Below are 72,089 nucleotides of genomic sequence, written 5' to 3' on the forward strand. Positions count from 1 at the left end.
ACAGACTTGGGTCCGATAAAGTTTTTCTCACGTTGGAGGTGAAGCAGTCAAAGGAAGGGATCTTTGTTTCTCAGAAAAGATTTGCAATTGAGATTCTAAAGAAGTTTAGAATGGACGACTGTAACCCTGTCTCAACTCTAATGGAACTTGGAATGAAACTTTAAAAACTTGACGGTGGAGACCGAGTTGATCCCGAAAGATATCGAAGTTTAATGGGTAGCTTGAGGTATCTTACAAATACGAGACCTGACCTTATGCTAAGTGTTGGAATAACAAGAAGGTTTATGGAGGAACCAAGTTATACACATTGGAAGGCCCTTAAGAGAATTATGAGGTATGTTCGAGGCACCCCATCACTAGGCCTTTTCTATGCAAAATCAGATGATTACCAACTAGTGGATTACTCAGCTAATGATTGGTGCGGCGATGTTGACGACCAAAAGAGTACTTTGGGTTATGTATTCTTGCGTGGGAGTGCAGCCTTTACATGGCTGTAAAAAAAAAGCCTATTGTAACTTTGTCGACTTGTGAGGCTGAGTATGTGGCTGCTTCTTGGACTGTGTGTCATGTAGTCTGGCTTTCAAATCTTCTAAGGTATCTGGGAGTGATCCATAATGAAGGGACTGTATCCGAGTTGATAATAGGTCGAAAATTGAGTTGGCAAAGAATCCCACTACCAAAAAATAATCTATTTGTAACAGAATTCCGTCCTTAAAGTTCACGTAGCTAACGTAATTCCATTTCTAATTCCGTCTCTAATGTCATTAGTAACGAAAACAGTAGATTTAGAGACAAAAAAGTTTTGTTACGAAAATGATTTTTTCTTGTAGTGTCCGATTGATCACGGAAGGAGCAAGCACATCGATAATTAGGACACCTATATTCAACCATTCACCCACAAGCCACAAATATCTTTTTGTTATGCAATAGTTTGGGAAATAGGTATTCATTCATATGAGTAGGCATGTCATGCCATTCTCCCTCAATGCCTTCCGGTCCATCTATCTTGTAATTGAAACAGTTGATAATCAATTGTTGTAATAATACTTGTGATTGGTTGATTGATTAATTAATTAATTACACAACTTAAGTTTGTATTGCAAAAATAGCAGAGCAGAGCATCTGGCATACTCAGGTATCTTAACTATTGATTCAAATAATATCATTCCATGTGAAATATCCTCTGGTCTTGCTCCTTTCTATTTTTTTAAGATTAGAATCATTTTGTTATTTTTTTATTGGTGATAAAGCCTTCTTTTTCTAGTAATTGTCTAAAATTTGAATATATTCGAATATGTGTAATCTTTAGGTTGGGTTGAATTTCATTACTTGCTTAATTTCGTATAAATTAAGATTATTATTTTTATACTATATATATATATAACAATAATAGTAAAATATATTTTAAAGACACGAGTGACATAAAAGATTAAGAAAGTCTATAATTAATTAATATACATAAATAAAAGAGATAGTATATAAAAATTAAAAATTCAACCATCTAGAAAGCTATATAAAATAAAGTATAGTTAGAAGAGTTTAGAATATATAAAAGATATATAATTTTGGTGAATATTATTTAAAAAAAATAAAAAGGTACTCAACAAGAACATTATGTAATTACAAGGTTTAGAAGAGTGTAGAATATGTATAATAAATATATAAAAATACATATTTTTTAATAACAAAAAAAATAATTTGAACTATCTAGAAGGTTCTATTGAATATTATAAAAATAACAGCAAGTTTTGGTTTTTTTGTTCAAATTAGGTTACTTTCTTCTCCATAAACTCTATCCTTCGTCGCCGCTACCCAGTTGCCTCTGTGATTGGGGATTGCTCGATTATTAGGGCTTCCCGTTTCTATTAGTACTATCTCCCAAACTTGATTTTGAGTTGATTTAGTTGGGTGATTTTAGTATAATTGCTTTGGGTGCTTGTGTTTGAGCAATGAGATGAGGGGCAACACATTGGAGTGAAACTAAAATTCCGCTGCGGATTTGAGCAACAAACGCAAGATAGAGAAACAATCAAATAAAGGGTCTATTATCAACTCCAAATCTACGAACAACACTTCAATCCAGTTCACTGCTTTTTCATCAATACCTTACGAGAGAGAAAGAGAAGAGGAATGAGCTATTGTTTATAACAGTTGGTTGTATATGACCAACCTGAGAGTTGCGAATCATCTTCCCACGACATCTAGATTTTTCGATAAGGTGCCAATAATTCCATTAGTTCTGAATGCCTCCCTAGAACAATATCTTTACTAATTATGCATTTCTAATCATTTATTCGATACTAAAATTGAACTTCCATGACGTGCAGGTCGATGAAGAGCTTCTAGCCGCTCAAACTGAAGAATGCACTGACGGGAACCATAACCTGTCCTATACGGGATTAGTAAGTCCTATGGTCATGTGGAGCTCGATGCATACCAGGTTTGGAGCTCGTGGGTAAGTATATCGATCTTGAAGCTATACTACTTCCATTCTAAGAAGTACAAACATAGTCTTATCTGCAATTGCTTTTGTTTTTTCAGGTGGACAACGCCTTGTTTCGATAGCTCTGAAGAGGTAGAAGAAGAAGGTAATGGCTGAATTAAGAAAATTCTAATAATTGAAACTTATCACGGATTGACAATGTCATATTTGTTCAGGGACAGTAATTGAAAACAAGATGAAAGTGTTGCAGAAGAAAGACAGCATGTGCAAGATGCAGCCTTCTGAAGAAAATTCAAAGAAATTTTGGAGTATTTGAGGAATCGAGCTCATACTTCTGCAATTGTAGACAACGCTTGTTCCAACAGCTCTGAAGAGGTAGATGATCAAGAAGGTAATGGCTGACCAAAGATATTCAAATTAGAGGCCGGTAGTCTAACCAGAACTTACGTAAAAAGCTGAATGAAGATCAATTGCCTTGTGAGAAAAGAAAATTGATCCGCAATGGCAATTTACGAACGATGAATGTATGGACAAAGTTGTGAGATCATGTTTGAGAGGATTACTTCTCGAGTATGTTTGCAAGTGTAAACATTACAATTTCATTATAAACATATCTCTTTTGGCAAGGGGTGGCTAGTTGTTTAAATTTAATGATAACTATGATGCTTTCTAGATAATTTGGTTCGAACCATGTAAATTGTGGGTGAAACGTGCCTTACAAATCATACTTTCTTATTTAATTTGTATATTATGCATATACTTTGTACATGCTAATATGCAGCGTGATTCAGTTATAATTGATTGGCTGTTTTAATTCAGATACAAAATTCTTTTTCGCGAACCACATTATGTGACTGCATTATAAATGATTGGCTGCAATTGAAAGTTTTTCGGTCATGTCGTTTTCTGCTTGGAAACAAATACTTTTCAATTTTGTGCAATTTGTTTATTGTTTCCTTCAATGGGATGTCATGAATGACGCAAGTAGTGTATTCGCTACATGCAAATCAGCATATAAAACACAATAGCTCAACATTTGAAAATAGGCCTTTGTTTTTGTAATACTTTCATACAAAGCAACATAGCAATAAAATTTCCATCATGCATGATTGATATATAGTTCTGTATAATGATATTTTCTGGCATGGCTGATGTTTAAAACTGGCCTAGGTGTTAAAATTTCTGCATACCTGCGACAATTCTTTCTCGATTTATTGGTTCAATTAGCTAGGATTTTGTATCGTTTCTCTTGAGAAAGATGGATAAAACCTTCAGGCTAGGATTCTCCCATTATGATTGGAGATCATCAAGCTTATTTGTATATTAAAAAAACAACTTCTTTAGGTGAGTCTGGGAGATACATTTTTCATTTCGTAGAAACAAATATCAATTTCATCTATTGAAATATTCCCATACCATTCTAAGATTCTGAAAGATGATAAATTTGGTTTCAATTTGCAATTGAAATACATGCAGATGTCATGCTTCATCACTAGTTTTGCTTATTGTGCACCTGCATTTACATGTACCGTAATAATGGAGTAAATGATTCACCAAGTTAAGGTATTAAGTTCTAACAAGGCATTCTCGAAGACGCTGGAAATAAATTTAAAATGGAGCTGCAAGATTCTTTGGAGTTATCAAATGGCTCCAACATAGAAAGATAGATATGGTTAAGGCCATCCTTTGATGATGACTCGAGACTGGTGCAGCCGAACCAGCTCCAGTGGGAGGATGAAACCAATCAAGACCTGCTCTACAACGTCCTGGTGCAAATGTTTACAATTATTCAATTAATTTGCAATGCAAATGGCTTGAGGAATCCTCAGTGAAGCCACGCCTGTTACGCTTAAAGCATCTGCATTGGAAGACACAACTTCACGTCAAGGAGTATTACGGCATCACATTTTTCATCAACAAATTTTCCGTCAACATAAATTAACCCATCCACTCATATTTTCCAGGTAATTAATTAATTAAATATATCCATACATTCATATAAATTGCAAGTTTAAATTAAAGCATGAAGACAACACTTGTTTTTTCTCTAAATTACTCCTTACCTAACAGGACCTAAATACACCAACGGACATCAGCCTTTTAAAGCACAAAAATACATTGGATACTTCAAAATAAAAATCACCATTCAATCCTAATATAAATGGCTTTATATTAGTGTAACCTCTACCCTTTAACACCCTTATTCTGGTGAAACTCCCAAGCATTATTAAGAAAATTCATCGATACTTTCCTATAAATTTCAAGTTTATTAAATAGAAATGGATGATCGATAAGGAGATCAGACCACTGTACTATATTAAAGACCATCCATGGAGAAGTAGTTGTAGAGAGTGGAGGTGAAGGGCTTCATTGGGGACGATTAATGAAGTTTTGGTCTTGAAATTTCTGCTAAATTATGGAAAAGTGTTAGAGACATTATCCTCATATGATATCGGCTAATGCAGTTTATTTATTTATTTGTTAGCATATACCAAGTAAATTTTGCAATACTCGTTAATTTGCCAGCCTGCAATGCATCTATTACATTGGTGGATGTATTAAAGAACTTTCAGAAAAGTAAACATCGAGATTCAATTTTGTTTTTCTCATTTGTTATGCTTATGTATTTCTTTATATGAGTTTTAATTTGATGCGTAATTACCGTATTCCTATCTAATATTTTACATATTGCAGCCTATTTCAAAAAAAAAAAAAAAAAAAAAAAGTTTATGTAAAATTAGTCTGAATGATTAATTCTAATGTTTTTCAAATTAAAAGTATTAATATTTTCAAATAATTTATAATTTATAATATTATAATATTTTTAACGACATTAACTATATATATAGAGTACTTATAGGATAACTAATATGCATATTAGCGTTCATAAATGAGTAATTCATTAAATAAATAAATAAATCAAATTCGAAACTAATATTTTAAATTATATATTAACTTTTCGATTGCATTATAAAAACTTTTGTGCGGTAAAATTAAAAGTAATATGTATATATTATGATTTTAGGTGACAAGGTCATTCAACATCCGACATAGTATTAGAGTCTGGCTAGGTCCGCCATTGTCCTTTACAACAACGAAATGTGATTTCGTTGCTAACAATTTTTTATATTTTTCATTGATTTTGTAGCAAAAAAAAATTAGCAACGAAAATATGATATTCGTAGCCAAGTGTTTTAGTTTTACAAAATCAAAATTTGTAGGCAAAGAGTGTTTTGCTTCAAAACTAGATTTTAAAGCCAAAAAATTAGAACTACAATGTAAACTTTTCATAGCATAATAATTTTTAATCAATTAAATCAACAATGAGAAAAACAATTAAATCAACAATCCAAATTTTAATTCTTCGAAAGAATACAAAGAAAATAAAGATACAACCATGCTGGAAGTAAAATTCATGAAAGAGATCAGATTGCTTGCTGATTGCAATTACACTAATCATTTGAATTCCGGATTTCACGACTTCTAAGTCTGGCAAGATTAAGGCTCAATTTTACGTAGCTGTCCTTGTGTCAAAGCGGCTACCTTCATTACCAGCCTCGTCAAGCCTAACCTTTTCAATACATCTATCTCGCCACCGTTGCATTCTAAACCGGATCCAACTGTCTCTGCGGCAACAGACAAGATCTCGTGTTAAACCAGGTAGGGGTGCCGAATGATGCTATAGAAGGCACAGAATATGTGTATGAATGCATATAGTATAACAAACCAAAATATTTTGCGGCGTTACAGGTGTAAGATATATACAGCAGAGAGCTTCTGCAATATATACTGAAAATCTATGCTGCCTGAATTCAGTACCTATGAGTACAATAACCAAAGAAAATGTGATTTGGCTTTAGTGTCCAAAAATAAAAAGAAACTAAAGCTTGGATCAATAGGTAAACCAAAACAATTAGTTGTGCACCCGAGAAAGGCTTTCCAAGTTGATATCTTCAATAACTTCCTCCTTCCATCTCTGGGGAACCATTACATAGATTTCGTCCCGCACTTTTGTCATCAATTTCAGTACATGACTGTAGTCGGGATTATCCTGTTTGATAGATTCAATAATCCAATCCCAGTAGGCATTCTCCATTATATTCTCTTTCCACTTTCCTGGTCATGGTGCAAGCTATTAAAATGTGGTAATTAAGAACCATTAGAAATAGACCAAAATAATTAATAAATATATAAAAAGAAATAAACAAAACAACATACAACATTACTAAACAAATAAAAGAAAGAAGACGACGAAGTTCACTAACCATGTAAATTAGGTATTTTCCAGGCAAACTGGGATCACAAAAAAGGACAATGTGTTCTCCATGGACATATTCATTAACAATGACTGCATTTTTCATGTCCAAACTCTTCCCAGGAGATTTTGAAATGCTATGCAATGTTTTTGACTTCATTTGTATTTGTCCCATCCTTGAATATGAATACGGACTCTACTCTCTCTGTAGCAACAGCTGTTGGTTCACCTTCTTTGTCTGAGCTACTAGAAGAAGGGGAAATCAGAGAAGAAGATGAGATAAATGCAGACAGTGGTGTGATTAAGCTTCTGGTTTCCTTTGCATTAAATAATTTCATGAGAGACCCTCAGAAAGTGCTTTCTCCAAACGTTTAATGTCCGCATCTGCACTTAGCTGTAGGATTTTCTCCCTCAAAAGTTTCTGATCTTCAGATACCTGCATGCTGTTGGAAATAAGGAGTTGTGGAAGAGAATTATAGTAGAAAGAAATTTTATTTGAAAGACACGTTGATGCTTTCTTGTTTTTCAAATGCGCATACTACATGGTATTTTATAGGAAAATTATTGGTAGTAGGTAAAATTTATTAACACGTTGAGAATAGTAAAAGTCTGTTCTTGAATCTTCACTGCCTTGAGAATTGGTGCGTTGGAATCCTTATTCTTTTTATTTTGGGATTGCAAACTATATATAACACCCCCTCTTAATTTGTAATTCCAATATCTTTCTTGAACGGTTGAAACTTCTCTTCGGTGACTGCCTTCGTGAGTGCATCGGCAAGCTGTGCTGTGGTCCTAACATGCTCCAGAAATATTTCTTTTTCTTGCACCTTTGTACAGATAAAGTGATGTCTGAGCTCGATGTATTTTGTTCCTCCATGAAACACTGGATTCTTTGTCATGGAAATTGCTGTCATATTATCACAGAAAATTGGAGTGGGTCCATCAACTCTCTGTAACAAATCCTTCAAAATTCTTCTGAGCCAAACTCCTTCTCGAACTGCTTCATTCGCAGCAATGTACTCTGCCTCCGCGGATTGTTGGGTGCAAACCCAAGTCCCATATCGGAAGTTGCGAAGAAAATTCGACACCTTATAAGTCCCAAGTGAACTCCACTAGTATGAGGCCTTTTGGAGGATATCCAAAAACAAATCCGTGTGGGCTTAGCCCAAAGCGGACAATATCATACTAGTGTTGAGTTGACCCAGTCCTAACAGTAGTATCAGAGCCCGGTTAGATGGTGAAGTGGATTGGGTGGCATTGGGCATTGGTTGTGGTGGTGGGCTCGTCCTTGTAACCTGCGGATGAGCCTTGTATCAAAAATCTCCTGGCGGTGTTGGGTTGGTCCCGGTCGAGGTGGTCAGGCAGTGGGTCCCTTTGTGATAGGTTGATTATTTGGATGAATGCATAATTTCGCAATTGGAGTTACCTCCGATATTCATTATTATTATTATTAATTAATTAATTAAGACATGTAGGGTTTGCTTGTTTGGTATAGACTAATATAATTCTAAAAAAAAAATTAATATTTTACACACTCGTTATTTTTGTATTAAGTACACAATTTTTTATTATGATCATTCAAATCATTTCACAATGAAAACAAAGCCTTATATTTATGCCATAATTTTTTTAAAAAAATTTATACAAAAGCATTGAATTGCAATATTGTATGAATTATTCTTGGAGAAAATAGAAAAGATTATATACAAACTGTAGAAAAATCTAAAATATATTGGCCTAAGTAAATAAATATTATAAAACATGAAAAAATAAAAATATATAAAAATAACTTGAGAGTGTCCGAAACTTTGAGGTAAATTTGAAATTAATAAAAAAACTATGTAAAAGAATAGGTTTGATTATTTTAATGAACCAATAATTTCAAAATTGGAGTTACCTCTATTATTATGATTATTATTTTTTTAAGCCACTTCTTTTTCTCTGTTGTTACTTTATTTTTAAATAATATCTAAAAGTAAATACACTAGATAATATACAAAGTGCAGACGAATCTTAAAATAAATTAGAGTAAATAAATATTATAAACATGACAAAAAAAATAAAGGTATCTAGAAAAATAGTATAAAAATAGCTAAGAGTCGTGGACCATTGATTCGGGTTCTCTTATTTCTTCTTCACATAAATCCGTCAACTCCTATTTGTTTTTCAGACACTCTGTCCTGACTAGGTATTAGGGTTATGTGTTTGGATTTTGCTGGCTTAGTTCTCTATTACTCTCTGAATTTTAATTTTCAGTTTTTAATGAATAGTTGCTTTCTTGTTTTATTTTACTCAGTTTGTTTCGGATGCTTTTGTTGGAGCGATGAAATAAGAGAAGACGAATGAGATCAGAGGCACCAAATTAAGTGAAATTAGGATTTGGCTGGAGATTGGAAATAGATCGTATTACTGCACCACATGGAGCATATTTCTTCATCTGTCTAAGTGGACAGATCTTGACTCTGCGTATGAATAAAATACTGCAAAGAATATTTAAAGCATTGACTGTATTGGATGGTAAATCTAAACTTTTTGTGTTGCAAAATCCAGAACATGTTTTTTCTAAGGTGGGGTCCTCAATCACTTGAGATACCCTCACTTTTCGGTCTGCTTGTCGTAGCCAAGAGCCTTTTTGTATGAAGTGGCAAGTGAAATGTAGTTCAAGGTTTAATCCTGGGTTGAGAATCAACAAGTCGTAGCAAATGGATTTTATGATGCGGCTGCCCAAGGCTCCAAGGTGATTTGAAAATTGAAATGTAGAAGAAAGGCATTCAACCATTGATGAGAAATCAAACGATAAGATTTTAAAATAATGTCGGAACATGTTTGTTTGTATCAATAGAACACATGTAAGATATATCTATATACAATGAAAATATATTAACCAAGTCAACAAAATTTAAAACCAAATTATTCAATTCAACTTCTACTATTGTTTGCTTCTTGTATGGAACATCATAGATATAATTTCAAGTATGATGTTTGTGATATCCATGATATTTGTTAAAAAATTTATTTATTCTTGAACAATAAATGTTGCATATCTAGTGTTGATTTAAAATAGTTTACCACTCAAGTGCTAACAACGTAAAGATATTGTAACATTGATACCTTTTCAACGCGGTATCTCGTGACCATTTAGTTGGAATGTTGTGTGAATTATTATTTAGGAAACTTAATATCTCTGCTGTTATTTTCTTTAAATAATAAACTAAAACAAGAATGTCAACAACATAGAAGTAATGCAAGCCAAATCTGAACAGAAAATCCTAATCGCAAGTATGTGAAAGAGAAAGAGGGCTCGGGGAATTCTAGGAAGAAGAAAGAAGAAAAGCCTTGTCAACGGTTCGATTATGTTGTGCTCTTCTCCTTCACGGTTTTCCTATTTTAATAATGTTGAAACGAAGTTTCTAGATTTTCAATATTTTTTTAATGTTTTCTAATATTTATTTATCTTTACTTATTTATGCTAATTTATTCTAGATTCTTCTTTACTTTTTATATCATGCAATAGTGGATTAGGGAATGTTTCGCAATTAAGCGTTAGTTTTTAGTTGTTAGCTGATTCGATTAGCTTGTTTAGCTGAATATATTAGGTATTTGGTAAAATAGCAGTTTTGTATTAGTTGTTTATACGTAAAATTTCAACCAAGGATATTTTATATTTTCTAAAAATATTTAGTTAAGCTTTTCGGTGGGTAGACTTTTTTATAATATTTATTTTTACTATTTTTTAAATATTTTGTAAAAAATAATGTAATTTATTGAAAAATATATTTTTTTCATTAAATATAGTATAAACAAAAAAATAAAATTTATTAGTATATGTATTTTTATTATAATACTTTTTAATTAATATTTATTTTGTTAAACTTATAATTTTAAATAAATATATTCATTTTTAATAAAAATTTAATAATATTAATACTTTTTTCTATCTTTATTTTAACAAATTTACAAATTTTTATAAAAGTGAATTCATATGTTTTTAGAAGAAAATATTCAAATATCTAATAAATAGTGTAATAAAAAATATATTAATATATATGAAAAAATTAATTAATTTTAAAGGCAAATACGGAATAAAAAAAATTTAATAAAAAAGGTAATCTGAAATATTGAGATATACACCGTGTTTCCAAAAATGTTTTCCAAACACAGTACGATTCATTGTTTTTGTTTCGTATACATATTTATCCATATAGTTTTAATCATTTATTTAAATTAACATATAATAATATCTTATATATTATTAGTAATGATAAAATAGCCCTCTTATTGGAATGATCAACGAAGGGTTAAGATTTTTCTATTACTTTACACACTTTAAAACTATCAAAACATTGAAAAAAACACTTTACCAATGTTATTTATGAAATCACAAATAATAAAATATTACAAGACAAAAATTCAAAAAACCCAGTCACTTATATTACCTAATATTTGATTTTCGAACAGTCATAAGTACACCACCTCGTTGTTCAATATCTTAATTCTACAAATGAATATAGACGAAACGAGTATTATTCATTATGAAACACTCAATTAAAGAAAACCTATTGGTACAAACCTATGAACCTTATTTACCTAAGAAAATTAGAAATACAAACTCACAATTTACCCTTTAATTTCTACAAGAAGATCATCCAACAACTAAGAACGCTAAAAACCTAAAAATCAATTTTCATAGTTATACAATAACCCTTCGATATCGTGAGAATAACACCGTGGGCAGGAAGATTCAGACCACCAATAACTAGGAGAAGCACAAGCTTTGACCAGCGACGGTAGAGCAGAGGGCGGAGTACAACGTCGACGAGCTTCGCTGTGAGTATAGGGAGTCGCTGGGAATTTGTTAAAGTGTTGAGCCACTCTTTTCAAATTTTATTATTTTTTAATATATTTTTTTAAACTTACATAATATATATTTATTTTAATATTTATTTATAATTATAATATTGACTTTTTGTTACGGTTTGGCATATGTAATAAATATATATAAAACCTTATCTCGTCATAATTATAGTTGTTGCGGATAATTTGTCGAAACAAATAAAAAAAGGTTGACCAATACAAAAAAATTTGTTCCAACAAAAAGCATAACAAAACCCACTTTTTGTAAAAGACCAATTGTTACGAACAGTATAACAACTACAAATAGTGGAGTTTTTGGTAGTGTACGTCCACCCATGTGATTTGAAACTTTTAGGTGATTTGAAAGTAATAAAAAAATTAGGTAAAAAAGTATATTAGATTATTTCGATGAACGGATAATTTCAAAATTGAAGTTACTGTATTGTTATTGTTATTTATATAAAAATAAATAATAATAATTATTATTCTTATTATTGTTGTTATTATTATTATTGTTTAAGTGACTAGAAGATTCTAGAATAAAGTGACATAAATAAATAAATATTATAAAGCATGAAAAAAATATAAAATATCTAAAAACTTCTTGTCAACGTTATAATAAAGTAAGAGAATGAAAGTGATGATTAGGGTTTCCTTCTTTCGTCTTCCCTTAAATCGGTCCGCCCCTGCTTCTTTTTCACACACTCTCTCCGGATTAGGATTATCTATTTGAATTTGCTGGTTTCATTTTCAATGTCGTCATGAATAGTTGATTTTCTTGTTTTTATTTTATTTTATTTTGTTTGTTTTTTATGCTTTTGTTGGAGAGATGAAATAAGAGAAGTTGAATTAGAATTCTGCTGGAGATTGGAAATATATCTTGACTTTAGAGCATATTTCTTCATTTGTCTGAGTGGACTGATCTTGATTTTGGGTATGAAGGAAATATTTCAACGAATATTTAAAGCATTGACTGGATTGGATGGTAAGTCTAAACTTTTTGTGTTGCAAAATTCAGACGAGGTTGTGATCATGCAAGATCTTAACAAGGACAGAAAAGATAATCTGACTCGTGTTAATCTGAATGCTGGGGATCTCTATCAGTATTTTACTCTGAAGAGTGCATTGGTTTCAAGTGGCTCCGAAAGTGCAGGAAAAAGGAGATCGTTGAGGCTGAGACTCGAACAGTGAAGCAGCGTCTTGGGTTCCCCATATTTGAAACGGTTGTTCCAGAAATCAAGCTGTCATCCATTGCTTCGACTTCAGAAAACTTTGATTCCCAGCCTAAAGGGAAGAATGCTGACATTGAAAGATTGGAGAGAATGATCGACATAAACATAGCCTGCGAACCAGATCAGGTTTCTGCTGACGAACTGAATGTCGGTAATCTGGAGAAATAAGATCAGGGTGCCTGTGTCCGCGCGAGTCTTCATTGATTAGAACTCCTCTGCTAATGATTGCAAAGATCTTCAGGTAGCAGAGTCTAGTAGAGAAAGGGTCAGTGTTAAGGCGCCGTTGGATATAGACCTCGAAGCTCCAGCGTCCATGGAGAGTGACACGATGACGATAATCGATTCATCGAACGGAATGTTCCATATGACTTACAGGTGCCAATTTAAAAACTGAAAAGGCACAAACAAGGGATGAGATTTCTACTAATGCAGCAGAAACTTTAGTTGTGATGTGGTCGTGGTGTCCGTAAATCTAACCAGAACAAACGCAAAAACCTCAATGAAAATCAACTGTCTTTTGAAAAAATAAAAATGATCCATAATGGCAATGTACTCTTTGTTATTGCTAGTATTGAGCGAATAATGTGAGGACAAAGTTGTAAGATCATGTTTGAGGGATGATCCTGCTCGAGTATGTTTGCAAGTTAGACAATTACAATTTCGTCAGAAACATATATCTTTTGGCAAGGGGTTGCTACCGGTTTAAAGTTGATGATTACCATGATGCTTTCTCCATAATTTGGTTGTTCGAATGACAACTTCGCGGGTTGAGGTAACATTAGCGCTGATTTGGGCAGTCGGCATCCTGACCTTGGCCCATATGAAATGGCTCTAACGTAGAAAGATATATATGGCTAAGGCCATCTTTTGATAATGACTCGAGACTACATGCTCCAGGACTAATTAATTTGATGGAAACATATAAATAAATATATATATATATATACAACTAATTTCTGTTTACAAAAATCTTAATTAATCAATTAATTTGCAGATGACGCAAAAATGGCCGAGGAATCCTCGGTGAAGTCACGTCTGTCAGGTTTAGGCATCTGCATTTGAAGACAAAGCTTCACGTCAAGGAGTATTAATTACGGCATCACATTTTTCATCGATACATTCATATAAATTGCAAGTTTAATAAATAGAAATCGATGATCAATAAGGTGATGACACCACTCGAGGTATATGTAAGAATATATCCATATTTTGTTTTGTTATGAGCATATAGATTCGGAGTATAATGAGTTTCATATACAATGTTAGAATAAATATCGTAAAATTAAAGCTACGACCTATGTAACACTACCTAATGATGTATGTGAATTTGAATTTGCTGCTTAATCCATCTATTTGCACGCAATATTTTAGATCTGCAACTGTTATGTGCATATTTGCAATTGTTTTATGCATCATTGTCAACTAAAATATGTTAGGTGTTCTTAGTTATTACATTAATTACTTAGAGATGGGCTTAGCAAAAAAATGTTATGACAGTTAAAGGATTGAAAAGTAAAGTATTTCTACACCTTTGAAAGTGTACAACACAAAAATATTAAAATTAAAATATATACTAACTGAAATTAAAATAACTGTTTATTTAAAATTAAAATTATTATATACAATTAAAAAGTAGAATTAAAATTGAGACTTCTAAAGAAACCCTAGACACGCCCCATCCGGCATCCGCTTCTTCCTCTCTCTGTTCGTACTTTGTTCGTCTTGTTCGTTCTCTGCTTCTTCATTCTTTCATCTTTTTTCTTTTTCACTTTTCTTCTTCTTCCCGTACTTTCTCATTTTCCTTCTTTTAAGTTATCCGTACCGCACCCCTGAACCGCGCCGCCTCCGCCTTTCTCGACCGTCGACCGTCGACCGTGCTCCGCTGCGGCCTTTCTTGACTCGTCGACTGCGAGCTGCCCCTGCCCGCCGACAGTAAGCCACGTTTTATATGATTTCTTCATTCTATTGTTTTAGTTTATTGTATTGAGGCAATTTCTTTTGTGCCACTGCTCTTTTTGTTTTGTTATTTTGCTAAATGTTGGGTGAGGATCGCAACTTGCGTTATTTTGAAAAAAATGAGATTTGGTGAAGCCTTCTAGCTTTGAATCTGTTTAATTTGGCATGTTGGTGTTGTTTTCTTCGTGATGCAGGTTGTTTTTTTTATTTACTTTATTGTTTGTTTGTGTTGGTGTTAATTTATGAGTTTATTTTTTGCGTGGTGGTTAGCTCAATGATACAAATTGCATACCTTTTCGAGTTCCTGAAATCTCTCATAGGATGCTGTATTTTTTGGCATCCCTCGAAGGTTTCCAATTGTAGTGTTTGCACTCTTTATCTCATTGTTATTTTTTTATTGGTGATAAACCCTTCTTTTTCTAGTAATTGTCTAAAATTTGAATATATTGGAATCTGTATAGTCTTTAGGTTGGGTTGAATTTCATTACTTGCTTAATTTCGTATAAATTAAGATTAATATTTTTATACTATATATATATATAACAATAATAGTAAAATATATTTTAAAGACACGAGTGACATAAAAGATTAAGAAAGTCTATAATTAATTAATATACATAAATAAAAGAGATAGTATATAAAAATTAAAAATTCAACCATCTAGAAAGCTATATAAAATAAAGTATAGTTAGAAGAGTTTAGAATATCTAAAAGATATATAATTTTTTTTAAAAAAAATTAACTACCTATGAAATTTTGGTGAATATTATTTAAAAAAAAAAACAAAAAGGTACTCAACAAGAACATTATGTAATTACAAGGTTTAGAAGAGTGTAGAATATGTATAATAAATATATAAAATACATATTTTTTAATAACAAAAAAAATAATTTGAACTATCTAGAAGGTTCTATTGAATATTCACTACCAAAAAAACTGTTTTCTATTACGGCCGGAAAATCGTAACAAAACGCCATATTTCATGCAATTTGCGTATTTGCTACGCCTTTGTTACGACTTTTTTCCGTAATGTGTACTCGCGTAACGAATGTTTTTTGCCACGCCACTTTTCGTAACTATTACGATCGGTCAACGCTCCCTGAAGTATGGTATTTGTTACGATGTTTGTTACGAATTCTCTCACGAAAGGTAGATCCTTCCGCGCGTGTGGCAGGACTTTTAGTTACGGTATTTGTTACGGAAGTTCCTCGCGTTACAAGTGTTTTCCATTGACCGGTTGTCAGAACTTGGTTTTTGTTACGACTATTTGTAACGGCATTGAACCCCGTAAAAAAAATATTACCTACTTATAGTCACGAAACCGTCTGTAACAACAAATATCCAAAGACCACTTTTTGTAACGATTTTCTGGCCTTTTGTTACGGAAAAATAGCGTATTGTGAAAAACAGGGGGTACGCTGCAATGCAATTGTTAATTTTCGTAACAAATGGACCTGCTGTGATGCGTATGATACGAAAATAAATTACGAATACAAAGATTGCTATAAACATCATCATCATTACGCCCCGCGCAAACATTAATTCATATTAAAATCTGAATTCCATACCTACCAACAAAGTAAAGCAACCCATAGAACAAGCCTACTAGTATCTACACATCAACAACCTGTTCCGCAAAACGTGCTTAACAGTTCAAACACAAGTAAACAACGCAATAAGCAAATACGGTTATCATCAATCCCATTAGGCACATTTTTCACCATACGAATTCAAACCACAAAGGTCTACGCATCAATTCCAGACATAGTTCAACAAAAACTCAACACAATCCATCCAAAGACAGGTTCGACATTCAATCCATATGACAAACGGGGCAATTAACATGGGTGTATCGGTACCAACATTTCAAGCCCGGCGCATGAGCTGCAATTGCCAACACAGAGATTACTTTAAGTCATACTTCTTATAAATTTCGGAAGGCAATACAAGAAAGGTATTAAAGTAGATCCTTACGTCCTTGTAGCTCCACTCAATAGGATCTTCGCCGATGACATCGCGAAGGGTAGTCGCCCCAGAAATGGTCGGCAAAATAAGGGGTGTGTCCGGGACTGACGCGGATGTCACGAAGACCTTGACCAAGGAAAGTGTGTGTCACCTACAGCATTCACAAGAGCAATTTTTGATTACATTCAAGCATATATATCAACAGACGTTCGAACTGTATATATAACATGTCATAACACAGACATTATAAGTGTAATACTTTGGAACTAGAACAAGAGGAGTACGTACATTCAGACATGTCGTACAGTACATGGTATTACATTCATGAGTTAGGTAGCGAAGCACATTATACCCTAATTTCCTATGTAATTGCAGCTTGATCTTTAAACCAAACATCCTTCAATAAACATGGGTCGTCATAATAGCAGTTATTTTACCACCCCTACATTAACAGTCTACATCGCTTTGGAAATCCACGGATCGTATCATTGTATACTTCTACACTTAGTGAATCCATGCTAATACGCAATATGAGGCCTGAACAGTCACGAAAACCTACGATATCTCGCTGAGGCATATTAAAAGTTTAATTAAACATCCTCAAAGATACCGGACCAACCTGGCCCAGGGGGGCAGAGCAGAAGTCCCTCTGCAACAACTTTTTCTCACCGGTGCGGGATAATAGAAGCACATGTGTGCCGACCTACAACAGACAGGGCATATGAGTTGGATAAGGTAGTACGCAGTCAAGAGTAGCCTAAATTAGACACTGCACTGATTTCTAAGAAACTCCAGGGCGTCACGGAATCATACCGTCATGCTTGGCTCGGACACAGGCCTGGGAATCTCAGGGACTGAATCAATACGAGATGTGCCCTATCATATAACATGCCGAGGATGGTAAATTCCTTCGCCATCCAAATCTCATGGGATACTCATACCAAACAGGTCAGGATTATGAATACTTACTGCCTGGCCAGTAACCGCTCCGGAGTTTCTGTGCATGAATGCATACACATCAGCCTTGATGGTTTTGAACTCATCCATCATTGCCTTCAGCTCCTCCATTCCATTCTGTAGTTGTTCCCACCCATGCTGGAATGCTACACTGTCTGTTAAACCAGTTGACTCGCTGCGGGGATGAGCTGAACTTGCCGCACTGTCGACCTTTGACCGCTTCTTAATCTTTCCCCCAAGGGCCCGTCGGTACAGAGTCTCCCGAACAGAGGGAGTCCGCCCTTCAGGGGAACCTTGTTTAGCTCATTCTGTAAATAAGTCTACAGGAAAGATTTAAGTGAGGCCGAACTTGCTCTTGTTGTTAGAGATGTAAATACTGACTGAATTGTAACTAAGTTGGGAACGAATTTATTCTACCAATATCTCCTCGGTTTCTTGGTCATCCTTTCCCTTGCCTTGTGTGCGACTGGAAATCCAAATCTCCAGATTGTCGGGGTCCTTCCCCTTTGCCTTGATCTGCAGCAATACAAGGCCTTCTGTCATCGAAAACATAATGAAATACAGGAGAGGAAAATATGGGGATGGAGCATGACATGACTAATTACTTAATTGTAATAAAGGTACCTCCTCTGCCAGAGTCGTGAATGACTTCCGCCCAGTACGATGTGGAAAGCTTCTTTTCGCTACGTTCGACGCATTTTTCTTGGATTGAAGCTACGTCAATCAAAGTTATTTAGTTCTCAGTCCATGCCCGTGCAGATTTAACGTATATTAATTTGGCATGTCCCTATGCGTACCTTCACCTTCTCGTCGCGCCAATACTCAACCAACTTCGGCCACTGATCGGGCACAATCCTGCTTGAGGGAACCTTCTTCAGTGCTTCTTCATCGTCCTCGATCGGATTGAAGTAAGTTGATTTGATGCTGTATTTCCAGTGCCTCCAAACTTCCCTTAGGTCAGCCAAGACCACTTTCTCCGCTGAGTCTGGTAATCCGCTGTTACTCTGGAATGCCGTTTCACACGGTTTCCACCAGGTCCGGAGAAGATGGTAGGGCCATATATAAGAATCTATATGAAATAAAAGAACTTTCAATTTAATGAAGTTTGCATCACCTGAACCTCCATCCATGCACCCTGTCTCTTCGTCTCCGGTATCTCAGCGAACGTGGGGTAATGTAGAGGAAGTCGAGCTCCGTTGCGTGCAATGACCCCAATGGCTGTCTTGTACTCGTTTACGTCGGGTCCGACAATGCTTTTACCATCCGGCGATGTGAATACAAGCATCCTGTGATCTTTTCCCCATCCACGCGGCATTCGTGCCGCCCCTCTCCCCTGCTTTTTCTTTGACGAACCAGCTGACACAAACAGGAGATTACATGTTCTAATAAGGATATTACATGCAAAATATGAAGTCACTAAATGTAATCGGTAATCTTTGAAGGCTAATTTCCAAACCGTCGTGCGATGTCATCTCGTCCAATGGTGCCATATTGCCCGCCTCTGTTCCTGTCATCAGAGTGGGGTCGGAGCCTGGCCCTTCATCCAAGAGTGGCATATCACTCTCTGCAGTCTCCATGTCCTGCGTCGGCGGAAGTGTCTCGTCATCTGCTTGTGGGGGGGATTGTATCATCGTCATCCTGTGTCAGTGCCGTCGGATCAAAAAGTGATGGAACATCCCTATCATCATGTTCCTGTTGGGGTTAACAGTGTCAGCCTATTGTAGTGTTATACTGAGAGTTCAAATAAGGACATGCTTTCGGCAAAGGAACCACATTACCTCCAAAGGGCCCTCTGAATCCTGAAGCACTGCCCTTCGAGTGGAAGATGTTGGCTTCATGCTTTGACCACGAGCATCGCGCTCTTTCTCCCACTCTGATGTGATGGACCGAGTCGCTGGAGCAGTGGCGAGACCCGAGATCCCTTCCGTTTTGTCACTTTCTTTGTGGGATTGCGGATGGGCGATGGATTCCTGCTTGCGGGATGAGTTGCCTCTAGGGGGCTGTTACGTGCGGATGCCCGGGTAAAACGTCTTGCGGGAGAGACTGCCGGATCCTGTGACCCTCCAACGGCAGCACGTTGAGATTTGCCCATAACCTGCAAGACACCAGTGTTAGTTGGCAGTATGAAAACGTATATTAGGGAAAATCAAAACACACTTATCACAACAAAGCTTATGAAGTGACATATTACGAGAAATTCACATAATAGTTACTGCAATTAATCAGGTAAATTGCTTCAGCATACGCAAACGGGGGTAAAGAGCTTATCCGCGTTGACATATTCGGAAAAAATCATAACATCCTGCGCGCGCATAATGGATGCAAAGTGCTTCAGCAAATCAAGCGAAAACAGGGCCTATGAACGATGGCATGCATGCCCGAAAGTGGTTACCTATTACGTACTTCAATCACCGACCCCCCCTCCCCACATAGATGACCATCTGTTGAGATGTGTAATTTATTCTGAACTGCGAACTCAAAAGGTTGCGTGGTTGCCAAACCATCAAAAATGGGCCAATTAGGCTATATTCGCATACTACCAAAAATGCCCGCTTATTTGATTCTGCGCTAAGCACCATCATCTTCGGAGGATTCCTCCGAATCCGAAGGCGAAGTATCGGCATGGTCCATCTGCCCTGCATCTTCTACTACTTGCCCCTCAATACCTTCCCTTAGCCAGTAATCGGCTACTCCTCTAACATTGCGTCCGTCATCTAAAGGTAACCCTGTGCTGAATCTATGATCGATCGTACTATACACGTCATACGTGTCTCGCCGTGACACCGGAACGACAACGCTCCAACCTTCATCAACGGGTCTGCAATGTACCACACCTGAGAGGCTTGGGTCGCTAAGATGAAAGGCTCATCCGTGGGCAAGTTCTTGGGGTACATCAAATACTTAAAGTTCACACATTTATATTTGAACTCATCCTCTTTAACGCCCCTCTCCAGATCCACCCAGTCACATTTTAAAAGGAGATACTTCTGTTGATTGCTATAGTACACTTCCACAATGTCCGTAAGAATCCCGTAATATGCCACGGAACCTTCTCGTGGGTTATGGTCCCTAGCTGAGGCATAACTCACTGTATCTGCCGTAACCATAACACCTGCACACTGTGTCCTCTTCCTTGCATCCCGGTCTTGAACACGATAGCGTATTCCTGACACAATGCACGAGAGAGTACCGTGTTGCATTGCATAATGGTCCACCCGCCAATGCACGGATCTCCGCTGAGATTGGGCACTCATCATTATTCGTCGGATCATCTACCTACATTTGATGTAAAGTAGTTCATGAACACTCGTGATTTCAATGTTTTTTGGGAGTGTAGTCAAGATACCACGTACGGACGATGTAGGCGGTACTCACATATGATTGAAACCAAGACGCAAATTGTTCGTTGTGCTGCTGGTGCACCTCACGTGGGGGTGCGCGAGTTCGACATGACCTAATAGTATCAAGGTGAATCCTACAGTGCAAAAATAAAAGTCGAAGATATTCAACACAGGTCGGATACGCATACAAGTATTGTTAAATTGATGTGAAAAAACCTTCGCAACGGACTGATTTCATCTATATTTCCTAGGATGTAGCAATGAATTTGGTGCATCGTATTGTAATCAAGATTGAACCTAGAACCAAACAATCCTTTCCCGTGTTGTGTCCCGTCCTCCTCCCCTCGAGCAGCCCGGTTCTCTTTGGTCTCTATGTCTCCGAGATATCTTGAGCAGAAAGTCACGCATTCTTCCATGAGGTATCCACGTGCAATCGAACCCTCAGGTTGTGCCCTGTTCCGTACGTACCTCTTCAGAGTACCCAAGTACCGCTCAATGGGATACATCCACCGGTACTGCACCGGACCGGCCACCATAGCCTCCTCAGCCAAATGGATAGGCAGATGCTCCATTACATCAAAGAATGAAGGTGGGAATAGCTTTTCAAGATGGCATAGCGTCAAAGAAATTCTTTCTTGGATTCGCTCCAGTTCACGAACTGTGTTATGAGCTGAGCACATCGAATTGAAGAAGTTACAAAGTTCAATCAACACGAGCACAACATTTTTGGGAAGACACCTACAGGAAGTGTTGAATCAGCACCTTCAGTTATATTTAGAGGAGCATATATCATGTTAATTAAAATAATTGCGCTTCAAGGGTATACCGTCGGGCAGCAATAGGTAGAATTCGTTGCATAAGAACATGGCAATCGTGGCTCTTAAGTCCCCATATTAGTTGTTGTTCTACCTTCACACGACGCGATAAGTTTGAACTGAACCATGAGGTGGTCGGAGGTCCTTCACACAGATAGGAATATCCGTTTTTCGGGGGTACTCATGGTGTACGTAGCTGCCGGCAAATATATAGCGCCCCTAGGACCCGATACCGGGTGTAAAGAACTACGTATTTGCATCAACTGTAAGTCTTTCCTCGTGTTCAGATTGTCCTTTTTTCCCTTAGTTCCCAACAATGTATACAGTACATTCTCACACACATTCTTTTCAATGTGCATCAAGTCGAGGTTGTGACGTACCTCATTCTCAGACCAATAAGGGAGCTGAAAGAATATATCTGCTTTTTTTTCCACACCTGTTGCTGCCCGTCCACCCCCCGGTGACGCTTGCGAGACCCCTGTGCAATGCGTTTCTCAATCAAGTTAACCGTACGATACTCAGTAGGCATATCCTGAAGCTGCTGCAGAAGTTCAGCGCGGTCAAGCGAGAAGGCTTTCCGTCAAAGCTCATCGAACCGTCAAATGCATGTTTATCAAAGCGCATTCTATGCCCAGCCGGCAGGAACCGTCGATGCCCGCAATAGCTATACTTATGTCCATTTTTCAGGTATCTGGAATGAGTTTTTAAACCACAAACAGGGCATGCATTCGCCCCACGAGTCGGCCACCCTGACAACATACCGTAACCGGGAAAATCACTAATAGTCCACAGCAATGCAGCTCGCATCTGGAAATCCTCCTTAGTACTCGCATCGTACGTCCGAACACCATCATACCAAAGCTCCTTAAGCTCATCGATCAAAGGTTGAAGGAAGACATCAATCCGATCCCCCGGGCCATGCGGGCCGTCTATAATCGTAGAGAGGATGAACGATGGTTGCTTCATGCACAGCCACGGAGGTAGGTTATATATCCAAGTACGACGGGCCAAATACTATAACTCACACTCATATTCCCAAAAGGGTTGAAACCGTCAGTGGCCAGACCGAGGCGTACGTTGCGAATCTCCTCAGAGAACGTCGTGGTACCGATGATCGAAACTCTTTCCACGCAGGACTATCTGCTGGATGACGCATCTTGCCATCGTCTACACGCCCTTCGGCATGCCATCTCATAGAAGATGCAGTTTTGGAAGATACGTACCATCGCTGCATCGCGGAATTAATGGAAAGTACCTTAACTTCTTCACTGGAGATCTATCTTTACCCTGTGTAAATCGCTTTTCCCCACACACAAAACACAACCTCACGGTCAACATCTTCCCCGGTAAACAACATGCAATTGTTGATGCACGCATGGATAGTCTTGCATGTGAACCCCAAGTCCTTGGTCAGCTTATTAGCCTCATAGAAGTTCTTCGGAAGGACAACATCGTCTGGAAGTGCATCCCGTAACAGCTCTAACAGCAAATCAATAGAATTATTAGACCAGTGGCACAAAACCTTCAAGTGCAAAAGCCGTGCGATAAACGAGAGTCTACTCATCTTCTTGCACCCTGGTATGAGCTCTTTCTCTACATATTTCTAACATCTTTCTATACCCTTACTGCCATGATGTATATGTTCTTTTCGTCATCCCTATGAGGTTCATTTCCACTGGGCCCCGGATCGGTGTGCTCTGTATATGCACACTCTCGCAATAGAAGTTCTAGTTCCTCCTCCCAACGCATTGGCATATTGTTGTTTGCAACAGCAGGGTTCACCTCTCCTTCTCCGTGGCAAGTCCAAACCTTGTAGGTTTGGTCGAATCCATAACGAATACAATGGAGCAAGACATCTCTACGAGATTTTGTTAAGGCGATTTCCGCAAGATGTACAGGGGCAATAGATGCAAGATTCAGAGCTACGATCTTTAATGCGAAATCTAAGAAAGCCCTGACCCCGTCCAAATATTGAGCGGAGATATGGTTCGCATCGTCTATCCAACTCCTATCCATCTAGCAATATAATATACATGCGATTCCATCAACAAAAACATGCAACCAAAAACATATAAGTACAACATAACCTTCACCGATATAATAGGAAACATGGATGCTCTTCATGACGCTAGCATATATTTATCACAACATTAAGGCACATGGACCAAAATCAGCAGCCCTCACCACTTAAAAATCTTCCATAGATGCAATGTAAATAGTATTATATGGATATATTTCCCGTCACAAATGCTGGGCCGTCACAAATAGACACATCAGCAGCAAGAGAGAGTGAGAAAAGTGAAAAAGTTTCTGAAATTGACAAGACATGGGGAGCATGGGGGGACATCCGTGTGTGTAATGCAACCACTATATCTATCTATCTATTATCTATATGGGACTGAAGATGGAGATTGAGATGGAAGACGTGTACTATAAGATTTTGAGAGATATACTATTATATTATAGAGGTACAGAAATGGCTCTCTACCCCAATTAGAGGGATACAAATAGGAATAGTACACAGCACCAAAGCCACAAGATTCACTGTATCTGTTTCCACCAAAACTGCATTTGCATCATCTTCTTTCACATTACTACTCTCGCCCTCATCCTTTACTCTCTACTCTCTACTCCCTACTCTCAATGCAAAGTGTAAATAAGCCCTGGATTTTATCCTTAATTTATAGAAATGCTATAATGAATATATGTATGGGTGACTGTATGTGTATACGCATACTACAAATGCAGGATAACGAAATCTGATAGTAAATTACCTACGATCAGAAAACTGAACTGCAATTCAAGAAGCATGCAACTTGAGGTATTTCGCAATTCATAAATCTTGTTAAATGCTTCCCAACAGCCGATTAAGTTTCCTGACGTAATATATTACTTTGTATTCTGAACAAATTAGCAAGAGGATTGAGCTAATATGTTTTAATCTAACATTTAAGCTACCCGAACAAAGAAATACCTCATAAATTTAACATACAGTAAAGATTGCACTTGGTGTAACTATAAATTAAAGATAAATATCAAAAAAATAAATTCAACCAAAAAAAAACTCTCCTTCTGGACAAAGGAATACAATCACCTCAAATGTAACCACACGATAAAGCCCCAACAAATGGAGTTAAAATGTAAGACTATATCCATACCGAGAAAGAGGCGAAGAACTTTGGAGTAATACCAAATCTTTCGGGAGAAAACTTAAAAACCTTACCTAGATGCCGGAGTAGATCCCTCGTTTCCGTTGATTTCACAATGCTCGTCGTCCTGCAGGTTCAGAGGAAGGAAACTCGATCGAGTTTTCTACAAGGGAGAAATGAGATTATGCCCTAATTTGTCGAAGATACCTCGCGTAATACAAAATCTTTTTCGAGCTACCTTCAAAACCTTACCTGGGTGAGGTGCGCCGGAGTAGATCCCAGGGACGGATCGATTTCACCTCGCGCGTCGTCGTCGGCAGCTACAGGAAATCGGATCGCGGGCGACTGTGAGAAGCGAACGAGGGAAATGAACCAGATGCCCTAATTTGTCTAAGTGTGGGATGATATAGCGTTTTTGTCCATTTTGATCGTTTCTGGAATGAAAGCGTCAATCCAGTATTTTACTTTTTTTTTTTTTTTTTTTAATTTAACTTTTCCAAAAATAAAAAATTAAATACCAGTAGTTACGAACACTTTACGTAACTAATGTTATTTTGACCAAATTCTACCATCTCATTATTTGTTACGATATTTTTTGCGTAACGACAGAACCTAAAACGTTGACCGGGTTTTTTTTTTTCGTCACGGATTTTGTCGTAACTAATATATCTATTTGTTACGATTTTATTGTTACGGACTCTCAACCCGTGGTGAATAGCCCTTTTTTTGGTAGTGAGATCTGCAACTGTTATGTGCATATTTGCAATTGTTTTATGCATCATTGTCAACTAAAATATGTTAGGTGTTCTTAGTTATTACATTAATTACTTAGAGATGGGCTTAGAAAAAAATGTTATGACAGTTAAAGGATTGAAAAGTAAAGTATTTCTACACCTTTGAAAGTGTACAACACAAAAATATTTAAAATTAAAATATATACTAACTGAAATTAAAATAACTGTTTATTTAAAATTAAAATTATTATATACAATTAAAAAGTAGAATTAAAATTGAGACTTCTAAAGAAACCCTAGACACGCCCCATCCGGCATCCGCTTCTTCCTCTCCTCTGTTCGTACTTTGTTCGTCTTGTTCGTTCTCCTGCTTCTTCATTCTTTCATCTTTTTTCTTTTTCACTTTTCTTCTTCTTCCCGTACTTTCTCATTTTCCTTCTTTTAAGTTATCCGTACCGCACCCCTGAACCGCGCCGCCTCCGCCTTTCTCGACCGTCGACCGTCGACCGTGCTCCGCTGCGGCCTTTCTTGACTCGTCGACTGCGAGCTGCCCCTGCCCGCCGACAGTAAGCCACGTTTTATATGATTTCTTCATTCTATTGTTTTAGTTTATTGTATTGAGGCAATTTCTTTTGTGCCACTGCTCTTTTTGTTTTGTTATTTTGCTAAATGTTGGGTGAGGATCGCAACTTGCGTTATTTTGAAAAAAATGAGATTTGGTGAAGCCTTCTAGCTTTGAATCTGTTTAATTTGGCATGTTCGTGTTGTTTTCTTCATGATGCAGGTTGTTTTTATTATTTACTTTATTGTTTGTTTGTGTTGGTGTTAATTATGAGTTTATTTTTTGCGTGGTGGTTAGCTCAATGATACAAATTGCATACCTTTTCGAGTTCCTGAAATCTCTCATAGGATGCTGTATTTTTTGGCATCCCTCGAAGGTTTCCAATTGTAGTGTTTGCACTCTTTATCTCATTGTTATTTTTTTATTGGTGATAAACCCTTCTTTTTCTAGTAATTGTCTAAAATTTGAATATATTGGAATCTGTATAGTCTTTAGGTTGGGTTGAATTTCATTACTTGCTTAATTTCGTATAAATTAAGATTATTATTTTTATACTATATATATATATAACAATAATAGTAAAATATATTTTAAAGACACGAGTGACATAAAAGATTAAGAAAGTCTATAATTAATTAATATACATAAATAAAAGAGATAGTATATAAAAATTAAAAATTCAACCATCTAGAAAGCTATATAAAATAAAGTATAGTTAGAAGAGTTTAGAATATATAAAAGATATATAATTTTGGTGAATATTATTTAAAAAAAAATAAAAAGGTACTCAACAAGAACATTATGTAATTACAAGGTTTAGAAGAGTGTAGAATATGTATAATAAATATATAAAAATACATATTTTTTAATAACAAAAAAAATAATTTGAACTATCTAGAAGGTTCTATTGAATATTATAAAAATAACAGCAACTTTTGGTTTTTTGTTCAAATTAGGGTTACTTTCTTCTCCATAAACTCTATCCTTCGTCGCCGCTGCCCAGTTGCCTCTGTGATTGGGGATTGCTCGATTATTAGGGCTTCCCGTTTCTATTAGTACTATCTCCCAAACTTGATTTTGAGTTGATTTAGTTGGGTGATTTTAGTATAATTGCTTTGGGTGCTTGTGTTTGAGCAATGAGATGAGGGGCAACACATTGGAGTGAAACTAAAATTCCGCTGCGGATTTGAGCAACAAACGCAAGATAGAGAAACAATCAAATAAAGGGTCTATTATCAACTCCAAATCTACGAACAACACTTCAATCCAGTTCACTGCTTTTTCATCAATACCTTACGAGAGAGAAAGAGAAGAGGAATGAGCTATTGTTTATAACAGTTGGTTGTATATGACCAACCTGAGAGTTGCGAATCATCTTCCCACGACATCTAGATTTTTCGATAAGGTGCCAATAATTCCATTAGTTCTGCATGCCTCCCTAGAACAATATCTTTACTAATTATGCATTTCTAATCATTTATTCGATACTAAAATTGAACTTCCATGACGTGCAGGTCGATGAAGAGCTTCTAGCCGCTCAAACTGAAGAATGCACTGACGGGAACCATAACCTGTCCTATACGGGATTAGTAAGTCCTATGGTCATGTGGAGCTCGATGCATACCAGGTTTGGAGCTCGTGGGTAAGTATATCGATCTTGAAGCTATACTACTTCCATTTTAAGAAGTACAAACATAGTCTTATCTGCAATTGCTTTTTGTTTTTTCAGGTGGACAACGCCTTGTTTCGATAGCTCTGAAGAGGTAGAAGAAGAAGGTAATGGCTGAATTAAGAAAATTCTAATAATTGAAACTTATCACGGATTGACAATGTCATATTTGTTCAGGGACAGTAATTGAAAACAAGATGAAAGTGTTGCAGAAGAAAGACAGCATGTGCAAGATGCAGCCTTCTGAAGAAAATTCAAAGAAATTTTGGAGTATTTGAGGAATCGAGCTCATACTTCTGCAATTGTAGACAACGCTTGTTCCAACAGCTCTGAAGAGGTAGATGATCAAGAAGGTAATGGCTGACCAAAGATATTCAAATTAGAGGCCGGTAGTCTAACCAGAACTTACGTAAAAAGCTGAATGAAGATCAATTGCCTTGTGAGAAAAGAAAATTGATCCGCAATGGCAATTTACGAACGATGAATGTATGGACAAAGTTGTGAGATCATGTTTGAGAGGATTACTTCTCGAGTATGTTTGCAAGTGTAAACATTACAATTTCATTATAAACATATCTCTTTTGGCAAGGGGTGGCTAGTTGTTTAAATTTAATGATAACTATGATGCTTTCTAGATAATTTGGTTCGAACCATGTAAATTGTGGGTGAAACGTGCCTTACAAATCATACTTTCTTATTTAATTTGTATATTATGCATATACTTTGTACATGCTAATATGCAGCGTGATTCAGTTATAATTGATTGGCTGTTTTAATTCAGATACAAAATTCTTTTTCGCGAACCACATTATGTGACTGCATTATAAATGATTGGCTGCAATTGAAAGTTTTTCGGTCATGTCGTTTTCTGCTTGGAAACAAATACTTTTCAATTTTGTGCAATTTGTTTATTGTTTCCTTCAATGGGATGTCATGAATGACGCAAGTAGTGTATTCGCTACATGCAAATTAGCATATAAAACACAATAGCTCAACATTTGAAAATAGGCCTTTGTTTTTGTAATACTTTCATACAAAGCAACATAGCAATAAAATTTCCATCATGCATGATTGATAGTTCTGTATAATGATATTTTCTGGCATGGCTGATGTTTAAAACTGGCCTAGGTGTTAAAATTTCTGCATACCTGCGACAATTCTTTCTCGATTTATTGGTTCAATTAGCTAGGATTTTGTATCGTTTCTCTTGAGAAAGATGGATAAAACCTTCAGGCTAGGATTCTCCCATTATGATTGGAGATCATCAAGCTTATTTGTATATTAAAAAAACAACTTCTTTAGGTGAGTCTGAGAGATACATTTTTCATTTCGTAGAAACAAATATCAATTTCATCTATTGAAATATTCCCATACCATTCTAAGATTCTGAAAGATGATAAATTTGGTTTCAATTTGCAATTGAAATACATGCAGATGTCATGCTTCATCACTAGTTTTGCTTATTGTGCACCTGCATTTACATGTACCGTAATAATGGAGTAAATGATTCACCAAGTTAAGGTATTAAGTTCTAACAAGGCATTCTCGAAGACGCTGGAAATAAATTTAAAATGGAGCTGCAAGATTCTTTGGAGTTATCAAATGGCTCCAACATAGAAAGATAGATATGGTTAAGGCCATCCTTTGATGATGACTCGAGACTGGTGCAGCCGAACCAGCTCCAGTGGGAGGATGAAACCAATCAAGACCTGCTCTACAACGTCCTGGTGCAAATGTTTACAATTATTCAATTAATTTGCAATGCAAATGGCTTGAGGAATCCTCAGTGAAGCCACGCCTGTTACGCTTAAAGCATCTGCATTGGAAGACACAACTTCACGTCAAGGAGTATTACGGCATCACATTTTTCATCAACAAATTTTCCGTCAACATAAATTAACCCATCCACTCATATTTTCCAGGTAATTAATTAATTAAATATATCCATACATTCATATAAATTGCAAGTTTAAATTAAAGCATGAAGACAACACTTGTTTTTTCTCTAAATTACTCCTTACCTAACAGGACCTAAATACACCAACGGACATCAGCCTTTTAAAGCACAAAAATACATTGGATACTTCAAAAATAAAAATCACCATTCAATCCTAATATAAATGGCTTTATATTAGTGTAACCTCTACCCTTTAACACCCTTATTCTGGTGAAACTCCCAAGCATTATTAAGAAAATTCATCGATACTTTCCTATAAATTTCAAGTTTAATAAATAGAAATGGATGATCGATAAGGAGATCAGACCACTGTACTATATTAAAGACCATCCATGGAGAAGTAGTTGTAGAGAGTGGAGGTGAAGGGCTTCATTGGGGACGATTAATGAAGTTTTGGTCTTGAAATTTCTGCTAAATTATGGAAAAGTGTTAGAGACATTATCCTCATATGATATCGGCTAATGCAGTTTATTTATTTATTTGTTAGCATATACCAAGTAAATTTTGCAAAACTCGTTAATTTGCCAGCCTGCAATGCATCTATTACATTGGTGGATGTATTAAAGAACTTTTAGAAAAGTAAACATCGAGATTCAATTTGTTTTTCTCATTTGTTATGCTTATGTATTTCTTTAGATGAGTTTGAATTTGATGCGTAATTACTGTATTCCTATCTAATATTTTACATATTGCAGCCTATTTCAAAAAAAAAAAAAAAAAACTTTATATAAAATTATATTAGCTATTGGCTATAAAAGTAGAATTTCGTATTGAAAAATGAGAAAAACAATTAAATCAACAATCCAAATTTTAATTCTTCGAAAGAATACAAAGAAAATAAAGATACAACCATGCTGGAAGTAAAATTCATGAAAGTGATCAGATTGCTTGCTGATTGCAATTACACTAATCATTTGAATTCCGGATTTCACGACTTCTAAGTCTGGCAAGATTAAGGCTCATTTTTAGGTAGCTGTCCTTGTGTCAAAGCGGCTACCTTCATTACCAGCCTCGTCAAGCCTAACCTTTTCAATACATCTATCTCGCCACCGTTGCATTCTAAACCGGATCCAACTGTCTCTGCGGCAACAGACAAGATCTCGTGTTAAACCCGGTAGGGATGCCGAATGATGCTATAGAAGGCACAGAATATGTGTATGAATGCATATAGTATAACAAACCAAAATATTTTGTGGCGTTACAGGTGTAAGATATATACAGCAGAGAGCTTCTGCAATATATATTGAAAATCTATGCTGCCTGAATTCAGTACCTATGAGTACAATAACCAAAGAAAGTGTGATTTGGCTTTAGTGTCCACAAATAAAAGGAAACTAAAGCTTGGATCAATAGGTAAACCAAAACAATTAGTTGTGCACCCGAGAAAGGCTTTCCAAGTTGATATCTTCAATAACTTCCTGCTTCCATCTCTGGGGAACCATTACATAGATTTCGTCCCGCACTTTTGTCATCAATTTCAGTACATGACTGTAGTCGGGATTATCCTGTTTGATAGATTCAATAATCCAATCCCAGTAGGCATTCTCCATTATATTCTCTTTCCACTTTTCCTGGTCATGGTGCAAGCTATTAAAATGTGGTAATTAAGAACCATTAGATAATAGACCAAAATAATTAATAAATATATAAAAAGAAATAAACAAAACAACATACAACATTACTAAACAAATAAAAGAAAGAAGACGAAAGTTCACTAACCATGTAAATTAGGTATTTTCCAGGCAAACTGGGATCACAAAAAAGGACAATGTGTTCTCCATGGACATATTCATTAACAATGACTGCATTTTTCATGTCCAAACTCTTCCCAGGAGATTTTGAAATGCTATGCAATGTTTTTGACTTCATTTGTATTTGTCCCATCCCTGAATATGAATACGGACTCTACTCTCTCTGTAGCAACAGCTGTTGGTTCACCTTCTTTGTCTGAGCTACTGGAAGAAGGGGAAATCAGAGAAGAAGATGAGATAAATGCAGACAGTGGTGTGATTAAGCTTCTGGTTTCCTTTGCATTAAATAATTTCATGAGAGACTCCTCAGAAAGTGCTTTCTCCAAACGTTTAATGTCCGCATCTGCACTTAGCTGTAGGATTTTCTCCCTCAAAAGTTTCTGATCTTCAGATACCTGCATGCAGGGTTATCATAATTTCAGAGTAAACCACAAAATAGTTGAAAAGGCCTTAATTTCAGAAATGAATGGAAGTGCATTATCCGTTACCTCTGAAAGTTCAGGTGTATATTTTACTAAGAAACAAAGGATGAATTGATTTTCCTGAAGGATTTAAGATATGGGGAGGACACTCATTTGACGCCATATGAAGAAATTGAGCTACTTTTTTTATTATCCATACTCACCACCCCTTGCCAAAAACGATATGTTCCTGATGAAAAGTTTTACTATGTCACTTGCAAACATACTTGGGCAGCATCAGCCATCTTACAACTTTTTCTACACATTCTTCATCCATAACCAACAATAACAAATAGTCAATCATCATTCTTATTTTTTCAAAAGGCAGTAGATCTACATGTTGTACATAAAAATTTCACATCGACTTCCTTCCGTAACCTTTTTTAGACCCTCAGCATCCATCCATGGTACCTTCAATGACCCCATCTTTATTATTTAGTAACTCATAAATCCTTTCCTCGATAGTTTCTTGCATAATGAACTTTATCGCATATATTGGTAGTTCATCCTGATTCAAAATTTCTTAGACTTATGTATGGATCCTGGTTGAGAAAAATGTTAATTGCAGTTCGTTTGCTTCCAAGATGGAAATTCTGTTGATCCAGATATCCCAAATTTGAATCAATTCATTTTTTTTAGGAAGAATCCTCTGTTGTCAATCCATCCCTCAACAAATTACTGGCCCGGGATGAAAATCAAGCTTTGGAGGAGATTCCTGAGAAATTTCATCACTCAAATCGAGTAGACTTTAGGAGAAGATTATTCCCTTCTTACATGATATATATATATTTAGAAGGGTGGCTGTGTATTCAGGTTTTTCCATACCGGTTTAAGGTGTCATCGATGTTCTGGTTAGAGAATAAACCTTTGCTTGTGTCTGATTCCTCTTCTCTTTCGATGGTAAGTTAAGAATGAAAAAATAGCGAACTGGATTGAAATATTGTTGGAATGTTTGGAGTTGATAACATGCCTCTGGATGGGCCTGTGATTGAGTATCTTGGAGACCAGATTAATGTTTGAATAAATGGATAGATCGAAGTTAGATTGAATAATTCATTGAATTAAATCTCGTATTTAAATCAAATTTAAATATTGTTGGGGTAGTGATTTATCGAACAAAACATATTCGAACACTTTAAAGGGCCAACTCCCGAAGCGTGGACGGTTCACAGTTATAACTACGTTTCAACAATGAAAAACAATGAAGAACATAAAACAACAATAAGACAAGGTGTTTGTTGACCCGGTTCGATTATCAACCATTCTACATCCGGGGGATACCAATCCAGGAGGAATTCCACTAATCAGTGCTGATTAAGGACACAAACAACCACAACTCATTTAACTCTAATGCTAGTTATAACTAACCCAAGAAAATACCTCTAAGGTTCTCGTAACTACAACCTCGTACTAACAACGACCACATAGCAGAGAATTCCAGAGCTTGATCATTCCCTCCGGTTGGAACTCCATTAATTCTGAACACCTTCGACCTCTCCGGCGAATTTTTCTGTCAAAAACTCATTCAAAACTAAAGAGAATCAATATGGATAGATGGATAAGAGTTTCACACAATATTCTTCTCTCTAAAGTATGATCTCCAAATCACAGATTACCAATCTTCAACCCTATCCGGTTGAGTAAATCACTCACATTCCTGGAATAAAAGAATTCACACTAATTTTTCTTTGCACCATAATGGAAGGAGTGAGTTTCCATATTTTGATCTTTCCTTCAACATGTCTTTTGTCTTTTGGAAAGTCTTTGCTGCATAAATTAAGACACCATTAGTTCATATGCAGAATAACTCAGGGAAATTTCCATTTACAAATATGATATACAAATAAACCTTTTGCTTGCTTGGATTTTTTAGTTGTTTTCCAAGGGTAAAATTTTGTTAGATTTTATTTTGATATTTGAGCTGTTTTCCAATGGTAAAATTTTGCTAGATCTCATTAGTATTTTATTTTGATTTTTCTTAAAAAAAAGGTTTATAAATTATATTTAAAAATAACAATAATATTTATTTTATAAATTATATTTAAAGGTGCGGGACAGTGGAATTTTAAATTAGAATGAAGTTTTATACTTTTTATATTTCTTAAGTTGTAATTTTAGAGAGAATTTGGGAGTGTTTGAAACTTTGAGGTAATTTGAAATTAATACAGAATTATATGAAGAAAATAGGTGTTGATTATTTGGATGAATGCATAATTTCGCAATTGGAGTTACCTCCAATATTATTATTATTATTATTATTATTATTATTATTATTATTATTATTATTATTATTATTATTAATTAATTAAGACATGTAGGGTTTGCTTGTTTGGTACATATTAATATTATTCTAAAAAAAATTAATATTTTACACACTCATTATTTTTGTATTAAGTACACAATTTTTTATACTGAAAAAATATTCATTAAAATCATTTCACAATTAAAACAAAGCCTTATATTTATGCCATAATTTTTTTAAAAAATTTATATACAAAAGTATTGAATTGCAATATTGTATGAATTATTCTTGGAGAAAATAGAAAAGATTATATACAAACTGTAGAAAAATCTAAAATATATTGGCCTAAGTAAATAAATATTATAAAACATGAAAAAAAAATATATAAAAATAACTTGAGAGTGTCCGAAACTTTGAGGTAAATTTGAAATTAATAAAAAAACTATGTAAAAGAATAGGTTTGATTATTTTAATGAACCAATAATTTCAAAATTGGAGTTACCTCCATTATTATGATTATTATTTTTTTTAAGTCACTTCTTTTTCTCTGTTGTTACTTTATTTTTAAATAATATCTAAAAGTAAATACACTAGATAATATACAAAGTGCAGACGAATCTTAAAATAAATTAGAGTAAATAAATATTATAAAACATGACAAAAAAAATAAAGGTATCTAGAAAAATAGTATAAAAATAGCTAAGAGTCGTGGACCATTAATTCGGGTTCTCTTATTTCTTCTTCACATAAATCCGTCCACTCCTATTTGTTTTTCAGACACTCTGTCCTGACTAGGTATTAGGGTTATGTGTTTGGATTTTGCTGGCTTAGTTCTCTATTACTCTCTGAATTTTAATTTTCAGTTTTTAATAAATAGTTGCTTTTTTGTTTTATTTTACTCAGTTTATTTCGGATGCTTTTGTTGGAGCGATGAAATAAGAGAAGACGAATGAGATCAGAGGCACCAAATTAAGTGAAATTAGGATTTGGCTGGAGATTAGAAATAGATCGTATTACTGCACCACATGGAGCATATTTCTTCATCTGTCTAAGTGGACAGATCTTGACTCTGCGTATGAATAAAATACTGCAAAGATTATTTAAAGCATTGACTGTATTGGATGGTAAATCTAAACTTTTTGTGTTGCAAAATCCAGAACATGTTTTTTCTAAGGTGGGGTCCTCAATCACTTGAGATACCCTCACTTTTCGGTCTGCTTGTCGTAGCCAAGAGCCTTTTTGTATGAAGTGGCAAGTGAAATGTAGTTCAAGGTTTAATCCTGGGTTGAGAATCAACAAGTCGTAGCAAAATGGATTTTATGATGCGGCTGCCCAAGGCTCCAAGGTGATTTGAAAATTGAAATGTAGACGAAAGGCATTCAACCATTGATGAGAAATCAAACGATAAGATTTTAAAATAATGTCGGAACATGTTTGTTTGTATCAATAGAACACATGTAAGATATATCTATATACAATGAAAATATATTAACCAAGTCAACAAAATTTAAAACCAAATTATTCAATTCAACTTCTACTATTGTTTGCTTCTTGTATGGAACATCATAGATATAATTTCAAGTATGATGTTTGTGATATCCATGATATTTGTTAAAAAATTTATTTATTCTTGAACAATAAATGTTGCATATCTAGTGTTGATTTAAAATAGTTTACCACTCAAGTGCTAACAACGTAAAGATATTGTAACATTGATACCTTTTCAACACGGTATCTCGTGACCATTTAGTTGGAATGTTGTGTGAATTATTATTTAGGAAACTTAATATCTCTGCTGTTATTTTCTTTAAATAATAAACTAAAACAAGAATGTCAACAACATAGAAGTAATGCAAGCCAAATCTGAACAGAAAATCCTAATCGCAAGTATGTGAAAGAGAAAGAGGGCTCGGGGAATTCTAGGAAGAAGAAAGAAGAAAAGCCTTGTCAACGGTTCGATTATGTTGTGCTCTTCTCCTTCACGGTTTTCCTATTTTAATAATGTTGAAACGAAGTTTCTAGATTTTCAATATTTTTTTAATGTTTTCTAATATTTATTTATCTTTACTTATTTATGCTAATTTATTCTAGATTCTTCTTTACTTTTTATATCATGCAATAGTGGATTAGGGAATGTTTCGCAATTAAGCGTTAGTTTTTAGTTGTTAGCTGATTCGATTAGCTTGTTTAGCTGAATATATTAGCTGTTTTTGCTAAAGTATTTGGTAAAATAGCAGTTTTGTATTAGTTGTTTATACATAAAATTTCAACCAAGGATATTTTATATTTTCTAAAAATATTTAGTTAAGCTTTTCGGTGGGTAGACTTTTTTATAATATTTATTTTTACTATTTTTTAAATATTTTGTAAAAAATAATGTAATTTTATTGAAAAATATATTTTTTTCATTAAATATAGTATAAACAAAAAAATAAAATTTATTAGTATATGTATTTTTATTATAATACTTTTTAATTAATATTTATTTTTGTTAAACTTATAATTTTAAATAAATATATTCATTTTTAATAAAAATTTAATAATATTAATACCTTTTTCTATCTTTATTTTAACAAATTTACAAATTTTTATAAAAGTGAATTCATATGTTTTTAGAAGAAAATATTCAAATATCTAATAAATAGTGTAATAAAAAATATATTAATATATATGAAAAAATTAATTAATTTTAAAGGCAAATACGGAATAAAAAAAATTTAATAAAAAAGGTAATCTGAAATATTGAGATATACACCGTGTTTCCAAAAACTGTTTTCCAAACACAGTACGATTCATTGTTTTTGTTTCGTATACATATTTATCCATATAGTTTTAATCATTTATTTAAATTAACATATAATAATATCTTATATATTATTAGTAATGATAAAATAGCCCCTCTTATTGGAATGATCAACGAAGGGTTAAGATTTTTCTATTACTTTACACACTTTAAAAACTATCAAAACATTGAAAAAACACTTTACCAATGTTATTTATGAAATCACAAATAATAAAATATTACAAGAACAAAAATTCAAAAAACCCAGTCACTTATATTACCTAATATTTGATTTTCGAACAGTCATAAGTACACCACCTCGTTGTTCAATATCTTAATTCTACAAATGAATATAGACGAAACGAGCATTATTCAATTATGAAACACTCAATTTAAGAAAACCTATTGGTACAAACCTATGAACCTTATTTACCTAAGAAAATTAGATATACAAACTCACAATTTACCCTTTAATTTCTACAAGAAGATCATCCAACAACTAAGAACACTAAAAACCTAAAAATCAATTTTCATAGTTATACAATAACCCTTCGATATCGTGAGAATAACACCGTGGGCAGGAAGATTCACACCACCAATAACTAGGAGAAGCACAAGCTTTGACCAGCGACGGTAGAGCAGAGGGCGGAGTACAACGTCGACGAGCTTCGCTGTGAGTATAGGGAGTCGCTGGGAATTTTGTTAAAGTGTTGAGCCACTCTTTTCAAATTTTATTATTTTTTAATATATTTTTTTAAACTTACATAATATATATTTATTTTAATTTTTATTTATAATTATAATATTGACTTTTTGTTACGGTTTGGCATATGTAATAAATATATATAAAACCTTATCTCGTCATAATTATAGTTGTTGCGGATAATTTGTCGAAACAAAAAAAAAAAGGTTGACCAATACAAAAAAATTTGTTCCAACAAAAAGCATAACAAAACCCACTTTTTGTAAAAGACCAATTGTTACGAACAGTATAACAACTACAAATAGTGGATTTTTTGGTAGTGTACGTCCACCCATGTGATTTGAAACTTTTAGGTGATTTGAAAGTAATAAAAAAATTAGGTAAAAAAGTATATTAGATTATTTCGATGAACGGATAATTTCAAAATTGAAGTTACTGTATTGTTATTGTTATTTATATAAAAATAAATAATAATAATAATTATTATTCTTATTATTGTTGTTATTATTATTATTGTTTAAGTGACTAGAAGAATCTAGAATAAAGTGACATAAATAAATAAATATTATAAAGCATGAAAAAAATATAAAATATCTAAAAACTTCTTGTCAACGTTATAAAAATATATAAACCGGGAAGGGTAAGGGGAACCATAATAAAGTAAGAGAATGAAAGTGATGATTAGGGTTTCCTTCTTTCGTCTTCCCTTAAATCGGTCCGCCCCTGCTTCTTTTTCACACACTCTCTCCGGATTAGGGTTATCTATTTGAATTTGCTGGTTTCATTTTCAATGTCGTCATGAATAGTTGATTTTCTTGTTTTTATTTTATTTTATTTTGTTTGTTTTTTATGCTTTTGTTGGAAAGATGAAATAAGAGAAGTTGAATTAGAATTCTGCTGGAGATTGGAAATATATCTTGACTTTAGAGCATATTTCTTCATTTGTCTGAGTGGACTGATCTTGATTTTGGGTATGAAGGAAATATTTCAACGAATATTTAAAGCATTGACTGGATTGGATGGTAAGTCTAAACTTTTTGTGTTGCAAAATTCAGACGAGGTTGTGATCATGCAAGATCTTAACAAGAACAGAAAAGATAATCTGACTCGTGTTAATCTGAATGCTGGGGATCTCTATCAGTATTTTACTCTGAAGAGTGCATTGGTTTCAAGTGGCTCCGAAAGTGCAGGAAAAAAGGAGATCGTTGAGGCTGAGACTCGAACAGTGAAGCAGCGTCTTGGGTTCCCCATATTTGAAACGGTTGTTCCAGAAATCAAGCTGTCATCCATTGCTTCGACTTCAGAAAACTTTGATTCCCAGCCTAAAGGGAAGAATGCTGACATTGAAAGATTGGAGAGAATGATCGACATAAACATAGCCTGCGAACCAGATCAGGTTTCTGCTGACGAACTGAATGTCGGTAATCTGGAGAAATAAGATCAGGGTGCCTGTGTCCGCGCGAGTCTTCATTGATTAGAACTCCTCTGCTAATGATTGCAAAGATCTTCAGGTAGCAGAGTCTAGTAGAGAAAGGGTCAGTGTTAAGGCGCCGTTGGATATAGACCTCGAAGCTCCAGCGTCCATGGAGAGTGACACGATGACGATAATCGATTCATCGAACGGAATGTTCCATATGACTTACAGGTGCCATCTTTAAAAACTGAAAAGGCACAAACAAGGGATGAGATTTCTACTAATGCAGCAGAAACTTTAGTTGTGATGTGGTCGTGGTGTCCGTAAATCTAACCAGAACAAACGCAAAAACCTCAATGAAAATCAACTGTCTTTTGAAAAAATAAAAATGATCCATAATGGCAATGTACTCTTTGTTATTGCTAGTATTGAGCGAATAATGTGAGGACAAAGTTGTAAGATCATGTTTGAGGGATGATCCTGCTCGAGTATGTTTGCAAGTTAGACAATTACAATTTCGTCAGAAACATATATCTTTTGGCAAGGGGTTGCTACCGGTTTAAAGTTGATGATTACCATGATGCTTTCTCCATAATTTGGTTGTTCGAATGACAACTTCGCGGGTTGAGGTAACATTAGCGCTGATTTGGGCAGTCGGCATCCTGACCTTGGCCCATATGAAATGGCTCTAACGTAGAAAGATATATATGGCTAAGGCCATCTTTTGATAATGACTCGAGACTACATGCTCCAGGACTAATTAATTTGATGGAAACATATAAATAAATATATATATATATACAACTAATTTCTGTTTACAAAAATCTTAATTAATCAATTAATTTGCAGATGACGCAAAAATGGCCGAGGAATCCTCGGTGAAGTCACGTCTGTCAGGTTTAGGCATCTGCATTTGAAGACAAAGCTTCACGTCAAGGAGTATTAATTACGGCATCACATTTTTCATCGATACATTCATATAAATTGCAAGTTTAATAAATAGAAATCGATGATCAATAAGGTGATGACACCACTCGAGGTATATGTAAGAATATATCCATATTTTGTTTTGTTATGAGCATATAGATTCGGAGTATAATGAGTTTCATATACAATGTTAGAATAAATATCGTAAAATTAAAGCTACGACCTATGTAACACTACCTAATGATGTATGTGAATTTGAATTTGCTGCTTAATCCATCTATTTGCACGCAATATTTTAGATCTGCAACTGTTATGTGCATATTTGCAATTGTTTTATGCATCATTGTCAACTAAAATATGTTAGGTGTTCTTAGTTATTACATTAATTACTTAGAGATGGGCTTAGCAAAAAAATGTTATGACAGTTAAAGGATTGAAAAGTAAAGTATTTCTACACCTTTGAAAGTGTACAACACAAAAATATTTAAAATTAAAATATATACTAACTGAAATTAAAATAACTGTTTATTTAAAATTAAAATTATTATATACAATTAAAAAGTAGAATTAAAATTGAGACTTCTAAAGAAACCCTAGACACGCCCCATCCGGCATCCGCTTCTTCCTCTCCTCTGTTCGTACTTTGTTCGTCTTGTTCGTTCTCCTGCTTCTTCATTCTTTCATCTTTTTTCTTTTTCACTTTTCTTCTTCTTCCCGTACTTTCTCATTTTCCTTCTTTTAAGTTATCCGTACCGCACCCCTGAACCGCGCCGCCTCCGCCTTTCTCGACCGTCGACCGTCGACCGTGCTCCGCTGCGGCCTTTCTTGACTCGTCGACTGCGAGCTGCCCCTGCCCGCCGACAGTAAGCCACGTTTTATATGATTTCTTCATTCTATTGTTTTAGTTTATTGTATTGAGGCAATTTCTTTTGTGCCACTGCTCTTTTTGTTTTGTTATTTTGCTAAATGTTGGGTGAGGATCGCAACTTGCGTTATTTTGAAAAAAATGAGATTTGGTGAAGCCTTCTAGCTTTGAATCTGTTTAATTTGGCATGTTCGTGTTGTTTTCTTCATGATGCAGGTTGTTTTTTTTATTTACTTTATTGTTTGTTTGTGTTGGTGTTAATTTATGAGTTTATTTTTTGCGTGGTGGTTAGCTCAATGATACAAATTGCATACCTTTTCGAGTTCCTGAAATCTCTCATAGGATGCTGTATTTTTTGGCATCCCTCGAAGGTTTCCAATTGTAGTGTTTGCACTCTTTATCTCATTGTTATTTTTTATTGGTGATAAACCCTTCTTTTTCTAGTAATTGTCTAAAATTTGAATATATTGGAATCTGTATAGTCTTTAGGTTGGGTTGAATTTCATTACTTGCTTAATTTCGTATAAATTAAGATTAATATTTTTATACTATATATATATATAACAATAATAGTAAAATATATTTTAAAGACACGAGTGACATAAAAGATTAAGAAAGTCTATAATTAATTAATATACATAAATAAAAGAGATAGTATATAAAAATTAAAAATTCAACCATCTAGAAAGCTATATAAAATAAAGTATAGTTAGAAGAGTTTAGAATATATAAAAGATATATAATTTTGGTGAATATTATTTAAAAAAAAAAATAAAAAGGTACTCAACAAGAACATTATGTAATTACAAGGTTTAGAAGAGTGTAGAATATGTATAATAAATATATAAAAATACATATTTTTTAATAACAAAAAAAATAATTTGAACTATCTAGAAGGTTCTATTGAATATTATAAAAATAACAGCAAGTTTTGGTTTTTTGTTCAAATTAGGGTTACTTTCTTCTCCATAAACTCTATCCTTTGTCGCCGCTGCCCAGTTGCCTCTGTGATTGGGGATTGCTCGATTATTAGGGCTTCCCGTTTCTATTAGTACTATCTCCCAAACTTGATTTTGAGTTGATTTAGTTGGGTGATTTTAGTATAATTGCTTTGGGTGCTTGTGTTTGAGCAATGAGACGAGGGGCAACACATTGGAGTGAAACTAAAATTCCGCTGCGGATTTGAGCAACAAACGCAAGATAGAGAAACAATCAAATAAAGGGTCTATTATCAACTCCAAATCTACGAACAACACTTCAATCCAGTTCACTGCTTTTTCATCAATACCTTACGAGAGAGAAAGAGAAGAGGAATGAGCTATTGTTTATAACAGTTGGTTGTATATGACCAACCTGAGAGTTGCGAATCATCTTCCCACGACATCTAGATTTTTCGATAAGGTGCCAATAATTCCATTAGTTCTGCATGCCTCCCTAGAACAATATCTTTACTAATTATGCATTTCTAATCATTTATTCGATACTAAAATTGAACTTCCATGACGTGCAGGTCGATGAAGAGCTTCTAGCCGCTCAAACTGAAGAATGCACTGACGGGAACCATAACCTGTCCTATACGGGATTAGTAAGTCCTATGGTCATGTGGAGCTCGATGCATACCAGGTTTGGAGCTCGTGGGTAAGTATATCGATCTTGAAGCTATACTACTTCCATTTTAAGAAGTACAAACATAGTCTTATCTGCAATTGCTTTTTGTTTTTTCAGGTGGACAACGCCTTGTTTCGATAGCTCTGAAGAGGTAGAAGAAGAAGGTAATGGCTGAATTAAGAAAATTCTAATAATTGAAACTTATCACGGATTGACAATGTCATATTTGTTTAGGGACAGTAATTGAAAACAAGATGAAAGTGTTGCAGAAGAAAGACAGCATGTGCAAGATGCAGCCTTCTGAAGAAAATTCAAAGAAATTTTGGAGTATTTGAGGAATCGAGCTCATACTTCTGCAATTGTAGACAACGCTTGTTCCAACAGCTCTGAAGAGGTAGATGATCAAGAAGGTAATGGCTGACCAAAGATATTCAAATTAGAGGCCGGTAGTCTAACCAGAACTTACGTAAAAAGCTGAATGAAGATCAATTGCCTTGTGAAAAAAGAAAATTGATCCGCAATGGCAATTTACGAACGATGAATGTATGGACAAAGTTGTGAGATCATGTTTGAGAGGATTACTTCTCGAGTATGTTTGCAAGTGTAAACATTACAATTTCATTATAAACATATCTCTTTTGGCAAGGGGTGGCTAGTTGTTTAAATTTAATGATAACTATGATGCTTTCTAGATAATTTGGTTCGAACCATGTAAATTGTGGGTGAAACGTGCCTTACAAATCATACTTTCTTATTTAATTTGTATATTATGCATATACTTTGTACATGCTAATATGCAGCGTGATTCAGTTATAATTGATTGGCTGTTTTAATTCAGATACAAAATTCTTTTTCGCGAACCACATTATGTGACTGCATTATAAATGATTGGCTGCAATTGAAAGTTTTTCGGTCATGTCGTTTTCTGCTTGGAAACAAATACTTTTCAATTTTGTGCAATTTGTTTATTGTTTCCTTCAATGGGATGTCATGAATGACGCAAGTAGTGTATTCACTACATGCAAATCAGCATATAAAACACAATAGCTCAACATTTGAAAATAGGCCTTTGTTTTTGTAATACTTTCATACAAAGCAACATAGCAATAAAATTTCCATCATGCATGATTGATAGTTCTGTATAATGATATTTTCTGGCATGGCTGATGTTTAAAACTGGCCTAGGTGTTAAAATTTCTGCATACCTGCGACAATTCTTTCTCAGGATTTTGTATCGTTTCTCTTGAAAAAGATGGATAAAACCTTCAGGCTAGGATTCTCCCATTATGATTGGAGATCATCAAGCTTATTTGTATATTAAAAAAACAACTACTTTAGGTGAGTCTGGGAGATACATTTTTCATTTCGTAGAAACAAATATCAATTTCATCTATTGAAATATTCCCATACCATTCTAAGATTCTGAAAGATGATAAATTTGGTTTCAATTTGCAATTGAAATACATGCAGATGTCATGCTTCATCACTAGTTTTGCTTATTGTGCACCTGCATTTACATGTACCGTAATAATGGAGTAAATGATTCACCAAGTTAAGGTATTAAGTTCTAACAAGGCATTCTCGAAGACGCTGGAAATAAATTTAAAATGGAGCTGCAAGATTCTTTGGAGTTATCAAATGGCTCCAACATAGAAAGATAGATATGGTTAAGGCCATCCTTTGATGATGACTCGAGACTGGTGCAGCCGAACCAGCTCCAGTGGGAGGATGAAACCAATCAAGACCTGCTCTACAACGTCCTGGTGCAAATGTTTACAATTATTCAATTAATTTGCAATGCAAATGGCTTGAGGAATCCTCAGTGAAGCCACGCCTGTTACGCTTAAAGCATCTGCATTGGAAGACACAACTTCACGTCAAGGAGTATTACGGCATCACATTTTTCATCAACAAATTTTCCGTCAACATAAATTAACCCATCCACTCATATTATCCAGGTAATTAATTAATTAAATATATCCATACATTCATATAAATTGCAAGTTTAAATTAAAGCATGAAGACAACACTTGTTTTTTCTCTAAATTACTCTTTACCTAACAGGACCTAAATACACCAACGGACATCAGCCTTTTAAAGCACAAAAATACATTGGATACTTCAAAAATAAAAATCACCATTCAATCCTAATATAAATGGCTTTATATTAGTGTAACCTCTACCCTTTAACACCCTTATTCTGGTCAAACTCCCAAGCATTATTAAGAAAATTCATCGATACTTTCGTATAAATTTCAAGTTTAATAAATAGAAATGGATGATCGATAAGGAGATCAGACCACTGTACTATATTAAAGACCATCCATGGAGAAGTAGCATATACCAAGTAAATTTTGCAATACTCATTAATTTGCCAGCCTGCAATGCATCTATTACATTGGTGGATGTATTAAAGAACTTTTAGAGAAGTAAACATCGAGATTCAATTTTGTTTTTCTCATTTGTTATGCTTATGTATTTCTTTAGATGAGTTTGAATTTGATGCGTAATTACTGTATTCCTATCTAATATTTTACATATTGCAGCCTATTTCAAAAAAAAAAAAAAAACTTTATGTAAAATTATATTAGCTATAGCTATAAAAGTAGAATTTCGTATTGAAAAATGAGAAAAACAATTAAATCAACAATCCAAATTTTAATTCTTCGAAAGAATACAAAGAAAATAAAGATACAACCATGCTGGAAGTAAAATTCATGAAAGAGATCAGATTGCTTGCTGATTGCAATTACACTAATCATTTGAATTCCGGATTTCACGACTTCTAAGTCTGGCAAGATTAAGGCTCATTTTTAGGTAGCTGTCCTTGTGTCAAAGCGGCTACCTTCATTACCAGCCTCGTCAAGCCTAACCTTTTCAATACATCTATCTCGCCACCGTTGCATTCTAAACCGGATCCAACTGTCTCTGCGGCAACAGACAAGATCTCGTGTTAAACCAGGTAGGGGTGCCGAATGATGCTATAGAAGGCACAGAATATGTGTATGAATGCATATAGTATAACAAACCAAAATATTTTGTGGCGTTACAGGTGTAAGATATATACAGCAGAGAGCTTCTGCAATATATACTGAAAATCTATGCTGCCTGAATTCAGTACCTATGAGTACAATAACCAAAGAAAATGTGATTTGGCTTTAGTGTCCAAAAATAAAAAGGAAACTAAAGCTTGGATCTATGCTGCCTGAATTCAGTACCTATTATTATTATTATTATTATTATTATTATTATTATTAATTAATTAATTAAGACATGTAGGGTTTGCTTGTTTGGTACATATTAATATTATTCTAAAAAAAATTAATATTTTACACACTCATTATTTTTGTATTAAGTACACAATTTTTTATACTGAAAAAATATTCATTAAAATCATTTCACAATTAAAACAAAGCCTTATATTTATGCCATAATTTTTTTTAAAAAAATTATATACAAAAGTATTGAATTGGAATATTGTATGAATTATTCTTGGAGAAAATAGAAAAGATTATATACAAATGGTAGAAAAATTTAAAATATATTGGCCTAAGTAAATAAATATTATAAAACATGAAAAAAATATATATAAAAATAACTTGAGAGTGTCCGGAACTTTGAGGTAAATTTGAAATTAATAAAAAAAAACTATGTAAAAGAATAGGTTTGATTATTTTAATGAATCGATAATTTCAAAATTGGAGTTACCTCCATTATTATGATTATTATTTTTTTAAGTCACTTCTTTTTCTGATGTTACTTTATTTTTGAATAATATCTAAAAGTAAATACACTAGTAATATACAAAGTGCTGACGAATCTTAAAATAAATTAGAGTAAATAAATATTATAAAACATGACAAAAAAAATAAAGGTATCTAGAAAAATATTATAAAAATAGCTAAGAGTCATGGACCATTGATTAGGGTTCTCCTAGAGTTCTCTTATTTCTTCTTCACATAAATCCGTCCACTCCTATTTGTTTTTCAAGACACTCTGTCCCGATTAGGGATTAGGGTTATGTGTTTGGATTTTGCTGGCTTAGTTCTCTATTATTCTATGAATTTTAATTTTTAGTTTTTAATGAATAGTTGCTTTCTTGTTTTATTTTATTCTGTTTGTTTCGGGTGCTTTTGTTGGAGCTATGAAATAAGAGAAGACGAATGAGATCAGAGGCACCAAATTAAGTGAAATTAGGATTTGGCCGGAGATTGGAAATAGATCGTATTACTGCACCACGTGGAGCATATTTCTTCATCTGTCTAAGTGGACAGATCTTGACTTTGTGTATGAATAAAATACTGCAATGAATATTTAAAGCATTGACTGTATTGGATGGTAATTCTAAACTTTTTGTGTTGCAAAATCCAGAACATATTTTTTTAAGGTGGGGTCCTCAATCACTTGAGATACCCTCGCTTTTCGGTCTGCTTGTCGTAGCCAAGAGCCTTTTTGTATGAAGTGGCAAGTGAATTGTAGTTCAAGGTATAATCCTGGTTTGAGAATCAACAAGTCGTAGCAAAACGGATTTTATGATGCGGCTACCTAAGGCTCCAAGGTGATTTGAAAATTGAAATGTAGACGAAAGGCATTCAACCATTGATGAGAAATCAAATGATAAGATTTTAAAATAACGTCGGAACATGTTTGTTCCTGTCAATGAAAATATATTAACCAAGTCAACAAAATTTAAAACCAAATTATTCAATTCAACTTCTACTATTGTTTGCTTCTTGTATGGAACATCATATATATAATTTCAAGTATGATGTTTGTGATATCCATGATATTTGTTAAAAAAATTATTTATTCTTGAACAATAAATGTTGCGTATCTAGTGTTGATTTAAAATAGTTTACCACTCAAGTGCTAACAACGTAAAGAGATTGTAACATTGATACCTTTTCAACGCGGTATCTCGTGACCATTTAGTTGGAATGTTGTGTGAATTATTATTTAGGACACTTAATATCTCTGCTGTTATTTTCTTTAAATAACAAACTAAAACAAGAATGTCAACAACATAGAAGTAATGCAGCCAAATCTGAACAGAAAACCCTAATCACAAGTATGTGAAATAGAAAGAGGGCTTGGGGATTCTAGGAAGAAGAAAGAAGAAAAGCCTTATCAACGGTTCGATTATGTTGTGCTCTTGTCCTTCACGGTTTTCCTATTTTAATAATGTAGAAATGAAGTTTCTAGATTTTCAATATTTTTTTAATGTTTTCTAATATTTATTTATGTTTACTTATTTATGCTAATTTATTCTAGATTCTTCTTTACTTTTTATATCATACAATAGTGGATTAGGGAATGTTTCGCAATTAAGCGTTAGTTTTTAGTTGTTAGTTTAGACAAAAAAATTGTGTTATATTTTTATAAACACAAGATCGTATAAATTACATTTAATTTAAATATATGCGGGTCCTATTCTCTATTCGGATCCTTTGATTCTCTGTCCGGGTCGATTCATTTTTCCAATTTGGATTTGGGTGGCTTCTTTGATCCGAAGGGATTTTGGTCTTCGGTTTGACTTCGTCGGTTTTTAGGAAACTTTGGTATCCGTGTTGGCGATTTTGATCGTCAACTTTGGATTGATGCCTCCTTTGGATGATCCGACGGAATTTGATCTTTGAGGGAGGGATTTGGTGCTCCATAACGCTTTTGGCGGCGTGTCTCTTTGACTTTTGGATCGAAGAGGGCCTGGTTTGCGCCTTTTATGAAGAACGCGACGAACATCTTCAAGCTTTGGGAGCGACTTTGGAGGCTCTTCCTTGGCTTTGATGGATTCCTCGATGGCTTTGAGAGATTTGATCCTTCCTCCGGCTCGGACATACGACGAAGAACGTTAATTTTATCGATTCGTCAACCAATATTGGATCATTTGTGCAAATCGGTGACTTTTCGATGAAGAACGCTTCGAAGGACACGAAGAACAATGAAAAACATTGCAGAGAGTCTAAAGAGACTTACCCTTGCGTGAGTCTTCAAATGAACTTCGGTCTGTAAATGAATTAGCCAAGGCTCCTATTTATAAGGGAGGGTGGCCTTGGCTTCCTTTTCGGATAGTGCCACGTGGATGGAAAGATTTTATAATCTTTCCTTTTTCATCGGATGCCGTTTTCCATTTTTTGACGGATTTGATTATGCACCTTCCTTTTTCGCCAAAATCTTTATATCATTGCCTTTTTTGGAAGATATTAATTTATATACTTCCTTTATTGACAAGATCTTTATATCATTGCCTTGTTTGGAAGATATTAATTTATATACTTCCTTTATTGACAAGATTAATTTATTTTCCTGCCAAATTTATTATGTCTCTATTTATGCACGTATTATTTGTACGATATCTTCCATTTTAAGCAGATTTTGCATTAATGGTTGATATTTATTGTACAAAAATTAACATATGTGCATAATTAAATACCATATATTTATTTTATTGGAATTTTATTTTTTTCCAAAATACATGATATTTAATTGATTTTAGACATATATTTTTAGTGTCTACAAAATGCCCCCTCGAGACTTGTTTAAGCCGACGCAAAATGTTTAAGGCGTGAACGAGTCTCGAAACATAGAAAAAGAATTTCTTTTTTCCTTTTTTTTTTTACATGGCTTTTTTTTTTGCCTTTTTTTTTTGGCAAAGTTGGCATTTTTTTTTTTGCATTTTTTTTAAATGGCGTTTTTGCCATTTTTTATGCAAAATTGTTTTTTTTTTTTTTGCAAAATTCTTTTTTTTTTCTTTTTTTTTTGGCAAAGTTGGCATTTTTTTTTGCATTTTTTTTTGTAAATGGCGTTTTTGCCATTTTTTATGCAAAATTGTTTTTTTTTTTTTTTGCAAAATTCTTTTTTTTTTCTTTTTTTTTTTAAATAAATGGCATCTTTGCCATTTTTTTAAATGGCGTTTTTGCCAAATTTTTTTTTTTTATATATATACACATATCATATATATATATATATATTCTTTCCTTTATTCTTTGTTTTTATATTTTATCTTCCTTCCCTTTTTTTTTTATTTCCTTTATCTTCTTCCTTCTCTTATGCATGTCTTTCCATGTCTCAATTTTTAGACACTATATAAACCCCTCACCATGAGAGAACTTTATCATTCTCAACTTCTCACAATTTTGATTCATCTCATTCTAGGGTAGTCTTATTTCTCTTGTGTTGTTGTTTTTTTTTTTTTTTTTTCATCTTTTGATCTTTGCTTATATATTTTTTTTGTAGGCGAGATGGCTTACTTCAAGGATGTCTCCTCCCCCTCTGGAAACGCCGAGTTGGTGATTTGTGAGTTTGAAGGTCAACCGCTGGACAAGGCGACTCGTCTATTGGTGCATCCACCACTCATAGGACGCGGAGCTGCTCGCCCTCGCTTGGAGGTCCCAAATTTCCCAAAGACGTGGTCTCGGAATGTCGCTGGCGGAAAACATACTTTGCAATCCTCACTCCATCAACACATGCCAAACGATGTTCTTCCACTTCCAACCTTGGGGCGGCGGATCATGGAGGGAGCGTGCGTTTGGAATGGTCTTCCTTCATTTGATGGCAACTTTTCGTACGTGGCCGGCTATTGGGAATGGACGGAGGATGTGCTGGATCGATGCGAGATTCAACTAAAGAGAGGATGCATTTACGATGCGGTCTATGCTTCCTTGTTCTCCTACGACTATTCTCCGGAGATCGTCAAGGCCGTTTGTGAGGCGTGGTGTCCCAGAACCAACACCCTTTTGACTGCCGCTGGTGAAGTGTCAATCTCTCTCCGTGACTTGGCGTCCTTGGCGGGCCTCCCCATACTCGGCTCATTTTACGAAGAGGTGGTACCAAGCGCAAAGGAGCTATATGGCAGTAAAGAGGATAGAAAGCTGGTTCCCCGTTCGTGCCGATACCTGTTGCATGCCTATCACCTTCTTCGAAGTCGTGACAAAGGTCGACGTGGCGTCTGCACAACCGACTGGATTTCTTTTTGGTGCGAAAAGACCGTCAAATACGAGCGTCCTCAAATTCGTCGTGGCAAGGAGTCTACTCGTTCTTCTCGGCCTGATGCGACTTACAATCCTACCGGAGAGATTGGTGCCCACGAGCCATGGTCGAAGGCGCAAGAGTCATCTTTTGCCAAACTCAAAGTTGGACGGGAGCACCTTGAGGAGACTTTTCTCGCAGCGTTCCTTTCTTGTTGGCTTTGCATCTTTGTGCTTCCGCTCGACGATGTTGGTTTGATACGTCCTTCAACTTTCAAGATGGCAAGTGTTCTAGCGTCGGGATTTCCAGTAAGCTTGGCCATTCCAGTCTTAACTAGTATTTATAGAGGGCTAAACCAGATTGCGGATTCATCATGTCCTGGGAAAGTTCAATGGACAATTCCTCTCCACTTTTTGACCGGATGGATCGCTGAGTATTTTCAGACCCACTACGGTGTATGGAAGGGAATCCGTGGTCCGGGGATGGTGAAGCACTCCGGGGCTGTTAGTGCTCGTGCGTATAGAGCAGATGTTGCATGCCGAAAGATCTTGCGCGGTGACTACTTTCGTTGGGCTTGCACCATGATCACGAAAGATTTCGACGTACGGTTTGTTGATGACGGGAAGCACGAAGACTACGAGCAAGAATACTTCATCTCCATTCGCTCTTGTTTTCGGACTTTGCGGGATGGATTTCGATGCTTCGTGGAGCCGTATAGTCCCCACCGTTTTTGCCGTCAATTTGGTTTTTTCCAAGAGATTCCCGGAGTTCTTTTGAAAGACATCCGTTGCTGCGCTTTTGAGGAAGGCTATCAACATTGGCACCAAAGTACTTACTTGAAATCTTCAGCCGAAGTTATTCTTCCACGCATTCCTGCGATTCCGAGGGGATTTTCTTCCGACGTATACAAGAAGTGGTGGACTCAAGTTTGCGGGTCTTTCTTGGATAAGTATATCCCAACGGTACAAAAGACCACCGATCAGACCAAGCCATCGGATAAAGCTCAAAAAATGCCACTACTTATCTCGGGTGTTCCTGAGAGGAACAATGGAAATTCAAGTACTCACAATGTCGGTTCTTCAAAGCGGGCGGTACCCTCTGTCTCTGAACGAAGCAATAGTGAGCATAATGTTCATTGGAAACGAGCTCGTCGAGATCCTCATATCATCAACCCGTCAAGTCCTCGTTCGAGCCGACACCATTCTTCGAGCAATTTCGCGAGAGAGGTAACTTCTATCTCTTTTTTTTTCTTTTTTTTTTTTGACATGATCCGTTTTTTTTATCCCCTTTTTCAGTTGGAGCAAAGAATCTCGAGTATGGATGAAAAGATGGCGAGCCGAGATTCCATTGTTGAGGTGATTGGAGAAAGCAGAGGTGTTTGCAATGAGCAAGTAAAGGATGCTCCAACCAAGCCCATAATTGTTCATTCCGTTGTGCCAGCGGTTTCAGAATTCTGTGGCGCGAATTTTGTGAAAGGGATCCAACGCGAATATATAGGAAAAGTATGGTCAGATCTTCGGGGTAAGCTTTTGAGGACACCAGTTCGTTTGCTTTCCTCGATTAAGGACGAGGTTGATGTAGTGCTCCAATCAATGAAAAGCTTTCAGTATTCTGACATTTCTCATATTGAGGACCGAGTCAATGCCCTTTTTGATGACGCTGCATCTTTTGATGACGAATGTTCTGACTCGATCGACGCCGTATCCTTGGCGGCTCGTAACCAACAGATTTCCGAGATCAAAGATTGATTGTCGCACCTTGAGACGAGGCATGTTGAGGAGTGCGAAGCTATCAAGGAGTTAGAGGGGTGTGTGGAGAATATTGACGTGAAGCTTCGCTCTTTACAAGAGCAAAAAAGAGAGAATATTTCCCTTATTAAGCGACGTCAAGGAGTTAATGAGAATATCACCATTCAAATTGCTGAAGTCAAGGATGAACTCGCCGCTGTAGAGAATGTCCCCGCGCAAGACGAAGAATACTTAAAAAGCTTAGAAGAGTTGTATAATCTTAATGTTTAAGATCAATTTGTACTCTTCATTTTGATTGCCAATCAATAAATTTAAATTCTCTCTTCTTTTTTTTATATATATTTTTTTCGAGCACTTTTTTTTACCCAAATCCTTTATCACTTATTTATTTATTTATTTATTTATTTGACTTAACTTGAAGGTATATCTCAAGCTGCCTACGTACCCGGTAAAGGGATCAAGTCATAACGTAGTTCAAAGCAACTTGAATTTGCTTTTATTGTTATTTTGCAGTTTATCCTCATGCTAAGGAGTCTTGATTTGATTTGAAGGTCTCACGCATAATATCTTTTGAGGAACCTCCCGTTGATTGGCCCTATCCGGAGTCCGTCTTGAGATGTCAACTTGTATGCACCATTTGTGTAAACCTGAGTGACGACGTAAGGTCCATCCCACTTGGATAAAAATTTATTTCCCGAACGAAAGTTGATCACAATGGGCCTTCTCACAGCAAGAACCAAGTCCCCGATTTGAAAGTATCGTGATTTGACTTTTTTATTGTAAGCTCGAGACAATCGTGCTTGATAACACTCCAGTCTTTGTTGAGCTTGTAGTCTTTTCTCGTCGAGAGCCTCTAGCTCTTCGAGTCTTAATCTGACATTTTCTTCAGTCGTCAATTCTTCCTGGAGAGCAATCCTTAGTGAAGGAATTTGTCTTTCCAATGGGAGGACAGCTTCGACCCCATATACAAGTGAGAATGGTGTCGCTTGTGTTGGAGTGCGGAATGTAGTACGATAGGCCCACAAAGCTTCACCAATGCGGTCATGCCAATCTCTTTTTGATTTGGAGACAACCTTTTTCAGCAAGTTACAAAGTGTTCTATTGAATGCCTCTGCGAGTCCATTTGCCGGTGCATAATACATCGAGGACTTCTTTTGTTGAAAGCCAAACTTTTCACAAAGCTTGTCGATGTGAGTATTGGCAAAAGATCTTCCATTATCAGTGATGATACACCGAGGAACCCCATAACGGTAAATGATGTTGACTCGTATGAAGTCAGCTACCGTCTCCTTTTTGACTTCTTTCAAAGGAACTGCTTCTGCCCATTTGGAGAAGTAGTATGTTGCGGCCAAGATATAGAGATGTCCAGCGGACGACTTTGTGAGTGGTCCTACAACGTCCATGCCCCAGGTATCGAATGGCCACGAAGCAATAGTTGGGTGCAATGGTTCCGGTGGTTGATTGATAAAGTTAGCATGAAATTGACACGGTTGGCAGCTCCGTGCGAACTCTATACAGTCTTTAACCATGGTTGGCCAATAATACCCCATCCTCTTTATTCGGAAGTGTAACTTTGGGCCAGCTTGATGAGCTCCACAGATTCCGGCATGAGTTTCCTCCATAGCTTGTTTGGCTTGATGATTGCCGAGGCATCGAAGGAACATGTTGTCGAACGACCGACGATAGAGTATGCCGTTGAAGTAGGCGTAGCGTGCAGCTCTTCTTCGGATATCTGCTCGTCTGCGCGGGTCACTCGGGAGCTTGTCATATTTTAAGAAATCTAATATTGGTTGCCGCCAATCTTCTTCTTCTTCTTCAATTTCAAACACCTCGATGAGGTGATTTACTTCTTTTTCAACACATTCTTCTTCTTCATACTTGCAGGAATCCACCCAAACTTTGTGTATCGAAATATACACCTGTTGATCCGGGATGGATAGAGTCGATGCCAATTTAGCCAGAGCGTCAGCTTGCCCATTCTCTTTCCTTGGGACATATTCAATAGAGACATCCCCGAGCAACTCAATGAGTGCCTTAGCATACTTTAAGTAAGGCATTAGTTCTGGTTTCTTCACTTCAAACTCTCCAGTGATTTGATTTACAACCAGCCTGGAATCCCCGTATACTTGAAGTTGGCGTTGCTTCTGTAGAGAAATATTTGGCGTCCGCAAAGTGTGACTCGGCTTCTGCATATGGCTTTGTGTCTCCGAGAACTTTCTTTGTCACTCCATTTTGAGTGTATTTGAAGCTTGGTGCCACGTTGATGGAACTACACCATTCTCATGTATCCATGGTCTTCCCAAAAGAACGTTGAAAGATGTCTTTGCGTCTATCACGTAGAACAAAGGGTTAGTTTCCATTTCATCGATTAAAAGTCTCAATCTTATGGTGCCAAGTGCTCTCTGCCCCTCTTGATTGTATCCATGTATTGTCATACGACTCTCGAACAACTGATCTACTGGTATTCCCAATTTTTGCAATGTGTATAGAGAAGGACATTGACTGCAGCTCCTCCGTCTAAGAATATCCGATTAATCCTTTGTTCATGGATATAACCCACGACCAGTAATGGACGATTATGGGGTTTGGATCCTAACACCAAATCTTCATCGGTGAAAGTTATCGTGGCACATTCTTCACTCGATTTGTCTCTGATCGCCTTGCCACCTTTCTCGGTAATGAGACAATATGATTCTTTGTCTTTTATGTCAACTTCGAGAGACCCGAACATGATTGAAGTGACATTAACAGAAACAGAATCGTCTTCAAGGGTGATCTTTTCTTCATGAACCAACTCCATGACTTTGTCTTTAAAGATGAAACAGTTATGGATGGGATGTCCTACGACACGATGGTATTTGCAATATCTTAGGTCATCAACCTTTCCAGCTTCCTCCGGTCTTTTTGAATTCGGAAGTTCAATAAGGTTTTCTCTGAGTAGATCGTCAAAGATTCCCGAGACGTCAGAATCCAGGAAAGGATAAGTTTTGGATTGCAACTCTTTAAGAGTTGGCCTTGGCGGTCTTTCTGTCTGAGTTGATTGTCTTTTCCTTGCAACTTCCTTTTCTTTACTTTGGATCTTCATAGGTGCTTTGGTCGTCGCTTTTATGGCCAAGGCTTCTTTTCCAAAAGACTTGATAGGGGCGTTGTTCCCCTTCTTTGTGGCATTATATCTTTCGTATCTTTTTGCTTTTGAAGATTCTTGAACTGGTGGTCCGTGCATCCCGCTTGAAGCCATACTTAACTCCATGTCATGAGCGCGGGTAGCAAGTTCTTCGAAAGTGTGGGGTCGGATCCCCTGCAGGATGTATTTCAACCCCCAGTGCATTCCTTGGACGCACATCTCTATACCGGAGGCCTCAGACAGCCGGTCTTTGCAGTTGAAGCTGAAACTCCTCCAGCGGTTGATGTAGTCGATTGCTGGTTCATATTTCCATTGACGAGTATTGGTGAGTTCTGTCATACTGACGGTCCTTTTTGTGCTGTAGAACCGGTTCAAGAACTCGTACTCCAACTGCTCCCAACTGTCGATGGAACCAGCCTCCAGGTCGATATACCAGTCGAAGGCGTTGCCTTTTAATGACCGTACGAACTGCTTTACCAAGAGATCGCCGTATGTCCCAGCGTTGTTGCATGTTTCCATGAAGTGTGCCACATGCTGCTTTGGGTTGCCTTTGCCATCAAATTGTTGAAACTTTGGTGGTTGATATCCCAACGGCATCTTGAGGGCGTCGATCCTTGAAGTGTAAGGCTTGACATACATATTTGTTGGCCTTGAACTTCCTTCAAACTCCCTTTTGAGAGCTCCTTTGATATACTCGTCAAGTTGGGATAGATGGATGAAAGAGTCAGATGATGCTTGAAACGGCATTGGTCCCGCCATTTTTTCTTTACCGTGGCGTTGATCCATTGATGTTTCTGCTTCATTTTGGGCCTCCGAAGCATTCCGGTTGGTTGGTTCCGGCTTGTCCAATTTTGCAAGCAGTTTTGCGATGACATTGTCTTGTTGCTGCATGTGTTGAGACATCCCTTCAACAACTTTGGCCAGTGCAACAAGTTGGTCTTCTATGTTTGAAGCGTTTGTGGTCATCACCAGGGCATAACTCGATGCAGTCGAACGAGTTGCAACTTCTTGAGGGGTGCCCGGTGCGGAGGTACTCTTGAAGCTTTCATCCTCCTCATAGAGTGAGTTTTGCTCTGTGATTTTCGGATGTGCATCCTCGGAAAATGACAGTACTCTTTTAGCCATACTTCGTGTCATCACTCCAGCATTCATTGAAAGACTTGAGGTTCTTGATGTAGTAGCAGCGACTCCTTTGGCGGTGGCGGCTAGAGCAGCAGCTTTCAACACAACATTGGAAGTCTTTATTTTGTAGGAAGCCATTAATCGTTTGAGAATTCGACGGAAAGAGAGATGAAAGGTAGAGTCGTCCCACTGGGCGTACCAAAAATCTGTAGACAAAAAAAATTGTGTTATATTTTTATAAACACAAGATCGTATAAATTACATTTAATTTAAATATATGTGGGTCCTATTCTCTATTCGGATCCTTTGATTCTCTCTCCGGGTCGATCCATTTTTCCAATTTGGATTTGGGTGGCTTCTTTGATCCGAAGGGATTTTGGTCTTCGGTTTGACTTCGTCGGTTTTTAGGAAACTTTAGTATCCGTGTTGGTGATTTTGATCGTCGACTTTGGATTGATGCCTCCTTTGGATGATCCGACGGAATTTGATCTTTGAGGGAGGGATTTGGTGCTCCATAACGCTTTTGGCGGCGTGTCTCTTTGACTTTTGGATCGAAGAGGGCCTTGTTTGCGCCTTTTATGAAGAACGCGACGAACATCTTCAAGCTTTGGGAGCGACTTTGGAGGCTCTTCCTTGGCTTTGATGGATTCCTCGATGGCTTTGAGAGATTTGATCCTTCCTCCGGCTCGGACATACGACGAAGAATGTTAACTTCATCGATTCGTCAACCAATATTGGATCATTTGTCCAAATCGGTGACTTTTCAATGAAGAACGCTTCAAAGGACACGAAGAACAATGAAGAACATTGCAGAGAGTCTAGAGAGACTTACCCTTGCGCGAGTCTTCAAATGAACTTCGGTGTGTAAATGAATTGGCCAAGGCTCCTATTTATAGGGGAGGGTGGCCTTGGCTTCATTTTCGGATAGTGCCACGTGGATGGAAAGATTTTATAATCTTTCCTTTTCCATCGGATGCCGTTTTCCATTTTTTGACGGATTTGATTATGCACCTTCCTTTTTCGCCAAAATCTTTATATCATTGCCTTTTTTGGAAGATATTAATTTATATACTTCCTTTATTGACAAAATCTTTATATCATTGCCTTGTTTGGAAGATATTAATTTATATACTTCCTTTATTGACAAGATTAATTTATTTTGCTGCCAAATTTATTATGGCTCTATTTATGCACGTATTATTTGTACGATATGCTCCATTTTAAGCAGATTTTGCATTAATGGTTGACATTTATTGTACAAAAATTAACATATGTGCATAATTAAATACCATATATTTATTTTATTGGAATTTTATTTTTTTCCAAAATACATGATATTTAATTGATTTTAGACATATATTTTTAGTGTCTACAGTTAGCTGATTCAATTAGCTTGTTTAGCTGAATATATTAGCTGTTTTTGCTAAAGTATTTGGTAAAATAGCAGTTTTGTATTAGTTGTTTATATGTAAAATTTCAACTAAGGATATTTTATATTTTCTAAAAATATTTAGTTAAGCTTTCGGTGGGTAGGCTTTTTTACAATATTTGTTTTTATTATTTTTTTAATATTTTGTAAAAAAGTAATGTAATTTATTGAAAAATATATTTTTTCATTAAATATAGTATAAACGAAAAAATAAAAATTATTAGCATATGTATTTTTATTATAATACTTTTTAATTAATATTTATTTTTGTTAAACTTATAATTTTAAATAAATATATTTATTTTTAATAAAAATTTATGTGATAAAATATATATATATAAATTAATAATATTAATACTTTTTTCTATCTATATTTTAAAAAATTTACAAATTTTTATAAAAGTGCATTCATATGTTATTAGAAGAAAATATTCAAATATTTAATAAATAGTGTAATAAAAAAATATATTAATATATATGAAAAAATTAATTAATTTTAAAGGAACATATGGAATAAAAAAAATTTAATAAAAAAGGTAATCTAAAATATTGAGATATATACCGTGTTTCCAAAAACTATTTTTCAAACATAGTACGATTCATGGTTTTTATTTCATATACATATTTATCAATGTATTTTTAATCATTTATTTAAATTAACATATAATAATATCTTATACATTATTAGTAATGATAAAATAGCCCCTCTTAATGGAATGATCAACAAAGGGTTAAGATTTTTCTATTACTTTATACACTTTAAAAACTATCAAAACATTGAAAAAAACACTTTACCCATGTTATTTATGAAATCAAAAATGATAAAATATTACAAGAACAACGATTCAAAAAACCCAGTCACGTATATTACCTAATATTTGATTTTCGAACAGTTATAAGTATACCACCTCGTTGTTCAATAACGTAATTCTACAGATGAATATAGACGAAATAAGTATTATTCAATCATGAGACACTCAATTTGAGAAAATCTATTGGTACAAACCTATGCACCTTATTTACCTAAGAAAATTAGGAATACAAACTCACAATTTACCCTTTAATTTCTACACGAAGATCATCCAACAACTAAGAACACTAAAAACCTAAAAATCAATTTTCATAGTTATACAATAAAACTCCTAGGTTTTTAATTACCCTTGGATATCGTGAGAATAACATCGTGGGCAGGAAGACTCACACCACCAATAACTAGGAGAAGCACAAGCTTTGACCAGCGACGGTAGAGCAGAGGGCGGAGTATAACGTCGACGAGCTTAGCTGTGAGTATAGGGAGTCGCTGGGAATTTTGTTAAAGTGTTGAGCCACTCTTTTAAAATTTTATTATTTTTAATATATATATTTTTAAACTTATTTAATATATATTTATTTTAATTTTTATTTATAATTATAATATTGACTTTTTGTTACCGTTTTGCATATGTAATAAATGTATATAAAACCATATCTTGTCACATTTATAGTTGTTGCGGATAATTTCACTACCAAAAAAATGATCTTTCACCACGGCTCGACAGTTCGTTACAATAACATCGTAACAAATAATGGTTTTTGTTACGACAATTTCCGTGACCAAATATATATTTTCTTGGTCAACGTTTCAGGTTCTTTAATTACGCAAAATAATCCGTAACAAAAACGGAGTTGGTAGACTTTGTTCAAAATAACATTAGTTACGATTGTGCTTCGTAAGAAATGGTGTTTACTTTTATTTTTTAAAGTTAAAATATATTTTGGATTTAAAAAAAGGTAGAAACGCTATAGCGATTTTGGAAAACTAAGAACGATTTCATACCCACACGCGCAGGCTTTCTTATTCCCCTCCTCGGTGCTGAATAGATTTCACACTTAGCAAATTTCAGAAAGTTAGGGCACATCTCATTCTTCGACGCGATTTCTCAATCAGCACTGGACGAAGGTGGGATCGAGGAGGTTAATCGGCACGGCGTCCAGGTAATGTTTTTAAGTTATCTCGAGTAGTATGAGGATCGATCCACGGATCTTCGTCGCGTCCTCTGTAAGGAGAAATCGATATAGGGCGTCGTAATATTCTTCTTCTTTCTCATGTGGTATTGGGAATTGTATGGCTTGTGTGTGATAAACAGAACTTGATTAGTTGGTAGGATAACGTATTCTTGTGTTAGAGAACTAGTAGGCAGATTGTTTAAGTGCCCTGTGAAGTTTGATTTATTAATGTTGTAATTTTATCACATGATTATTTTGGTTCTGGAATTTTGGTTTTTGGTCTGCTGGTTTGAAAGGGAAGAATCTCAATCTGCACCTGTTCGACTCTACCCTAGGATCAGTATGGGTTGAGGTGTTTGTGTTTCTGTCTTGTTGTTTAAGATGGGTGATGAGAGTATAAAAATGATAAAATAATACATGGCTGGAGTATAAAATTATTTATAATGAGAGTATATTGTATCATGACTGGGAAAGATAACAACGCGCACAGCCGCGGGGCTGACAGCTGAGATGCACCCAGCCTGGCTCACTGTCATCTACAGGTATTTCGTCACAATGCCAATCAGCTTCATTTTTGCATTACAATTATACTCATTGTTCCAGTTACAGTGAGTCATCGTCTTTTATTTCAAATTTGTGCAGGGAGGGTAAGAGGTGCTGATACTTTGCCTGGATCAGATCAGATCCTTTATTTGTTTATTTTATATATTATAACATAGTTAGATTCAATTCATCGTATTCACTCTCAAATTGATTGAGGGTGAGATGGGAATTGTTTTCACGAGGCTGTTTTCTTCACTCTTCGGGAACAAGGAAGGTCGGATTCTTGTGTTGGGCCTCGACAATGCCGGAAAGACCACCATTCTTTGTATGCCTCATTTTTCGCTTCATACGATTCATGTTGTTGTGGTTGCCTACTTGCCGTGGTGATGACTTTTAATTAATTCTCTATAGCTATTGGTTTTTGCAGATCGACTTCAGATGGGCGAAGTAATGTCTACTATTCCAAGTACTTACCTTGTTATCCTCACTTTAAGCAATTCGATACTGTTATTCTATGAACGTGGGTTGACTGACATTTAACGCGCTAATTTTTGGATTTTTTGCGTTGTTTCTAATTGTTTTATGTTATTCTCTTCTCTTGAGCTTGTTTTGGTTGCTTTCTTGAGTTCATTAATTTGCTGCATCTATTTCATAGGCAGAATTTAATATGACAAATGGTGATATGCGAAATGTGTAGTCTGAAAATATGATTAGGGAAACTTTGCTTTACTTGATTAATGAGTAGATGTCTTTTTCATTTTACAGCTATTGGGTTCAATGTGGAAACAGTGCAATATAACAACATAAAGTTCCAAGTTTGGGATTTAGGTGAGTTTATCATCCTTAATAGAATTGGGATTGTTTTCAAAGTTTTTTGGCTTTCAGGATCCTTGCTGTTTGACTTGGACTCGTGAATTTGTTTATTTTCATATGGGGTTCATCATTTTAATTTTTAATTTCTGAGTTTGGTTGTTATTGACTGTGTCATGTGTCGCCCTTGGTGATTTATGTTGAAATTATGAAAAGAAGAAGTTGAGGACTTCTTGGCTTTAGGTTTTCACTCTCATTAGAGCTCCAGAGCATGAAAACAAATGATGTCCATGGATGAACTATTCACATTAATACACAGTGGAATGAATTTGTAACAACTATCAGCTATTAAATGTTGCCACTGGCTATGGTTTCAAATGCTGCCATACATTATAAAAGATAATTGTAGGTTTATCTTAGAGAATGTAGACTACAAGTCAACATTATCCTTCTAGTTAGCCTAAGATATTTTTTTTTTAAATATATATAATCACTTCACCAATGAGGGAGGAATATTGTTTTGTTATACTTGCAGTTTCGGCGTGTCTCATGAGCTAAATGATTGGAATGTAAATGTTTTAAACTTGCTTCCTTATTTTTTCTTTTTCATTCTTTCCATCAAGGAGCCGAAGGATTTTATAAGTTATGATTTACTTTATAGACATACGATTTGCTTATGAGGGTGGGTCGTGATTCTAGAGTATAATTAGGCATCTAGGCCATTAAGCTTAATGCAACTACAAAACACAGTTATAACTTTAACCTGTGGAAGTCATAAAATAACATTCAAGAAAATAACCATGGGAATGCTCTTTGTTATCACAATTTCATTTATGCTAAGTGGTTTTGTGATTACTTAGTAGTTTCTCTTCCAACCATTTCTAAGAAGTCATTTTGAAGTTTTTTATTCGTAACATTGGTGGTTTTCCTTGTTGTGGTAGGTGGGCAGACCAGTATCAGGTAACTAATTACTCAAAAAAGTTCCAAGTAATTACTTGTGATTTTTATTTCTATCGTCTATTTAGTTAATTTGTCCAATTTAATGGTTCTCTTTTCAATCACACAATACTGACATGTGTCTGTACCCTGTCTAATATTGCCTATTGGATTTGTGCAGTAATGACATTTCTTCGTTCTAAATCCATGTTAAAATCTCTCTCTAATGATTTTTTTTCATACTTTTTTACTTTTCAATAGAATATTTTATTTTTTATTCTGTATCTAAGAATTGATAGATTTAGTTAATTACTGCCATGGATAAATAGTTTACCCAGGTGAAATTGTCAAAATAATATTATGTTTTCAGGTAGGAATTGCTTTTATTGTTATTATTTTTTTAGAAAAATTTTAACTTTTTTCTTTTGTATATTTTTTAATACTTTATGTGGTGCTTGACAACATCAAGTTCACTTTAATTTTTCAATGGAAGTGGTAAAAATGTCTAGCAGTAGTTTTTTTTTTTTTTTTGCTATATTATTGCAGTCACATTGGTTGTTGTTCACTAGGAGCTTTGGTTAACTATTGAATTTCAATGATTGTTTATCTCGAATGTGTTTATATATATACATAAGTGGATAAGTCAAAATTTTGAATTAAGACAACACTTTGTCAAATCCTTCAAATCTGGATAGATTGCTGGTACATTTTTTTGTTGATAGCCAAAGTGCTACATATTTTTATTACTAGATGATGCTATAGCGAGAATCCTTATTTCTATATAAAACATGACTTGTGGTGAGTGAGTGCATCTTACAATAGACCTTACTCATCTTTGAACCAACCACATGATACACATATACTAAATGATATTCTTATTTTCCGGTATCTTTTCCTTTTTATTTCTTCCTAATCCCTTGAATCGATGCTAAGATGTTTTGCTTTGTTGCTTAGGCCATACTGAAGGTCCTATTTTCCCAATACTCAAGCGATAATATATGTTAGTGATTCAAGTCATACTGATAGACTAGTGGTTGCCAAGGAAGAATTCCATGCAATATTGGAGGTGATATTTCCATTTATGTACTATCAGAAGAAAGTTCATCACCTATATATTTCAAAGGGGATGTTCTTGTTCCGTTTTACACCAAGGTTAATGGAAGATCAAATAAGCTAAACTCTATGTTACTGGACAGATCTTAAGAATGTAATGAAAATATTTTTTATTTCATATGTCACCATCACATATTCATGGTAAACAACTTGCTTGTGCTTGGCTTCAACAGGTATACTGTCCCGATTATGGTACTTTTAGTTGTCAAAGGTTAACAATGTTCTCATTAATTGTGAAGCTTTAAATTTCAAGAACATAATAGAATTAGAGTGATGTTTTTTTAATAAACACTTTAGTAGTTTTTGTAAAATATTGAATGGCCACCGTTTGCATAATTTTGCTGCACATAATCCTTTGAAGTTCTTTGAGTGTTCTTACAGTAAGTTCCTACCTAGGTGGCCCTGGAACTTGAACCAGTACTTAACAGTTTGTTTACCTTTAGCTTTGGTTTTTAATATTTTAGGCCTTGGCAGTTTGTTTTCAACTTAAATAGAAATGAAAAATTGTTCTTGTTTCTAGTTGTTTTAATTTTCCCTACGTCAGTTAAACTGTTTGTTTAAACTGTTGATGATCTTTGTTAATGATTGACTGTACTTTCCTCTTTCTTATATGGAATTACATTGGTCCCTTGCCAGGAGGAAGAGCTAAAAGGCGCCGTTGTCCTCTTGTTTGCTAACAAGCAGGTGGAATTTTATACCATTCTTTCTGCTATATATATATATATATAAACATTAACATTGCACTTAATTTACATACGATAAGCATAAATTTCTTGATGCATTTGCATACTTGTTAACTCTGTGTGTCGGTTGAAGTTGCTTGTTAATCCACTCACAAGTTAGATAAGTGTACTCTCTTATGGCTTAACATTATCTGACTTACAGGATCTTCCTGGAGCAATGGATGATGCTTCGATAACTGAGGCCTTAGAGTTTCACAAAATTAAGAATCGGTAATGGTCTATCTTCAAAACTTCCGCCATAAAGGGAGATGGCCTCTTTGAGGGCCTAGACTGGTAATTCATGGATACATAATGTGCTTTGGTACCTAATTCATGGATATAATACCATGTATTGTACGACATGTCTGAATATACATACTCGTATTGTTCTAGTTGCAAAGCTTTACACTTCTAATGTCTGTGTTATGGCATGTTATACATACATTTTGAACGTCTGTTGATATCTATGGCTCAATATACTCAAAAATTGCACTTGTGGATGCTGTAGGTGACACACTTTTCCTGGTCAAGGTCTTCGTGACATCCGCCTCAGTCCCGGACACACCCCTTATTTTGCCGACCATTGCTGGGGCGACTACCCTTCGCGATGTCGTTGGTGAAGATCCTATTGAGTGGAACTACAAGGACGTAAGGATCTACTTTAATACCTTTCTTCTATTGCCTTCCGAAATTTATAAGAAGTATGACTTAAAGTAATCTCTGTGTTGGCAATTGCAGCTCATGCGCCGGGCTTGAAATGTTGGTACCGATACACCCATGTTAATTGCCCCGTTTGTCATATGGATTGAATGTCGAACCTGTCTTTGGATGGATTGTGTTGAGTTTTTGTTGAACTATGTCTGGAATTGATGCGTAGACCTTTGTGGTTTGAATTCGTATGGTGAAAAATGTGCCTAATGGGATTGATGGATAACCGTATTTGCTTATTGCGTTGTTTACTTGTGTTTGAACTGTTAAGCACGTTTTGCGGAACAGGTTGTTGATGTGTAGATACTAGTAGGCTTGTTCTATGGGTTGCTTTACTTTGTTGGTAGGTATGGAATTCAGATTTTAATATGAATTAATGTTTGCGCGGGGCGTAATGATGATGATGTTTATAGCAATCTTTGTATTCGTAATTTATTTTCGTATCATACGCATCACAGCAGGTCCATTTGTTACGAACAATTTCAATTGCAGCGTACCCCCTGTTTTTCACAATACGCTATTTTTCCGTAACAAAAGGCCAGAAAATCGTTACAAAAAGTGGTCTTTGGATATTTGTTGTTACAGACGGTTTCGTGACTATAAGTAGGTAATATTTTTTTTACGGCGTTCAATGCCGTTACAAATAGTCGTAACAAAAACCAAGTTCTGACAACCGGTCAATGGAAAACACTTGTAACGCGAGGAACTTCCGTAACAAATACCGTAACTAAAAGTCCTGCCACACGCGCGGAAGGATCTACCTTTCGTTACGAGAGAAAATTCGTAACAAACATCGTAACAAATACCATACTTCAGGGAGCGTTGACCGATCGTAATAGTTACGAAAAGTGGCGTGGCAAAAAACATTCGTTACGCGAGTACACATTACGGAAAAAAGTCGTAACAAAGGCGTAGCAAATACGCAAATTGCACGAAATATGGCTTTTTGTTACGATTTTCCGGCCGTAATAGAAAACAGTTTTTTTGGTAGTGTTTGTCGAAACAAATAAAAAAAAGGTTGACCAATACAAAAAAATTTGTTCCAACAAAAAGCGTAACAAAACCCACTTTTTGTAAAAGACCAGTTGTTACGAACAGTATAACAACTACAAATACTGGATCTTTTGGTAGTGTACCTCCACCCGTGTGCAATTGCGATTAGGGTTTTCTATTCGGATTCGGCTTGCTAGTTCTATATTGCTTTAGAAGTTTGATTTTCAGTTTTTTGGTCAATAGCTGAATATACAAAGTAAAACTTTTGCTTGCTTGTGAGTTTTGCATTGTTTTCCAATAGTAAAATTTTGATATATCTTATTACTATTTTGTTTTGATTTTCTTACGAAAACTTTATAAATTTTATGAAGAAATAAAAATATTTACAATTTGTTTGACAAATTGTATTTAAAGGTATGGGACAATGGACTTTAAAAATTAGGACAACATTTTATTTTATATATATACTTTCTTAAGTAGAAATTTCTACTTTCCCTTTGTATTTGGAGATAAGTTGGGAGTGTTTGGAACTTTAAGGTGATTTGAAAGTAATAAAAAAGTTAGGTAAAAAAGTATGTTAGATTATTTGGATGAACGGATAAGTTCAAAATTGAAGTTACTCTATTGTTACTTTTATTTATATAAAAATAAATAATAATAATAATAATAATAATAATAATTATTATTATTATTATTATTATTATTGTTTAAGGCACTAGAAGAATCTAGAATAGAGTGACATAAATAAATAAATATTATAAATCGTGAAAAAAATATAAAATATATAGAAACTTCTTTTCAACGTTATAAACATACATAAATCGGGAAGGATAAGGGGAACCATAATAGAGTAAGAGAATGAAAGTGATGATTAGGGTTCTGTTCTTTCTTCTTCGCATAAATCTCTCCGCCCCTACTTCTTTTTCACACACTCTCTCCCGATTAGGGTTATCTATTTGAATTTTGCTGATTTCATTTTCAATGTGGTCATGAATAGTTGATTTTCTTGTTTTTATTTTATTTTTTTTGTTTTTGATGCTTTTGTTGGAGAGATGAAATAAGAGAAGTTGAATTAGGATTCTGCTGGAGATTGGAAATATATCTTGACTTTGGAGCATATTTCTTCATTTGTCTTGAGTGGACTGATCTTGATTTTGGGTATGAAGGAAATATTTCAACGAATATTTAAAGCATTGACTGGATTGGACGGTAAGTCTAAACTTTTTGTGTTGCAAAATTCAGACGAGGTTGTGATCATGCAAGATCTTAACAAGGACAGAAAAGATAATCTGACTCGTGTTAATCTGAATGCTGGGGATCTCTATCAGTATTTTACTCTGAAGAGTGCATTGGTTTCAAGTGGCTCCGAAAGTGCAGGAAAAAAAGGAGATCGTTGAGGCTGAGACTCGAACAGTGAAGCAGCGTCTTGGGTTCCCCATATTTAAAACGGTTGTTCCAGAAATCAAGCTGTCATCCATTGCTTCGACTTCAGAAAACTTTGATTCCCAGCCTAAAGGGAAGAATGCTGACATTGAAAGATTGGAGAGAATGATCGACATAAACATAGCCTGCGAACCAGATCAGGTTTCTGCTGACGAACTGAATGTCGGTAATCTGGAGAAATAAGATCAGGGTGCCTGTGTCCGCGCGAGTCTTCATTGATTAGAACTCCTCTGGTAATGATTGCAAAGATCTTCAGGTAGCAGAGTCTAGTAGAGAAAGGGTCAGTGTTAAGGCGCCGTTGGATATAGACCTCGAAGCTCCAGCGTCCATGGAGAGTGACGACGATGACGATAACCGATTCATCGAACGGAATATTCCATATGACTTACAGGTGCCATCTTTAAAAACTGAAAAGGCACAAACAAGGGATGAGATTTCTACTAATGCAGCAGAAATGTTAGTTGTGATGTGGTCGTGGTGTCCGTAAATCTAACCAGAACAAACGCAAAAACCTCAATGAAAATCAACTGTCTTTTGAAAAAATAAAAATGATCCATAATGGCAATGTACTCTTTGTAATTGCTAGTATTGAGCGAATAATGTGAGGACAAAGTTGTAAGATCATGTTTGAGGGATGATCCTGCTCGAGTATGTTTGCAAGTTAGACAATTACAATTTCGTCAGAAACATATATCTTTTGGCAAGGGGTTGTTACCTGTTTAAGTTTGATGATTACTATGATGCTTTCTCCATAATTTGGTTGTTCGAATGATGAAAATTTTGGGGAAAATTGCATTACAAATTATACTTGTTTAAATTTAATATTATGTGTATACTCTCTAGATTCTAATATGGTGCATGACTCAGTTATAATTCATTGACGGTTTGAATTTAGATAAAAAATTCTTTTCGAGAACCAGTGACTCCATTATAAATGATTGGCTGCGTTTGAAAGTTTTCCACTAATGTCGTTTTCTGCTTGGAAAGTAATGCTTTTTGTTTTTGTGCAATTTGTTAATTATTTCTTTAATGATGCAAATAGTGTAATCGCTACATGCAAAATCAGCATATTTACGAGAGCTCAACAGTTGAAAATAGTCCTTTGCCTTTCCAATACATACAAAGCAACATAGCAATGAAATTTCTATCATGCATGATTGATAGTTCTCTGTAATGAAATTTCCTGGCATTGCTAATGTTTAAAGCTGACATGAGTGTTAAAATTTCTGCATACCTGCGAAAATTCTTCGTCGACTTATTGGTTCAATTAGCTATGATTTTATATCGTTTCTCATGAGAAAGATTGATAAAACCTTCAGGCTAGGATTCTATCATTATGATTGGGGATCATCAAGCTTATTTTGATATTAAAAGAACAACTACTTTAGGTGAGTCATGGTGATCCCTTTTTCATTTCGTAGAAAGAAATATCAATATCATCTATTGGAATATTTCCATTGCTTATACCATTCTAAGATTCTGAAATATAATAAATATTGTTTCAATTTCTGATCAAGGAGATTAGTATACTAATCTTTTCATGTCACTGCAATTGAAAATACATGCAGATGTCAGGCTTCTTTGGTGTAATTTTTTCTCTTATCGCATCAGATGTGATACATTTTTAACAGTTGTATGTAATGGTTTTCATTTTGATTGTATGATGTATTTTTGCACGATTAGAGTGGGAGAAGTTGATTTATTCCTGCATGTGTAGGGTTGCGCAACAAAACTTCACTAGTGGTGGTCGAAGATCAGAACTGCATATGAGTGAATGTGTGTATCACCCTGCGGCGCCCCTCCCTATCCAACCTTATATATTGAAGGTTAAAACCAGATCAATGGCCCAGATGTAATCCCTAGATCGGACGGTAATGGAGGCATCTCAGATAAATGATGCGGGTCAAAGACCGGGTCCCGAGTTGGCGGGTCTGGGGCGAAGGGCTAAGTAAAGAATCGGGCCAAGATTCAAATTGGGCCACAGATTGAAGGTTTGTGTGTATTTAGTGTGTGGATAACAATATTGGTCTCAACATAAATCTCATGGACCAAAATTTTATAACATGTACTATTTGAAAGTATTGAATTGGAATATTAGGTAAATTATTTCTGAAGAAAATATAGATACAAAATGCATAGAAAAATCTAGAAAAAATTGACATAAATAAATAAAAAATATTATAAAACATTAAAAAAATATAAAATATCTAGAAACTGTTGGAATTGGAATAATTCAAACAACAATTGCAAAGAAAAAGTAGAATCATAAGGTTTTTCTTATTATTTTGTACACTGTACTACCACTCAAATAAAATATAAATACCAAAGAATAGAGGAGAAACAGACACCTTTACAAACCGACACATGATAATAATAATAATAATAATAATAATAATAATAATAATAATAAACACTTTGAATCAGGATTAATAATTTTTAACACTCACCCTTATTCAAAGTTGGTAACATAAAGGCGTGCACGAAGTTCTTCGAATCTTGCAGCAGGCAATGGTTTTGTGAAAGATTGGCAAGTTGGGCTGTTGCACAATATAAGATGCACACTTCCTGCAGTTACCAAATAACGAATGAAGTGATGCTTTCTTTCTATATGCTTTGTCCGGCAATGCATTATTGGATTTTTGTCAATTGCCACAGCTGATGAACTATCACAATATATCAAAATTGGTTCTTTCTGCACTTGATTTAGATCTTCAAGGATTCTTCTTAACCAGACGCATGCAGCAGTTGCAGCGGCTACATACTCGGCCTCTGCAGATGACAAGGCAACAGTTGATTGTTTTTTAGAAAGCCATGACACTGGACCTGCTCCGAAACTGAAACAATTTCTGGAGGTACTTTTCCTGTCATCGGGGAATCCTGCCCAATCACTATCGGTGAATCCTTCAAGAATGAAATCCTTACTTTGTGTATACCATATCCCATAGTCCCGTGTACCAGCAAGATAATGTAAGATCCGTTTTGCTGCACCGTAGTGTTGTTTGCTTGGACGATGCATAAATCTGGAAACTAATCCAACTGGAAATGCAATGTCAAGTCGCGTGTGGGTTAAATTAATTAACCTTCCTACCAAGCTCCTGAATTTGCTTGCATCTGCGAAACCAGTTTCATCATCACTACTCAATTTTTCATTTGGATTCATTGGAGTAGAAGCAGCGAGACATTGGTCTATGTCAAGTAGCTTGAGCACATCAGACAAATAAATTCTTTGAAAAACAAACACACCTTCTAGAATCTGCTTGATTTCCCGCCCAAGAAAAAAAAATGTAATTTTCCCAAATCAATCATCTCAAAATGATTCATCATAATTCTTTTGAATTCATCAACTGATGCTGCAGGTGTACCTGTATATATAATGTCATCAACATAAATGTTGATGATGACAATTTTCCCGAGACTTTCTTTCTTTATATACAACGTCGGTTCACTCAAACTTCTTTCAAATCCACTTGATTGGAGAAATTCATCTATCTTTTTGTACCAAGCCCTCGGAGCTTGCTTGAGTCCATAAAGAGCTTTGTTCAAGTGATATACTTTATCTTTCTCCCCCTGCACAATAAATCCTTCGAGCTGTTGTACATAAACTTATTCTATTAAATCTCCATTGAGAAAGGCAGATTTTACATAAATTGATATATCACCCACTGATGGTGAGCAGCCAAGGAAAGAAGAACCCGTATTGTATCAAAGCTCGCCACATGAGCAAATGTTTCATTGAAATCAATGCCCTGCTCTTGAGTAAATCCTCTCGCCACTAGTCTTGCCTTGTGCTTCTGCACACTACCATCATAATTATATTTAGTCTTAAATAGCTATTTCAAGCTGATTGGTGTTTTTTTTCAATTGGAAAATCTACCGGTTCCCATGTCCAGTTTCTCTCAATGGCCATTATTTCTTCTTCCATTGCCTTTTTCCAAACTTCATTATGCAAGGCTTCCTCTATGGTAGTAGGTTCTCCAACAAAGAGTGCAAATGTGGATGCATGTATATCATTAAGAGACCTTTACTTGTTTTCCAGGACAACAAGTGATGAGGAATCGAATGATGAAGAAGGAGTAGAACACGGGTACACTGCTGGACCTGTCGTTGCTGCTACAGTTGTTGTCGGTAATGCTGGTGCTCTTGTTGTATCTGCTGCTGCTGCTGAGATTACATGATTTTCTTGAACTATAAATTCCTCATTTTCCTTATTGTTGTTGGATAGCTCTATCTCAGCCTCTGAACGTAAACTTGGCTTCGATTTTTCTACCATTAAATCCCAAGTTTCTTTTTCATCGAACTTAACATCTTTACTAACAATTAATTTCTTGTCCTCGGGAACAAATAAGGGATAAGCCTTTGATCATGCAAGATCTTAACAAGGACGGAAAAGATAATCCGACTTGTGTTAATCTGAATGCTGGGGATCTCTATCAGTATTTTACTCTGAAGAGTGCATTGGTTTCAAGTGGCTCCAAAAGTGCAGGAAAAAACGAGATCGTTGAGACTGAGACTCGAACAGTGAAGCAGCGTCTTGGGTTCCCAATATTCGAAACGGTTGTTCCAGAAATCAAGGTGTCATCCATTGCTTCGACTTCAGAAAACTTTGATTCCCAGCCTGAAGGGAAGAATGCTGACATTGAAAGATTGGAGAGAATGATGGACATAAACATAGCCTGCGAACCGGATCAGGTTTCTGCTGACGAACTGAATGTCGATAATCTGGAGAAATAAGATCAGGGTGCCTGTGTCCGCCCGAGTCTTCATTGATTAGAACTCCTCTGCTAATGATTGCAAAGATCTTCAGG

General features: G+C 35.3%; 1 protein-coding gene, 2 long non-coding RNA genes and 1 pseudogene across 6 annotated transcripts; 3 read left to right on the forward strand and 1 right to left on the reverse strand.

Annotated features, from left to right (window-relative positions):
• Nucleotides 1-2,371: 2,371 nt before the first annotated feature.
• Nucleotides 2,372-2,998, forward strand: LOC127259768 (uncharacterized). Its single transcript, XR_007840576.1, has 3 exons — nt 2,372-2,455; nt 2,542-2,588; nt 2,659-2,998. It is a non-coding gene; the product is annotated as an uncharacterized LOC127259768 (long non-coding RNA).
• Nucleotides 2,999-17,147: 14,149 nt separating this feature from the next.
• On the reverse strand, nt 17,148-19,545 carry LOC127259843 (uncharacterized). Its single transcript, XM_051287457.1, has 11 exons — nt 19,441-19,545; nt 19,119-19,354; nt 18,777-19,018; nt 18,460-18,666; nt 18,287-18,376; nt 18,080-18,178; nt 17,916-17,982; nt 17,675-17,817; nt 17,519-17,581; nt 17,325-17,408; nt 17,148-17,273 (listed from the first exon to the last, which is right to left on the reverse strand). Exons 2-11 carry the CDS (start codon nt 19,297-19,299, stop codon nt 17,148-17,150), a joined length of 1,302 nt encoding a protein of 433 aa, XP_051143414.1. The 5' UTR covers nt 19,300-19,354; nt 19,441-19,545.
• An 8,276-nt stretch (nt 19,546-27,821) lies between these two features.
• Nucleotides 27,822-42,979, forward strand: LOC127259766 (uncharacterized). Of its 4 annotated transcripts, none has more exons than XR_007840572.1 (3): nt 27,822-27,905; nt 27,993-28,039; nt 42,877-42,979. It is a non-coding gene; the product is annotated as an uncharacterized LOC127259766 (long non-coding RNA). The 4 variants fall into 4 exon arrangements; XR_007840573.1 differs by lacking the exon at nt 27,993-28,039 and adding an exon at nt 42,760-42,806; XR_007840575.1 differs by lacking the exon at nt 42,877-42,979 and adding an exon at nt 28,110-28,449.
• A 17,802-nt stretch (nt 42,980-60,781) lies between these two features.
• On the forward strand, nt 60,782-64,782 carry LOC127259763 (ADP-ribosylation factor 1-like; annotated as a pseudogene).
• Nucleotides 64,783-72,089: the final 7,307 nt, after the last annotated feature.

Source organism: Andrographis paniculata, unplaced genomic scaffold (assembly GCF_009805555.1).
Source record: "Andrographis paniculata isolate CXL003 unplaced genomic scaffold, ASM980555v1 Contig60END, whole genome shotgun sequence".
NCBI classification, from domain to species: Eukaryota; Viridiplantae; Streptophyta; class Magnoliopsida; order Lamiales; family Acanthaceae; genus Andrographis; species Andrographis paniculata.

Excerpts from the sequence above, each read along its gene's own strand:
- LOC127259843 (XM_051287457.1), bottom strand. The coding sequence starts at position 19,299 with ATGACGATGATACAATCCCCCCCACAAGCAGATGACGAGACACTTCCG. Across the intron at positions 19,019-19,118 it reads CGAGATGACATCGCACGACG|CTGGTTCGTCAAAGAAAAAG; the intron begins GTTTGGAAATTA and ends TGTTTGTGTCAG. Across the intron at positions 18,667-18,776 it reads GTGCATGGATGGAGGTTCAG|AGTAACAGCGGATTACCAGA; the intron begins GTGATGCAAACT and ends ACGGCATTCCAG.